The following is a 72,089-nucleotide window of genomic DNA, read 5'->3' as shown; positions in this document are numbered from 1 at the left end:
TATTCTGAAGTAACCTCCTCCAGCTCACTAGGAGCCCTCAGCTACTTCAAGCAAAGACATTCTAATGATTTCGATTAAATCTTGGCCTCTCCCCAGCAGAGCACAAATTAAAAGCATTACTAGGAGGATACAAGCTTCAGCGCTTGGAAGTGTTATATAAAGAATGGGGAAAGCTGCCAAGAGCTTGTTGTCATTTCATATAGAGTGGGGGATGATTAACCCCTTGCTGGAGTTTCATGCCCTGGCAAGATCACAAGTCTCACTCCTGGGGGGTTTGCTCCTCGTGACCGTCCCCCACATCATACTTTACACCCTTTTCAACTTGTTATTTGGATAATATATTCTTCCAATGAAGCACTGTCATATTTAGGCTCTGCAATGAACTGTTATACTGACAGAATTTGGAGAAAAGAACTCTAACTGGGCTCTACAAATCCCTTTCCAGAAGTCTTCTACCCTGTCCAATCCATGGCTGCACTTCTACACAGAATTATCATGGGTAAACCATGATGCATGCCTGAAATAAATGCACAAAAATCTTAAACAATTATCTCAAAGTAACCACAAGAAGTGGGAACTAGGCAAATTTGGTTTAGACCCTGGTGTCATTATAAGCAACAGACTTGTACGTTCAGCCTCTCTCCACTTTCTTTCCCATTTCCTCTCTTGTTAAAATGCAAATAATGAATCTAAATGATTGAAAAGTACTTTCAGGTATTTGGATAAAAAATTTAAAAGGTAGATGCGAGACCAAACTGCTCCTAGAAAGGAATAATTGTCACATAAGTCATCAAAAGCTGCTTTACCCAGGCTCCTATATGCAAAAACAACGTAAGCCTACAAATCCTGAACCTTCTCCTTCACATGGTGACCACCCACACTCAGCAAATGAAAAAAGCTATGAAATAGTAACCAGCCATCCAATAGTAACCATCCATCTCACAATCCATCCACCCCACCCACTTTGCACAGCACTATTTGACTACCTGGATGGCAGACAGCAGCTGTTCTGCCCTCTGAGATGCTAAACCCTCCCCAATATTCAGACATGCCACAGGCTCTCATGTGCAATGTAAATCAGAGGGTCAAAATTCATTTGTTTCCAGTAAAAATGTAAAAATGTAAAATCAGTGCGAGAAAATATTCCCATGTTCAAGCTTTTGGTCCAGTATTAGAAAATCAGAGAACTAAAGCATCCCAGCAAAATCTTGTAGGATCAATCTAGAGAATATATTTTGGAAGGTGAGTGAGATAAGACTCTGCTCTGGGAGGTGACGTGGGGGAGCTGACGCAGCCCTGAGATGTCTCACCCTCCAGATTTATACAAATGAAATCAAGGAAGCACTAAAGCAGCAGGGGATTATTATCTCTAGAGATAACTACAGACAGTTTCATTTTAAAAACAATCAGCATCATCATCACTGTATTTTCCATTTATTGAAACACAGGAATATGATGGAATATCCAGCTCCTTCCAGAAGTCAGAGCAACTTCCTTCCTAAAGAAAAATTTCCATAAAAAGAATCAACTTGCTTCATTTGGTTGGGGTTTTTTTGTTTTGTTTTGTTTTTTAATGCTGTGCTAAGCCTGTGTTTGCCCCCTGCCTGCATCTTGCCAGCCCTAGTGCTCACTGATACTCCTATTTCTACCCAACAGTAGAATACATTGGTTGCACCTTGGTGTGGTCCAGAGGAGCCCACAAAGATGCTCCAAGGGCTGGAATGCCACAGCTATGGAGACAGAGAGTTGGGGATGTTCAGCCTGGGGAACAGAAGGCTTCAGGGAGACCTTAGAGCACTTTCCAGTGCCTAAATAAGCTTAAAGAGAGGTGGAGAGGGACTTGGGACAAGGGGCTGGAGTGACGGGACAAGGGGGAATGGCTTTAAACTGACAATCTCAATTTAGATTAGATATTAGAAAGGAATCCTTCCCTGTGAGGGTGGGCAGGCCCTGGCACAGGGTGCCCAGAGAAGCTGTGGCTGCCCCTGGATCCCTGGAAGTGCCCAAGGCCAGGTTGGATGGGGCTTGGAGCACCCTGGGACAGTGGAAGGTGTCCCTGCCATGGCAGGGGTTTGGAATGAGATAACCCCTACGGTTCCTTCCAAACCAAACCAGTCTATGATTCCATGATCTTAATTTCAAGGATAAGGATGTAATTGCCCAGATTACGGAGAAGAGTTTAAACCTACAGTAATGCCACAAATCCAGATTTCGCTCAGCTGAGCAGTGTGAATTTTTCTTTGCGCAGGATCTTTCCTTCGCTACCAAAGACCTTCTCAGTGTCCTTCCTCTCTCTTCCTTTACCATCCATTTGTTATTTGGCATTGAAAAGAGAGGGGAAAATCCAAAATTCAAATCACAACTTCAGTTTTGCAGTGAGAACATGCAGATTGCCAAGTTTTACATGAACACGCTTCGTATTTTTAAACTGGCACTACTTTAAAATTGTTTGAAAAAGTTCCACTTTCTCTCAATAGAAGCTCTGAAGCCACTTCAGATACAGAAGTACAGGGCTGAAGGTAAGAAGAGGAGAGGGTAGAAAGATTATTAACCATGTGTAATAACCACTGCACAAAAAAAGTGCTTAAATATATCTTTTCCTTTGATCCCTCATTTTTATCCTCCTGTTGCAATGCACCAATGCTGTTCTGCTGAGCGACTCAAGTTGAATATTCCTTAATATAATAAGAAATCCCCAATCAATTATCATGTCAAATCAGGAAATAATTCCCTACACTTCATCAAAAAGACCCACTCCTACCTTTTGTCAGTCACTGGATTGAAATAAAGAGGTAGCTGCACACAAAGCAAGCTGTCATGTCAAACAATACATCCTTCACTCATTTGAGATATAAACACATTAAAATGTGGCAGGAGGAAAAGAGTCAGTCGAACCTGTTTAATGGAATTGGCTAATTGGATAAATTACACTTTGATAATGATGATAATCATTGAGGAGACATCCTGTCCCATAGTTCTGCTGTTCTGTACTTTGCTTGCTACTTCCCCTTCTCACTTGATTCCTTGTGCTAGAAAATGCCGTGTAAAACACCTAAAGGACCCAGCTCTGCTTGACTGAAGGTTTCATCCACAATCCTTTATGTAACCCAGGGTTTTGGAGTTGTAAGAAACTCTGTAAATTGGGATTGTAGTCACAATAAGCAAACACAGTCCTCAGAATCACGTTCCAGAAGATGATGGGAAACTGAAAAATTACTTGCTCTGAATACATATCACTTTTCACGCACACAAAATTCCTTCTATGAATTCATATTGCTGGAAAACATGTAGGCTGGAATAAATAATATTAACCAGCCTGCCATTAGCATATGGCAGGCACACACTTTGAGAAAACTTTGACACTAAGCAAACATTTAATAATTAGTGTTAACTATCCATTAATAGAATTGATATATACATTTAATAATCAGTGTAATTATCCATTTATAGAATTTAAATATTTGGTTCTAAAATAATAATTTTTTTTAAAAAAGCATTTTTACTAAATAATCTGTCTTCCTGATACAAGCCAAGCAGAAATTTAACAAACACATGATTAAAAAATTACATATCTTTCACCATTGTGCTAATTCACTCTCATTAACACTGCACAGAAATCAATGCAGCATGAATGGGGTTGACTTCCAACTCAGACAAGTTTCTTGAGCCCAAAGTATGAAGAGCAAGAACATTTGGAGGCACAAAACCCTCACTTCCATGCTCCATTCCCCAGGGGTGCAGTCAGCATGGGCAACACCCACCTTCCCCTGCCCAGCATCCCCCTCGCCCCAGCAGCAGCAGCCTGCACTGGTGCACTGCCAGGCCAAGTTTAAAATAACAAAATTCCATGTATTTATTTGCTTTTTACAGCAAAAGTCCAAGCAGAACAGCCATCAAGGGAAACTTAAAATCAAACTGCAGCTTAGGGTCTGGATGCAAGGAAAAATGCTGACCTGGTTGGAAATGAAGAGATACCACCGACTTTCTGCTCATATTCTTCATGCCCCAACCATCCTAAATGACTCTTAATCACAGCCCCATTCAGAACCAGGCATGTCCAAATTGTACACAGAGTAAAACATTACAAGGAACAACGTGAATCCTGTTATGGGTCATTGGATTTTTTGTGATTATTAAGATAAACTCCAAGAGACAAAAGCTTAACAAGTCTGAGAAAAGAGAAAAGGCCCTGTGATAATTGATTTAAGATGAAAATTGATCAAGTAGTTTTTATAAGGCATAAAAAGATGGTATTTTCAAAGAGTAATAAAAATTACAAATACTCATTTCTTATATCCCCTTAAGACACATGAGGAGCAGCCAGCCAAGATCTCCTTATCAGATGGTTGGCACCATCCAACAGAAGCAGGCTTCATTTGCAATTTGATTTGTACAGCACAGGGTTGAAATGAAGGCCAGTGAATTTCTGAATTACTACATTATATGCATCCAGCCTGGAACTCCTTTTATCGAAATGTATTTTGTGGTCTAAAGTATCTTTTAGTCACACAATAGTTGACTAAAAAGTGAATGGTTTTAATGATGTTTACTGCTATTACTTGAAGGTATAGGAAAGGGGAAGTTGGTTCACTGGCTAATTCAGCCAATTTTATTTTTCCTGTCATTTTGGAAACGTGTAGAAGTTCATGTTTGGCAAGGTTCATGGTCTGGCAGTTCTGCAAGATGCAATCTTTTAAAATCAGGACTTGGGAGCACAGAGTTTAATGTTTAGAGGGAGCTATGTTGCCTGGCTCCTGAGAATTCCTCAGGATGCAATGAACATCTTGCCTTTCCTCTTGCAGCATCAAAAGCATCTTACACCACTGTGCAATAGCAGATGACCAAGATGAGTAACTTACACATAACACCGTGGTGTGAGGAGACCAGTATCTGTGAAAAAGCAGTTGAATAAACAAAGCCCACATGAAAAATATGATGGTGTTCTAAAGTGATTTGCCTTCCTTTCCTTCTCATGCACAGGTGATTTGCTACTGCAGTGTCCAAGCAACATCACTTAGAATAAATTGTCAGACCAAATCTGCTGTTCCTTCCTTCCTTTGGCCAGAGGAGTCTTCACTCCTATTCCAGCCACACATCAGCTGCAGGCTGAAGTGAAGCCTGTTACTGTTTTCTCAGTTATTCCCCAAACAGCATCTCTCAAAAGACTCTTTCTTTGCTCTTGGGTATTTTTTTTTTCCCCCATCTTCAAACAGGTAAAACAAATTAGTGATCAGGCAAGTCATACTTTGAAATGCCTAGAGGTGGAAGGAGGAAACAGGCAAGGGAGGAGTAGGAAAAGAGAAGGATTCAAGTCCATAAAATAAACCCTTCTAAGTGGTTTGGGATTTCACTTCCATTCAAAGGGTTGTGCACATGCAAGGAATTCCTGGGGCGATTTTCCTTCAGGTTCCCAGTGGACAAGTAATATTTCAAGGAAAGACAGGCTGCCTTGCTGGTATCCTCAGCCTCTCTCCCATCCCCTCCTGACAGGAGGTGTTTGCAGGGTGCTTTAGAGAAACACAAACACTAATCCAAAGAGCAGTTGGGGAGCGGGAGTGGAAAATTCCTAAATTCTTAACCATGCAACATGCAGTGTATCAACAGCTTTTGTGAGAGCTTTTGAAAACATCAACAAGCCATGCAGCTCCCAGCACTTTGCAAAACAAATGTACTCTGATATTAAGGCCGCAGAGGTGACTTTGTCAACCAGCAGAAAACATGACAACAGCAAAGCAGGGAATGTGGGGGAAGTTGTTTGGAATTTTTATTATTGTCAACTATGGAGATGAAAACACAGACAGAATTCGGCATCTACTCCCACAGGAAAATTGCATTCAGCCTGGAAGTCTACTTGAAAAGAAAAACAACAAATAACAGAAAATGAGCAGGAAAAAACAAAGGCTTTCGAGCCAATTTCTCCATTCCCTATTTGGTTGTAAGTCTGTGAGAAGGAAAGAAAAAGTTAAGTTTAAGGCATCTTTTCACCTTCTGTCCTCAGCCCCAGATCAGCTAAGACCAGTTTAGCAGCTTGAGCTAATCCTACCTGTGTGTGGTTTAACCCAGACCCCAAAAAGGGAGGTCCCACTTCCCTGTAACTTGTGAGGTGCCCTGAATGAATTGCAGAACCCCTTCAATCAGCACTTCAGGGAGCAAAACCAGTATGAAAATAAGCTTAATAAAGTATTTTCCTGCCCGAATTACCTCCACTCAGGATTGCAGTGGAGGAAGTGGGAGCTTCCCAAAGGAAGGGCAGGAGAGGGGATGGAGGGGGGCTGTTCCTGGGGCTGCCAACAAGCTGCTGTGTCTCCTGGGCTGCAGTGCCATGGGTACCCTATTCCCTGTGACAGTGGCACTTCCTGGGGATGCCAGAGGTCAGTGTATCCCCAGTGTATGCCCCTCTCACACCCTGTCCCTGGAGATGATCACCATCACACAGGAATACACACACACTGTCAAACACCAGCCTGCTTAACAGCTGATTTATGACTCCAAAAGTGTCACAAAATACTGCAGGTACAATTTGAGGGTTGATTCTGAGCACCACCACTACCCACACTTACCTTCCCTCCCACCTACAGTTGTTAGTGCAAGTATTTTTAAGGAATCACTATGAAATGATGCCATATATAAATAAACTTCATAAAATGAAAAGGAATGGAAAAGTGGAATGCAGATATTAGACAAGATCACCTCAGAGATCTAACTCAAGGATCAGATCTGCAAATAACTGTCAGCCCAACCAGGGTGAGGAAAGAGAATTATCAAGATGTCACTGAGAATGAGGCCCATGGGGGACACAACCTCCTTAAACCATCTTCTCTACAAGCACCAGAACAGCTGCACTGGAGCAACCTTGGAGCAGTCCAAGATGGGCTTTTTACACCTCCCAAAACCCTTCAGTGTCCATGCCATTCAAAGGACTTCTAAGCCAACCTTCTCCTAAGACACATTCTCCTCAGTGCTTCAACTGCAGGTCAGCCCAGGAACAAAACCAAGTGGAAACTCTTCGCACACATATTGTTTTAAAGTGGGTGGGAAGAAACCTAAAAGGAATTTCAGTTCTTTGGGGCTAATAATGTTCAAAGACAAGAGCAGCTTTTTGTATCAGGCTTCCATCTGGGCTGTACCCAGGATTCCCATCTCAAAGTCAATGAACCTTGCAACGTTTTATCTTATAGCCCTCAAAGGCAGTAGCACGTTGAGTATAATCCATTTTTTAAATGCACAAAACAAAGGAATATATTTTCCATATGTTTGTCACATGTTTCATTCAAGCCCCATTGCCAACTCTTAGCACAGCTGATGTGCAGTGGATTTGTAGGGCCTGACCTTGAAAGAGTTTAGTCTTCACTGTGCATTTCTGTTTAATTTGTGCACAACCACTGCAATTGTTTGTATGCACTGAGCAACTGTGCCTGAAAACATCTATTTCTCAAATATGTAACTGCAATCCCATCATATAGGATAAGCTGTACAGCACAGCTATGAAAGTTTGTTAATTCTTTTTTATTCTTTTTAAAGAATATATGTACACAGAGTAAGGACTACAGAAACTACCTACAGGTTAAAGCAATACGTTACAGATTCACCACTTGTGTATAGCAGCAATGTGGGTTTTGTCACTACAGTGTTTGAACTTTCTCCTATTAAACAGTCCCTTCCTTCTCCAAATATAAAAGAAATAAATCTTATTAGTTTACATGGATTTATCTAGTGTGTGGAAACCAATTAATGTTTTCACTTTTAGATTACTGAGTTTTGTTAAACTATGTTCTGACTACAAGTATCTTTTCTAGAACTGAAGCTTGAATTTTTTTACATAAATTATTTAGCTGATAGCATATTCAAACAAAAAGTAGAATGCTGTTCAATACATTTTTTTTTTCATTTTTCTCTAGCACAATTCCACAAAATTATTTCTTTTTCCTTCAGCCTAAGAAGAGAAACTGAAATTCATCTTAGGTACAAGGGAAAGCAGAGACACTTTACACTTGATTTTCATAGTTACCTTCCCAATAAGAAGCAGCCTTGGTGTGAATGCCATTTCTAAGGTGCCTACACTGCACAAACAGAACAGAACAACCCCCCAGCCAACAGGGACCCATGTACAAAATTCTTCATTCTCAATCTGTAAAAAAATAGAGCAGAACCAGTAGAGAAATTCAACTACACTCTTGTGAGTAAGGAATAGTGCAGATTAATCCACTGCAATCTCCTCTGCACCAGGCTCCAGACCTCAGTTCTGGTTCTGCCACCATTGCTGCTGCAAGGTCTCGAGCAAATCACATCAGCTGCCATTTTCCCAAACCTGTTCCAGTTTGGGGTTTGATTTTCTGTTTGGATTGGAGGCTTTCCAAGTCAGGAACTGGATGTCATGACTAAACCAGTTTACCACTACCAAGGGTCAGCTCTCCACTATGGCCCCAGTTCCACTGCAGTCCCACTGCCTTCATATCTGGTTACAGAGAGGCCAGATCCCCTTCTACCTTTTCAAATAATTACCTTTAACATGTGATGAGTGGGCACAGCCCAAATCATTTAATGATCCTGAAGGTGGTTTAATGATCCTAAAAGACCCATGGAGACCTGAGAGTGCAAAATTATCTTGAGCAGCCAAAGAAGCAAGTCCCTGGGCTTTTCTCCCTCTATGAGTGATGGGGAGCAGGGAATAAGTTTCTGACCATACACATTCACATATCTTCAGAACTAGGGAAACTTCAGTTTGGGTTACTTGGGGAAAAAATTACCTCTGTACAGCAAAAAAATTAACCCCAAGTCCCCCATGTTCAGCCAAAGCCTGCTCACTCACACACAACTGAGCTGGTTCCTCAGTCTGCCCAGGGTCAAAGGCAGTCATGCAGCAAACTCCTGCCTGGAGTCAGCGTTTTCAAGCCTGTGTCCCTTCACTACAGCCAAGAAAAACGTCCTTCCACAATTCTCTGAAGAATCCTTCCATTCACATCATCTTTCCTGTTACTTACTCCGTGTTCTTACTTTGGGTATAAATGCCCTACATAGTAGAAGAGTGTACACTTCCTACCCTCCTAAAATTCTCTCACTGATGGAAGTGGATTTGTTCTGCCCAATCAAACCAGAATACTCTGAGAACTAGGGAAGGATGAGTTGTTTCAGGCCCTGCTCCAAAGGGTTAAGAACTTTAAAGGCCCTACAGGCAACTGCTGCTGAAGCACATCCTGCCTCTACTGCTGCACTTCTGGTGAAGTACCTGACTATAAAACAGCTCCCTTGTTAATCAGGTATTTTCTGTTTCATTTGCAAATGCTTCCAGCTGCTGTGGATGCCAGTGGCAGTACTACAGCTGCATACACAATCCTCCACTGCACCTCTGCACACCAATTTTTGCAACAAATCCTCATTACCCAGCACGAAGGTGGACACCCCACCTTGTACTACAAGGTCCCTGTGCAAGTTATTAATGATTAAAAGCAATTTCCTACCTTTATGTTCACATCTCCATTGCCCATGCACTTTGAAAAACAGAATCTAATACAAATGACATGGCTTTCAAAAGTTTCTGCTTTACCCCTGGGCAAAAAACAATAAACACCTTGATGGAGCTTTTATCAATCAATTTTCATTTAGTTTCTTTCTATTAAAAAGTCTTAAGATGCTATACTGAACACAGGGAGCAACAGCAATGTACTTCAAGGTAAAACAACAGTATTACTCAAAACAATGTGAATGGTATGTTCTGCAATTTGTGGAGTTGATCCCATTGATCAACTTTATTGCAAATCACAGCCTATCATGGGATTAATTTGTTTTTTCAAATATAAAGCAGAGGGCATTACTCTAACTTGAAAGGATTTTATTCTGTATTAAATTGGTGAAGTAGCAAATGCTATTTGATATACATTTACCAAATAAGAGCAGCTATACATATCAGGCAGCACACAATGTCACAAAATTATGGCTTAATTTCCTGAGGGACTAGCTATGAAGGTGCAGGCTTCCTATTCCTAATAAAATTCTAATTATTATATAAATAGTCAACGAAAATCAAAATTTGGACCCTGAATTAATTTAAAAGCTTGACCTCGTCTGAGCCAGGGGTGTAAATCCAGAGAAGTTCCTATGAAGTTCCTCTGATTTTACATCAATCTGTTTGAAATCAGAAACTTGGCCCAAAATGCTAAAAAGCACAGAACAGCTGCCTATTGATGTCTGCATAGATTTGAAAGCTTGATGAAACAGCGTTAGCATATTGATTTGTTACCCCCTAGGAATTTGCGAGAAAAGAAATAAAAATTCAGTGTTTGATCCCAAATCTGAACGAACTTCAGGGCTTGCTTACAGTTTGGTACAGGAAAACAAAGCAAGGGAGATAAGAATGTACAGATTTCAGCTCATACCAGGCAGTTACAAATGGGCTGCGCTGACCACAAAGAAGACAAGAGGCTCTTTTTAAGTTAAAAGAAGAAAAGAAACACGGGTTGGAAATTATTTTCTTAGAGTGAAACATCTTGCAATGAAATGATTGAATACTGAGGAATCCAATTACTATTATTGTGGGGAAAGAAGCCTTTACAAATGGGCTGTTTAAACAGAAAAGCAATCTTATTAAAGATTTCTTCATCAAACCTAAGGTCTCATTGGAATGACAGATCACTTAGGCACCAGTGTAACAGGCATCTAACATGGGGCTGGACCCAGCTTCTACTCAAGGAAACTGAAAAAGTCCCACTAATCTCAAAAAGCAGGGCCTGAGACAATGTAATCTGGTAAAAAAAATAAAAAAAGTTTGGATTTACAATTAATCCAGCTGCTGGTGTTGGGAATCCATTGATTGTAACTGAGGATGAACTCGAAACTGGAACAATTCAAGGGAAACCACTTTGCCTATCTCCCTTTATTTGACTAAAAGCAGGTTCTTTTCTATCCAAACTCCAGGGATCTTTCAAAACTGATTAGCGTGTTCTGAATTTCACCTGGTCACTAAAAATCCTGGCCATACTTTGGGCTAATCATCCAGAACTGATGGGGCTGAATTCCCTTGTCCCGGAACTGGCAGTGGGCTAATTATAAGATTCTGCACTGAAAGTTATGCTATGATGCCAGAACAACTTGGAATCTCAATATTTTACCTTCACAGCACTTCAAGGACCAGAATATTAGACTTCACCCTAGGTTTCAAAATTACACAGTCAAAAATTCAGGGGCTGGAAACTGCTCCTGATTTATTTATTTTTTTTTTCATAGAAGATGCAGTGAAAGGATTGTATGACATAAAACTTTGTTTCTGCTTCAATGAGCCCAGATAAGTCCGTTCCACAAATCTGTGAGCCAGTATCACTTGCCAGACACAAATATCAGCCTCCAAGATGGGGAAGTTTCCATCTTGCTTCTCCTCTCTGCCCTGTCCCTGGTCATGGGTCCCTCCCATTCCTTTTCTCTCCATGGGCATTCACCACCCCCAGCCATAACCTGGTGCAACTCTTTTCCATCCCATGGTCATACTTTACCTGTAACACAGTAGCAAGTAGAAGCTTCCTGTGCTGAAGACTGCAAAATGGAGAGAACAAACAGATAATCTGCTTCCCCAACAGATCACACCCTCATAGTCCCCCCTTTTGCATCTCAACATATATTAAACTGTCCATTCAAGATTTCAAATCCCCTTTTTTTCACTTTAGCCATTTACTCCTCCATCCCTACTTTATCACCCCAGTAAGTTGCCGATAATTATTTATTTAAATAGCAATTAAAACACGTGAAAGCACTTAACATCATGTCCTTAAAACCAAACCAGTTTGCCCTGCACCTGAATAAGCATGAAACTGGTGCTATGTAATAACCACAACCATCTAATTTCAAAGCTTTCTCTCACCACATACCCTGATTCTGTGTTGGGAGGAGCACTTAAACTCAATCAATGCCCATGGGAAGCAGACCAGCTGCTCTTTGCTGCTGTGAACAGAGTGATCAAAATATTTTCCTGCTCAGTATTTAAATCTTGGCTACTTAAGTCTACCCAACAGTACATGGAGTGCCAGCTCTGAGCATGACCCACTATTTCCAGGCATGGCTCTGCAGTATTCCCTGAGGTTTGCAACTCAAACAGCTCATTCTGGGAGCCCTTTACGTGCAGATAGAGGCTGTGGTGAGCAATTCTGTGAGGTTCAAGAGCAGGTTAAGCTGTGTATATAGACAGAGTGAAATCCTCATCTTCAGTTGGGAAGTTAAGCATTTCCTCCAAAAATGTCATAAATAACAGTGACAGAAATTGTGTGCCAGCTCCTCATTTTGGTACTGACACAGGTGTGGAACTGTGCTTGCACCTGAGTTTTCTGTGAACTAGTTAACATTTCCATTGGACTTTTCATAAAAATAAAATGAAATCAAATCATCAGACAACTCTTCTAGCATAACTGCACTTTCCAGCACAGCTTCCAAAGCTGGAAACATGGGTCAACACTGGAAATATTTCACATGGCACCTAACCAGTGTGGAAACAAATGCCAAGCATGATCTAGTGTCATCCAGATTAGCTCCTGCTGGTGCTTGGATTCAAATTAATGGGTTACCCTCCCAGCAAATGTCACATGAAAACCTTGCCAGGAAACAGCTTACCAAAAAAAAAAAAAAAAAATCCTACTTCATCTTGAATGAGGGATTCCATTTCACTGAAGGTTCCTTCCCATAGCCTCCGTCTGAGCACAGCTTGGGAAATACTTTTGGGAAATGAGATCAAACAGCATAAACACCAACTTACACAAGGAACCAACAAGGCAACTGAGAACCCAAAAGTATCAAGAAAACTCCTGCCCCCTGAGCTTATTCCTGCTCTTTAATATTTCTGATTACTTTCAAAATATTAAAAGCTATTACCTTTCAGAAAGGACAAATTTACCACCAAGCACCTTTAATTGCCTTTGCCTTTGTTCCTGTTCTACAGGAGGTTTAAACTCTGACAAACATCTAGGATGGGAGGATACTTCCCACAGTGTCTAAAAATTGAGACAACTTCCTGAAAATCTTACTGACCAGAAGGAAAGGACTGTCAGTTTTTCTCAGTGTACCTTACCTACAAAGTTTCCACCTTCAAACAGACAAAATTTCCATTTTAATTAGCTTTGATTACCTTAAGGTAGGTAAGTTTCCTCTTTTGGATCCAAAAGGTAAACAGGTAGGGAATTGATCTTTTCCCTGTGATATTCCTCCCCCAGTTTAACTCCTTGGCCTGGCATCTTTCTCTCACAGATGCCAAAGTACACCAAAAATGGGGCAAGGATGTGCAGGTGGGGATAAGGATGGAAGGACTGACTCCTTTGATGGGAGCTGGGGATTAGAACATCATGAATGGCACCCTGAGCTAACCCACCTTGTTCTCCTACAGCCCAAACTCACCAGCTGGATTTGAAGTAATTCTGAAGAAGTGATAACCTCAGCACAGCCATTTGTAGAGTAGAGCTTTCCAAAGGTGCCACAGCAAGAAGTAATACTTGTCTAGTATAATTTCATGCAAATGATGGAGCTCCTTTCCCCACCACAAAATAGAGGAACTTAAATTTATTGAGTTAATTTCTTTTATTGGGAAGCCTATCTGATGACATGTTCTGGGTTTCCTCTATCGACAGGAAAACTAGAAACTCCTGTTCTCTTTTTGAGTAAGATTTCCTGCAAAATGAGATTACAGCAAAAAGAAAGTTATTAAATAATGCAGTACTCAATTAAATGCTATGAGCTGTAACAGTGGACCTTGACTAAACACATTTGGATTACTTTAATAGAGCTCGGATTCTATGAAATCAAATGTACTGTAATCAACCATAATAGAAAATTTTCAAAGACTTTTTGATGAAATGCAGAACCCTTCTAGCTCCTCTGAGATACTGTTTCTCTGAACCAGCACTGGGAATTCAAGCAGGTGGGTGCTGTAACCCTTCTGCCACATTCTTCTCAGCGAAACCAGGAAAGAAGTAAGTTTGGGTCAATGTGATTTGCCTCCCTGTGGTGAAATTCTGTGCTCAGTGTTATGAAACAACACCTGTGAAATGCTGCAGAGACCAGTGAGGCAGTGGTGACCAATGGACATTCTCCAGATAAATTATTATAACTTCTCCAGGTGACACCAGAAGTTGTACTCAGAGCTGCCTGCACTAGTGCTGGGCATTCAAGGCTACCCAGCTGCATCAGCATCAATTCAGAGACCTGACAGTAACCTTGGGAAGGGCTGAGCTCACCCCTTTTCTCACTAAGCTGGAGCTGGGAGAAAACCTGTGCACAGCTTTCTGAACAAAAGAAATAGGAGACTCCTTCCTGCAAGGTGGAAACGTTACGTTTACTTAATATTAAATATCAAATATTACTTACATTCACTTAATATTAAATGTAATCTAAATCTGTTTCAGGAATCAAAATTCCTTGGCTCTTAATGTATTTAGACTGGGGAGAAAATAGTTAAAGAACAGTTTACTTATTATCTTTTCTGCTGTTTGTTTACTCCTGTATGCCAGATGGCTTGGACCGTGAAAACAGATCCACGAGATGACACATAATCCTGCAAATATTCAGTGCCAGGACCTCCAATGGAGCTTGCTAGAAGTCCCATGCACATGGTGCCTGAATGACTATTTCATTTCTGTTTATAATCAGCTTCACTTTCTCATTCTCACAAATTAACAAAGTATTGCCACATTCAGGCTGCAGATAAAGAATCTACATCCTGCACGTAGCTGTTCTATAAATTGTCTTAAATAGGATTAGAAAATACTGTTTGTGTTATGGCTCTCCACAGCCCACTTTGCCTACCAAGTCTCTGGATTTTTTTCCTTTTTAATACTCTTCAAGTTGTTTCTAGAGGTGACTTCCCCTTCCTGGTTCATCTGATCTTCTGCTGTGAATTAACAACGATGTTGAACCTTTGGCATCGCACTGATTTCCATTGCATAGAATCATTTAGGGTGGAAAAGACCTGCTGTCAGTTTACACAGGAAAGATGGGAGCAGCACATCGCCCAGGATTGCCAGACAAACACTTAGCACCAGCGAGAAATGAATGTCCTTCTCTCCCTGACCATGGGGCCCTTTCCACCTTCAGGGATCACCTCACCAGGGCTTTCCTGCAGCTCTCAGGAGAGCCACACACAGCCTCTGCCTCAGTCTGAGTTACTGCTCTGCTCCTGCCTTCCCTGTTTCACCCCACCCTTCCCAGAGCGGCACCTGGGCAGGTACCTCCTGCATGTCCTCGTTAGGGTCTGAGGACCCCACCTGCAGTGAAAGACCCACCTGCAGCAGAAGCAGCTGAGCTGGAACAGCATCTCTAACCAAGCACAAGTGTGTGAGGTGCTGAGAAACTCAAAGGTTACCACATCCTCATGCACAGGTTCACCAGCTTCCCCTCCAGATGGGGTGAGGCCTCCCAGACAAACACCTGCAGCATTTCTCCATGCCCCTGCTCTCCTGGATCTGCCTCAGTAAAGCTTTGAGAGTTTAAGCAACTTCACAAACAACCTAAACAATTTGTAAACAAATTCATGCTCCCTCAAAACGCTAAAGGAAAGGGGGTTCTCAAAGGGATAAGGTACAATTAAACACCCACAGCTCAGTGGTCTTTAAAGCCACAGTGTTATTAAATCAATCCTGTCTGTGGCAAATTAAAAAATACAGAAGTCTTCCTCAAAGCTGCCTTCCAGGATTTCTCTGTGGGGGAATCCCTCTCCTTGTCTGCCCACCCATCGTTGATACTAAGCTGATTCCAAAAGTGCCAAACAGTGTGAGGACTAGGTGCATGTTCAGTGTTGTATAGGCAGAGGCAGGCATCACCTCTCTGCCCACGGGAATATTGCCTTCTTTATTTCCTGAAAAGCATTGAATTATCAGCTGAGGATGTTTGGTAACACCAAAAAAAGAGTGCATATGTATTATCATGGTGCAAGGCTACACTTGGATTTCCTTGCCACTACTGTGAAGATCTACAACAATGAAAAGCAGAAGAAAATAACAGGACAGGGAAAAAAAACACCAAAAAACCAACTAGAAGGCAAGAAGAAGATGCTGAGAGTAATCCTATGGTATTTTGTAGGTGTAAATCTGTAAATCACACCTAATAATATATTAAGTTTTAAAATTATATGCCAGCTGCATCTGTCCAAATGTATCAACACCTAATGAAGTCAAGACAACTAGAGTAAAACAACACCATTTTGTAAGGTAAAACTTTTCCTTTCCATTACTTTATCTGCATTTAACCTCCTAGAGGCTTCAGCCCAGCACAAGCCCACAGAATTAAATTCATTATTATTCATTATTCAAACACCATCCCTTTGTTTCCTGGAACAGCTTTGTAGCCTGGAGTCAAATGAGCTAAAGTAAAATTATGTGACTTGGCATTGAAAATATATTACCTCAGCTGCCAGAACGGATTTAGCAGAATATGTGCGCAGTTCGTCACTTCTTCCACAACTGCCTTCGTGCACACAAAGGGGTATGACAGCCCCTGAGTTATGAGAGGCCATTCTAGGGGCTGTGATGGATTAGATTGTTTCATGCACTGACTTAAGATCTCATTTCCTGCAACATTCACAAGTGCTTTCTCCACGGCTGAATAGAAACCTGTTCTGTCCTATGTATATTGCCTTCCCTTGTTAGCCAGGGGAAGCTATAGATGTGGGGAATTCACACTAGAAGAGCTCCCACTTGCTCAGGGATTCAGGCAAAGTCTCCAAGCAGGCTGAGACATTTAAGAAGTGACAAGCGGGTTCTGCCCGTGCTTTTTATTGAGTCCTAATCGATTTACTCTAGAATAAGGGGAACAGTGAGTTGCTTGCAGTGAGAACAGAGTGGGAAGAAAATTCTAATCACAGCTCTGACAGGTCTCACTTTGCAAATCTTAAACTACAGAACCCCAGCTATTAACAGGGGGACGACAGGATGAACTCTTCATCTGGGGCTTTCTGCACATTGCTAAATCCACTCTTACCAGATGCTACAGTCTGACAAGGTGTAAGTGTAATTTTAGGCACAGTACTACTCAATCAAAAGTGCCCAGACACAATACTAACTCAGCTGGGCATCTGTATGGCATAGAATCATAGAGTCATGGAATGGTTTGGATTGGAAAGGACCTTAAAGATAATCTAATTCCAGACCAAACTGTGGGCAGAGACACCAAGGCCAGGTTGCCCAGTGTGCTGTGGTCTCACTGTGCAGGTCCAAAATCATACACTCCCTCCTGGAGCCTGCAAGCTGGGAAGAAAACAGCCCCAGGGTGGCTTCCACCCTGCAGCCTGATGAACTTGTCAGAGACACCAGCACTCCCACTGCAGATCCCACTGCACCCTGGGTGATGGGACAGTGCATGACTCTGTTACCAGCCAGAGCTGAGCCACACTCCAGAGAGCCACGTGCGAAACACAGCTAACAGCTGCCCTCAGCCCACCACTGAGATTAATTTCACCCATTAAAGCATTAACAATTGAAACTGTACTAACCTGATAAATACCGCCACTAATATTTTTTTAAGTCCTAGAAACTCACCAACTACATCAAAATAAATACAGATGGGAAAGTGTAACCACTGAGAAGTTCTTGCATCACGCAGTGACAACCAACCAAAGACCACAAGCACAGGCTAACGCATAATCACAGGCTAATCAGCTGGATTTTTCCCCTGTTCCCTTTGCTTGAGCTATATCATAATAGAATCTATGAACTGCAAGGTACATGGTAATTAATCTTTGAACTACTTGTTAACTTAAAGCATGAGTGGAATATTAAGTCAAATGTGTTTGCAATCACTGTCTTTAATAAAGGTGTGTGGAAAAATTACCAACAGAATGGAGAAAGAAAAAAAAAAAAAGACCCAAAACAAAACACAGAGCATCCTCCTTGCCCAGCCTAAACAGGGGGTAAAGGGGGCTAAATAAAGTCAGTAGTAAAAACAGTCTCTTGAGAAGTTCTAGGCTTAATTTAACCCAGTGCATTGTTCGCTGGAGGTGCCCTCGGGTAATACAATTACAAGAAGGCCACCAAAATAGGCTTTCCCTCTGGAGAATTCACTGCCTGTTCACTGCAAACCGGGCACGTGAAGGAAGGAATTTTTTAAAAGTGTCTTCTTCCCCCAGCCTCTGAGTTAGATGAGGAAAGGAGGAAGGGAGAACACAAACACACACACACACTTCTCTCTCCTTCATGCATATTTTAGTGCAAAGATGGCAACAACAATATTAACAAAAATTAACGTAGGCAGGCGTGGGGAAAATATAATACACTGGGAAAGAGATGCTCAGGGAAGCCAGGCTAGCTTTTAAAGAGGAATCTGGAAGGCTGAGCAAAAAGAGACCTTGATAACTATTTTTATGGAACATTAAAAGTTTGAGGACTTTTTTTCCCCCCAGTTCCGAGCAATGCTGGAGACCAGAATGCCAAGCTAATGTTTACTATCATCAATATGTCTTTCATATGTTGCTAGTCCATCACTGCACTGTACATGTGCCACAAAACAGATTCTGAAACATGTTTGTAATTTGCATTAACAAGAGCTCCATTCTATACATATTCAATAGCCCAAAAGATACCACATAATCCAGGCTAGTTTTAACCCACCTGTTTCCCACCCTCTCTCTCTGCCTTTCCACCACATTTTAAAACTGTTTAGCTCAGGGCTAATTGGATTCAATGGAAAGTTTTCTATGCAGTTCAATGAAGAGTAGGTTCAACCATAAGACAAAAGTTAATCAGCTTAGTTCTAGTTAGCATGCACTTAATACTGAACACATGTGCAACAGATTTGCTGAAAAGATAGATTTAAGCATGGGCTTTCAGGCCTCTTCAAACTACAGCCTAAAAAAAATAAAATCCTAAAATACTGTACAACTACCAAAATATTCAACTGTTTCAACAGGCTATTTGACACATTCTTGCTAATTCTGAACAGAACATTATGAAGCTATTTGGTTTTACACTTAAATGTCCATCAGTATACAGTTATGGTACAGAAGCATGACAAAGGGAGATTATCCAAATCATTTTTGCACATCTTGGTAGCAGAATATAAAGTTTTGGAGTTGGGACTATCAGATCAAATTTGTGGAACAACCAGATATTCTGTAGGATCTGTTACTGAAATGGCTCATTTATTGGTCACAACCAAAAATCAGAGACTTGGGTGCACAAATGCAGAAATACTGCATTTACACACAAGTAGAAGCACAGTACCAATAAGGATTGACAGGGTTGGCTGGCTCTTTTTCCAGCAAGTGTTTCCACATCCCTGTTCTAATCGTTCCCCTAATTTTTCTTAGTCCTCTTTCTTTCTATTGAGTCTGACAAAAGTATCCCACCAGTCACCAAATATATGAACATAAGGTGGAGCTTTGCTCTGTGACACCACTGCTTTGGACTTTACTTGAGGTGAAGAGACTACTCGGGGTGATGACCTGGGGACGCAGGGCTATTACAGGACACACAGTGCAAAGTGCCAATACAAATTGTTTCCGCTGTAAGAGGATAACATTTGGGGGGTTGAGAGGCTTTTTGTTCTCTTCTTTCAGGGAAATGATGAGCTGAGGTAAAACCTCCTAATTTTTCAGACAATTTTATATATATATATATAGTATGTATTATAAAAACATTGGTATATTGCCATGAATATGTTATTTATAATATCCTATATTACTATAATTATATTACTATAGTATCTTATTAAATGCAAAGAGATATGCCTAGTTGCAATGTAGTTATTAGATGTTCAATTTCAATTGATTGTCAAGAACACAGTCATTAAGATTAAACATCTGTTTAATAGGTATATCTTATTACATAGTTGTACTTAAGTCCACAGGCAAAATCTGATTTAACATGAGACATAGTTTAAATAAACTAATTATGCAAGCATGATCTAAAACCAAGCTAAACATGGACCTTTGAAAATGACACATGAATTTAATCAAAGCCAGGGCCTCAAAGTGAGCAGAACTTAACCACTGGCCTGACTCATGCATGTGTTTTGATTTCACAGCTGAAACCAGTAAAGCCAGCACCCTCTGGGGGCTTCCTGACTCAACAATGCCTCCCCCACCCACAGATTACAAAGCAGCAAGTTGTCTCTTTGGTTCGAATTACAGGAAACATCGCTGTGCTCTGTTTGGGAAAGTGCAAGCCATCACCTCTCCAACAGTAGTGGAGTCCCTGGAGGTTTGGTCTGAAGGCTCAAGGTTGGCTCAGTCAAGGGGCTTGCCCAAACACAGACAGGTGCTCCCATAAAGCACTCTCACTCCATCAGCCCCCCACCCCAAGATCCCACCCAACAGGAGACACCAGACCCATCACAGACCCCCGTCCCATGCAGGTTTATCATTTGTCCAAACTACCAACTTAATGCTCCCAACTGCATGAAAAAATGTGGGTGTAAGAGGGTGGGCAAACCTGGCTTTCTGCAAAGGCATGTCAAGGAAGATGCAGTCTGGCTGATCAACAAACTAAATCCTGTCCCTGCAGCCCAAAACCAAGGTCCAGCAACATAACATACAGAAATTCCTTACCCAAGTGAGGAAAGCCCGGTCTGGTTTATTTTCTGCTAAATTTAGGACTTAAGGGGAATAAATCACATATTTGGATCCAAGAAGACTAAAAAGTGTTTCCACAAACTCAAAGCAGGTCTCAGACAAACCTCACTAATATTTTTTCCTGTTTTATTAACGGCCACACCATCAGAAGGCTCGGCTCTGAGTCTCCAGGGAAATAATCCGACGTGCCTTATTGACAGTGGGAGACTGGCTGAGCCTTTTGATACACCCATACCTCAGTTCTTTCAATCCTTGATGATTTTCTCAAGAACTCTAGCTTATTGCCACAGGAGAAATAGAGCTAGTCAGGAAACCAGATATCAATTATTTAAGTTTCGGAATTTTTTCCATCTGGATTCAGAAATCAGCTTCATGTCATGGAAGTGAAATTCAACTTTAATATTGAAATATGTCATTTCCAGAATGAATTATGATCTCTCAGATGTCCAAATACCTTCCTAGAGGACTACAGCAAGTCAAACAGCCTTGGTTGCTACAGCCCAAGCCTGACAAAATTTTTGTTGGCTTCAGCATCACCCATCCCTGCCAAGCAAGGGTGAAATAGCATCTCAGTAATTTTGCCATTACCACTCCATGTTGAAAAGTGTCACATTCATTTTCAAATCTGTCGCAGCCATTTGGCAATTAAAGACCTCCGAGATCCAAAGGCCTGTGAAAACCGCAGGTCGCTGGCAATAGGTTAAAACACGGATATCGTGGAATGCTTTGGGTTGGAAAAGACCTCAAAGATCAACTAATTCCAACCCCCTGCCATGGGCAGGGATACCTTCCACTAGACCAGGTTGCTCTGAACCCCATCCAACCTGGCCTTGAACACTTCCAGGGATGGAGAATACACAACCTGTGCCAGTTCCTTTCTGCCATTATAGTAAAGAATTTCTTCCTAATATCTAATCGAAACCTGCCCTCCCTTCTCCTTCAGGCCTTCTCCCCTTTTCCTATCACTCCATGCCCTTGTGAAAATTCCCTCTCCCAAGAGGAAGACAGGTGAGGATCTGGGAGCCCAGAAACACCATTCCTCCAGCCCCAGTTCCCTACACCAGGGTGATATTCCCAAATTCACCTGTTCCTCTTCAGCCCACCAGAACTGGCCAGGCTCAGGGCTGAAGTGACTATGGACAACTCTGACTATTGGATTGGCAACTCTTTGCTTCAGCTTCACAAACAACTGAAACAAAATCTGATGGGACCTCAGAAAAACAAACTTTCTACCAAAACTTGTGTGTTTCCCATGGGAAGTCCTCCAAATGTAATAGTTTCTATAAAATCTTAATGTGTATCAAGTCAGTGAGTTCTAATGGATGAAACGAAGAGTTTCCATGAATTTTTTTTAAGTTTGACTTCAATTTTTTCCCAAAACAGCTTCATCTTTTTCAAGAATGTACGTCTAGTGCTATAGCAATGCCGAAAACCTCAAAAACAAATGCGGGTGCACCCCCTTGATACGTAGGCCAGAAAAATGTCAGATTTTTGTTCTCATGGTTTTTAATTGCTTAGAGATGGCAGTGCTGGCAATTGATGCTATGGAATGCTACTTCTTTTCCCACATCTCAGTAATTGTTCTAATGACCTCCTTGCAACATATTGGTGGAAATGTCAGATTTCATGACAGATATAAAATTAGTGTGATTGCCAGTAAAGCAGTATAAAGACTCCAAAAAATATCCCACAAATATTTCCCCACATTTTTTCATACAGCCATGTCAGGACTACCCACAAGCTTTTGTATTCGTTGCATGAATTGAGTGCCCACATCCCATCAGAAGACAGAGATTTTCAAGGGCTTCCAAAAGTCAATGGATACTTTTGTATAGCTTTATGAAACAAATATTTAGCTTCCATTTGCCAAACCTGTGACTTTTAGAGTGTAACATATATTAAACACTGAAAGAAAACGTATTATCTGAACTAATAATATAAATAATACCTGTGTCTCCAAAAATGTTTCCAGTGTTATCTACCCAAACCATTAAACTCATTAAAGATACCTTCTTACTGCATTCTGAGCTGCTACACCAACAGGCTGAGTAGAAATAGCATAATAAAATATCCAAACTCCACCTCGTGATGTTCCCTCAGCTGTGCAGGAAGGATATCTATGTATTTCTTAGCTGCGAGTGACATAAGCTATTCCTAACAGGTACATTGCAGAGATCAATTCCTAAATTAAAACTACCTCAGGCTCAAGCTTGACATTGTGGATGAAATCACATTTTCTAGCTGGTTTAGGGTTTTGTTCTATTTTGATTCTCCTCATTAGATACAATGTCCTGAAATAAAGAGCCAATAATTCTCCTCAAACTGGTTCAGAAGTCTTTTTATCCAAGACTCCATCTCTTCTTTAAAATAAATTTTTAAAAATACAAATTAAATTACCCTCCACATCACAAATTCGCTGTTTCCTGCAGTAGAAAAGCCTGTGTTCCCAGTGTCATTCCACTTCAGTGCCATGGGTGTCATGAAGTACCTGTTGCACTTCTCTGTAGCAGCTCCAGCTCCAAGGAGCTTTAGGCACAGCTGTACAAAACACCCCAACTCAGTGCATCTTTTGGCTACTTCCAGGAGCAAGCAGTGAGTTTTGGCAACACCTTGGATAAATAAAGCTGTTCTATCCAAGGGCTGAATCATTAATTTAATCTAATCATTAATTCAAATTGGTGCTTCATTCATCACTCTCTTTGGAAGCTTTCAGAGATGGTAGAACCATGCAAGCTCTCCCCAGGAGTAACCGAAAACTACACTGAAAATAAGTGCAATGTCCAGGCAGACATTCAAGAACAGGTTTAACCCAAGGTGCTGCACTGGTTCCACTCAGACAGCCCCTGCCCTGCCCTGCCCCTGGAAAGCACTGCCAAAGCCAATTGAATTTATAGAAATCTCTGAGAATTCTAATCTAATATCAGGAAAAATCCAAACCAAACAAACCCCAAAACTCCCACACCAGTATAGTTTTTCCAACATTTTGAAAACATTATTTTACCTCTTTCCAGTATAAATGGAATTAGCAGCAAAGTCCAAATCTGAAAGTGTTTGAAAGCTTGTCCCAGTCCTGGGCCATTTCTTATCTGCTTCTTTCATGCTCTGGGCCAATGGCTATAATATGCCAGCATTATTTTCCCAAATTTGAAGAGCCTCTAACCTTCAGGAGAGCTTTCCATACCTGCATCTGGATCTGATTGCTGAGAACCTGGCTCACCTCTGTTAAAGATGTACTAAGGTCTTGGATTCACATCCTGCATTCCTCTGCAACCCAGAGAGTCTGCCATGATTAATGTGCTCAAATGAAAACCATAAGAACCAAAAATGATTTGCAACTGATTCATTAAAATAGCATTCATCATGATAATTGATTGGTTAATTAATTATGGCCGTAATGCAGATGTCATCTGTATTTCCATCGGAATTCTTTGGTAGTTTCCGAATTCATTCATTATAGCCTGGCGAGTTCACAGTTCTACAGCTTCTCATGGGGGAGACTTGCAGAGAGAGTGAATCCAAAGAACTCTGCTCTCTAAGACAGTATCTTCTAGTGTTGTGAGAGAATGGCTTCAGCAACACCACCTCAACCTCCTCTCATGGCTAATACTGGATCAGGGCGATCCAGCCCTGTCCAGTTGGGCAGCTCAGGAGCCACAGACTCCTCTTACCCTACACCTACCCTGTCCACACAAACAACACTTGCAGAGATACAGCTATTTTAAGATACAGCTATTAAGCAGGGTGACAGCAACCACACCACTGCAACACACAGGAAGGATTAGAACAGAACAGGAAATGTAAAGAAATATTCTTATGAAAAATGCTAAGTACATCTGTCAATGTACATCGAACATGAGCAGGTTTTGGGGCTCTCATTTGAAAGAGGTGTGCACAGGCAAAATGCACAGCCAATTTACACAGACTTTTCAAGTTTCAAAGCGCTTGTTGTCTAGATGTCCACTAGCCTGGTAGACAGAGATGTTTGTCAGCTACTTGGAATCTCTAGCATGGTTATTCTCTAGCATAAATTTAGAAAGCTGGACTCAGCACAGCGCAGATTTGATGTCTGAACTCACCTGAAAGTGTTACAGTTCAGACAGGCCAAAGGCAAGGATTTTCTTCCAGCTATGATCTGATATAGCAGATTTTGAGTTATGGGGATTCATTTCTTGACTCTGCCATAGGCTTTTCTGCATGGCCATGAGCAAAACCTTCTTTCCTCTGGTGCTCCAGTTTTCATCTCTCAGACAGAAATGATGGCAACTCTCTCTCCAATGCTATGGAGAAGATGCACTCACCATATTAATAACTAGGAAGTGCTTAGATATTACAGCTTCAGGGGACACAGACATACCCCGAGAAGTAATCCACAAAGAGCAGCACAGAATGAAGAACTTGCTGAGGCTGTGTTCTTCCTATTTCTTCCTGCTAACCTCTTTTTTAATTTTTTTCCAATCTCCTGGTGCCATAAGCTCTACTGGAGTACTTGCACCCTGGTGCTAGACAGGTGATCCCTTAGGCTGAGTCTTTAGCTATGGAAAAGCAATGTCAGCCCATTGACTTCAAATACACCCAAATACCCCAGGCTATTTTCACCCCTGAAGATCCAGCTCACCACATTCTCCTCCTGATCAGGACCGATAGACATCTCCTCCAGCTCTGAAAAGAGATGTTCCTGCAGAGGAGAACCATGCAAGTGCAGGGTGGAGAGGGGACCATTGTATGGACCCTCACTGGGGACGCTCCTGGCACAGCATCACCTGCTCTCAGCCAAGCAAAGCACTGGCAGGTATTTGAGGAGCACCATGGCCATAAACTCAAAGGTCTATGTATGACCTGCTGCAATTTGATGGAGCTGCTGTTGTTTGACTTCAGTTTTAAAAGGGAAGAGATCAGTAGAAATACATGTGTGCTTTCCCCTTTCTTTTTCCTCCCCCTGAATCTCTGATCTTGGTGGGATAAAAACCAAGTCAGGAGCAAGAAAAGCTCTTTCTGTACCGGTAGCCTAAAAGCACAGGAGGCCTGTTAGAGCTTTCCAGTGCCAGATGAGAGATGGGGGGGTCTCTGTGATTTACCATTCCCCATCTCTTCCTTTGTTCTATCTCCACCTCAACTGTCAGCTGTTTTGCAAAGGGGCTGGCAGTCAGGGGGAGAGGAGAGAGGCTGGTGTGTGTGTGTATGCGTATCCAGTTCAGGCTGGTTCCTGGCTCAGGGAAGCATTTTATTGGATTTGTTACTCTTTGATGCTGATTAAGCCCATGGGGTAGAAAAAAGCAAAAGAGCAGGGGAGTTTGGGGGGAGGGGAGAGATGCAGTTTCCCTGTGGCTGCGATGTTTTTAATTTATTATTAACCATCTCTCATGTGCTATCTGACAGCTCTGTTGAATTCTGGATGCAAAGGAAAGCAGTGCCTGCATTTACAGTTTTCTGGGGTGTACATCTCCAGTCTCCCCAAATCAAAGTCCAGGCTGCTCACAGAGTTGTCTTTGTAGATGCTAATTTTAAACAAATAGATTAGTAGGAAATTAGTTTCCTAGGAGTTTGAAGGCTGAGCCATTTCAAGGCCAGGATTGCACAATGGAGAGCTCAGAGACAGCCCAGGAGTGCAGGGTGAGATGCAGAGGAGTGGAGCATGCATAAGGAATTCTGCAAGGCGACCCCAGAACAGCCCAGACTGTGCTTCCAACTTCTTCTTCAGGTTTTTTGAACATGCCCCACAGAAATGGCTGGATATCCCCAGTTTCTGGACTCTCCTCTCACAGGCATTTCAGTCTCTGGACACAACACAACTAATGGCACCGTTCTGATTAAGTTTTTAGTTAAGCAGTGATAGGTTTACCCTTTCAGATGGCCTTCCAAGAGGATATTAGCTCCAGGCAGACAAATGCTGGTGCCCTGACCCTACACCTGGAAACCCACAAAAGCTGCACATTTCCCCAGCTCTGACACATAAATGCCAGAAGTCAGAGCCAGCTAGATTTTTTACACAAAAAGCAGAGACTGGAGAGTGGAAGTCTTGTTCTCTGTTGTCTTACACAGTCATGTACAGAGCACAGTTGCAAAGCTCTAAACACACCATCAGAGCACCAGCGTGCTCATTAGGTGCATGTTGCATCGTCACAAATGGCTGTGCCAGCTGTGATGCTGGAGAACCCAACCTATAGCTTCAATTTTCAAAGCCACCAGTTGGTGACCACAGCAGGTAGGGATCACTCCTGACTGGGGCTTCTACACAGCCAGTGAGAACTGGCAAATTTTTCCTGAATCTCTTTGAAGAGGCTTGGAAAGAGAAGGCCAGAACCTCATTCACTGGTTACAGGATAAGCACATGTTGTCCTTGATGCTGATTATATTTTATGCTGTGCGGGTCACCAGCATTCCAAGGCAGGGTCCTTGTAGAAATGGACTTTTTAGGTTTGTGAAAAATCATGGCTGATATAAAATAATATTCAGTATGAGAGAAAGCCAGGGAGATGGGTTTTCCTACTGCAATACACAGAGCTGCAGGCTGGGATGTGAGCAAACTACAAGGTCAACATCTTTGAACATCTTGCCATACACAAGCCCAAAACAATAATTCAAACCAAAGACCACCACAAGTGGCATAAAGAGGTTCTGCTACAACACAACCCTCTCTCTATCCTTGGGCTAACCCATGTTTCTTCTCCCATTAGACTACCACCAGCATATTTGTGAATTCCTGGTTGACGAGGACCAGGGTTGGTGCAAGGACAGGAGGTTCCTGACAGACAGGATGCTCTGCTCCTGCTCTTAAACACTGCCATCTCCTGGGGCAGGGGAGGCAGCACAGCCCCTCCTCTTCATCAGTGCGTTGTTAATGATAAACTGGAGTTTGCATCACCTCTATGGGCATCAGCAGCTCCAGCACTCAGGAGGGCCTCAAGTCAGACAGAGCCAGTCGCTAAACCAGACAGCATCTGGAAAGGACACTCCCACTGTGTCTATCAAAAAGATCTATCTTCCACTATGTTTGCTGAAAGGATGTTTTTCAAGGCCATCTGAAACGTGCTGCCATACAATTTCATGCAGTTTTAGGGAAGTGTGAGTATTTAGTGCACGGTGCAAATGGGTGCAAGAGGAAGCTCCTTAAAGTTCACACGTCAGGGAAAAACAGAAAAATAATTTTCACTTGACCCCAGGCTCCTCCATGAGTATTACTCCCAAACCATCTACATCTGTGTTGGTAAAACCCTTCACACCATGTTTTATCTTATTGCTAAAAATAAATCGCTTGTAAATTGTTTTATAAATTATGTATAAGAAGAGGACTCAGTCTAAGATGTGCTACCAGTGTATTCTACATGATAAAAAAAAAAAATCTAAAAGGATCTCCAAGGGAGGGAGGGGGAAGGGAAGGGAGCACTTTTATAAATAATATATTCAGTGGTCAAAGAAAGTTATCACCTTTTATGAAGTGTTTGGGATTCATTATGCATAAAAAGTGCAGCTCTGCTTCTACTGTGCATGATATCAGGATGTGATTATTAAGCATTACAGCCACCAACTAAGTGATTATTGGTGTCATCATTTGTTTATCTAACCAAAACCTAGACTGCCACCTCTCATCAGTGGAAACAAACAGCTGATGTTTTTGACTAGTGCCAAAGGAACGCTGTCGATTATTCCCAGAGAGATGATGTCCCCATCATTGTGGGTTTCATTTGGTATTCATTGTAATAGCGCTGATCCTAATGAATTCATTTGGTATTCATGTGGATGTCACATGTATTTCCAGAGATGTTCTGCTGTAATTTAGCATGGGTTAATGGACACCTCTGTTAAAGTGTTATTGAAAGTTTGACATTCAAATAACCCAGTTTAAAAATCAGACAAACCTAGATATTAAAACTGAAGGGAGGATGGGGGGAGGGGAGTGGAGTAAGAGGCAAGACTGAAATGCCACGCTGAGATAGTAACCCTTATCTGCCTGCTGGCAAGGGAACACGGTCCTATCCCTTCCTCTTTCCTTCCTCTCCTCGCTAACCAAAAACAGAGCTTTAGCCATTTTCACAGACTTTGTGACTGGGCCTCTTTTCATGCCTGACCCAGATCTCCTGTCAGGGTTAACCTGGCTGGTTCCTTGCCTGCCAAACATGGCACCAGGGGAGGGAAGAGCCTTTGGGCTGGGTTTGACAACACTTCTGCTTTCCTTGAGAGACTAGGCACAGAGGCTTGGACCCTGCAGCTCCAAATGCATCACTAGGATCCAGGGGTGAGGTTGAAATGAGTAGAAGCCACATTTTGAAATACTGAAACTGATTTTTCTGCTTTGCAAATTCAGAGAACAGATGATAAGGACAGCTGGATTAGCCCAGAAACTGGTAGCAAGTACAGTGTCTTGTGAACTAAACGTGCTAAGGAACAGTGCAATTCCCTGGGCATTTTCAAGGAGCTCAAACCACTTATCCCTACATTGCCAAAAATCTTGAGATGCCACAGAGAATCACATTACAAAGAAATAATATCTGGAGAGTCTTAAAAAAATGATAATTTTCTTTTCTTCTAACACTTTATTCCATGGGATTTTGACAATGAAGAAGCCAACCCTTCCAGGTAGAGTCCCTCTAGTGCTTTTAAGGACTCGTCAAACACTGAGTTTATAATATTCCTATTCAGGATATGCCAACAATGGAATGTATGATGAGAGACTGGTGATGTAAAAGTTTTCTCACACTCATTTGGGATGACCTGAACAGATACTAAGAATTTGACCAAAGGGAAAGTTTGAATTGGTGAGTAATGTGACAAGCCCAGAGCTGATAAAATCTCAGTACCACACCACACCACCACATTATAACCACACATGCAACCCATATACAGTAATTGTTTATATTAGACACAGAGCCAGTATACTGCATGCTTGGGGAACATAATCATCACTTACACTGATATTTCCCCAGCCATGAAATAAATTGTAATCCACTGAATAAATTGATTTTTTTTCCTGCATTGTAGTAACACCAACTTGGCTCCACCCCTGCTAACACAGCCCCTTGTTTTCATGACAAGTCGTGCATTTGGAATACTAGAAACCAAAGTACAATATCCATCCTGCAAAATAACGTGAGCCTGTGGTGAACCCAGAGGTTTGAAATGCCACTTGTTGCTCAGCCTTCTGGCTTTTGTTGAGTACTTCCATTATACAACATTCACAGCAATGCAAACTTCACCCTGTCGTGGATTTTATATGTTCCTGCCTGCAGATTAAATTGCCAGCTATAACACAGCATGTGCTGTTTGTGGCCATTTTCCTAAATGATACTTTGGGAACAAAATACACAGATGCCTGATGTAAACTAACCTACTCCCATTTTCCTTGCAAAGTCTGAAATTCAACCCTGTGCAGAGGTTCTCCACAAGCCTATTTATTAAATCCCACTGAAATGCCCCAAACTGGACTTAATTAGGATTTAAGTGGTACATAACTTTATGAAGGTCCATTAAACAGCTTTGACCTTTATCATCTCTGTGGTTTTATTTGCACATTTGTGCTTGTTTTTGTCATAAAATACCTTGTTGTGTTTTCCACCACGTGCAATCAATATCTCTTTGAGAACAACAGGGCTGAAATCCTGACTCTAACAAGAATTCCCATGACCACAGGAAGGGGAAGGGTTTTGCCTGGTCAGGTCAGGTACCTGCCACTACCTACTGAAGCTCTCAGACATCGAGGGGACGAGGTCTGATTGGTTGAGATTTGCACAGCCAATAAACTCCCTCTGCAAAAAAGAACTTCTGTCTCAAAAAGAAAAGGAAAGCAAGGTTAATAGGTATGTTCTGAGAAAAGAATGAAGCTTTTCTTAGCAAAGCTGAGGTTTGCATGAATTGCAGATAACTTGCTTTGTGGCCAGCCCCAGACTGCCAAAGTTTCCCCAGGAAAAAATAAGGACTGTCAGAAACTTCATTAACTTCTACTCTTAATTGCAAAGGATACATTGCACATTAGGTAAGACCTTAGTATTTGGGAACTCAATGCTAAATGCTTGGCCTTTACCCCATTTCTGCTATATCTTGCTTTGTAAGAAGGAACTGTACAGCTTGATGTAGCAATAAATAATTTTCATAAGTTTTATTGCAATGCTATGTGCCACTAATGGACAATTTGGTACTACTCTCAAGCAAGGGCAGCAGGCTGAATCACAAAGCAGCTGTTAGTGTTTCATTAGAAGCAAAAGTCCCTTCCCTACTCCCTTTCAAACACCAGTCAGTTTTCTTTGATCATTTCTCATCTGCCACCAAACGATGGGGAGACCCAGCTCTTCCTATCCAATAGTAATGGTCTTGCAATCTCCAGCCTTACAAGAGGCTGTGTAATTGGGCATTGCTCTGCTGAGGTGTTTTAATGCAGCCATGGCTCCTGACCTCCAGCCAGCAGGAGGAAAGAAAAGTCCTTGCCCAGATTCATCTGGAGTGGCTGCACACCGGCTGAACCTCTCTCATCTGCATTTTTCCTTGAGATTAATGAGCAACAGGGAAGGTCCCTAAACTTAAATGAGCTGGAATAAAATGCTGAAATAAGCCTTGCCTATTAGAGATGGTGTTGGAAAGAGGTTTTCAGGGAAAGTCTTTCTCTGGGAGCAATCATCACAAGGGAGGCAGATGTTCAGCTCTGTGGTTCAGGAGCACAGTTGAGATCTCGTGGATGCAGGTTCCACATCCATCCTTGCTTCCTGCTTGGCACATGCCCTCTTTATCCCTGTACCTCTGTGCTGTGGACTCTCATGGATATTGACTGTACTGTAATACTTCAAAATGCCAAAATTGGGCATCCCAACTTTTTGCAGAGCCTGAGGTAGCTGCAAAGACCTCAGGATGATGAAAACAAACCCAACAAAAACATACACCCTATTTTCTATTGCCTTCGGATAATGAAGGCTTGAGGGTACAATCAAATCAACTTTTTCAGTGTAAATCTGAAGTGAAAAATTTTTCTGTAGTTACAGATTTCAGTTAGTAAAATCTAATTTCTGATTCCAAAAAGAGAGGGTGGGGAAAACCCACAAACAAATAATTTAAAAATTCTGCATAAAAGATTTCCAATTTCCCCCATGAAATCAGAAGCATCGAATGAATGAAAAGATGACTGTGGGTAAAAGGAGTGAAGAGGCTTATTAGGAATATATTTGGTTTAGATACAGCTCATGAGAATATTGCTATTAGAACTAAACATATCCAGTTCCAAAGTAAAGAAGTTCAGCCCCACTGTTGTTTTGGAAGACACTGCATGTTGTGGGTCTCTGTTGAACTCTAGGTTGTAAGTTTGCAGGAAAACTACAATTCATGCTCAAAATGCAATTGCAGAAACACAGAACAACAGAAAGTGCACAACCAGTGTTCTCTAAAATGATTTATCACTCATGCAAGCACCTAAACTGTGTTTTAGAGCTAAATCTACACTCCCGTTACAGGATTTACTTTTTAAAATGCAAATAGCCAAAATCAATCGAAGGAATACCGGCAGATTTTCTAAATTAACCGGTTGTAAGGCACCATGTCATCATTCCACATCACACTGCACCAAGTTCCCTTGTGCAAGGCATCCCGAGGGTGTTCAGAGAGAGGGAGAGATTTATTGATACAAACACAGCCCTAATCAGTGCCCCCTGTCTGTGCTATATTTAGCACAAATGCAAAACCAGCAGAGATGGAGAGCAGATGCAAACTGAGATCAATGGAAACACAGTGACCTAGGACATGACAAGCTGCTCTGAAATGCAGTGAGCCACACTGAGCACCTGCATGTGCCACCTTCCTGGGGGATTTAACGTGCTTCCAGACATACTGAGGATATTGGGTTGAAGGGCCACTTTTAAGGGATGGCTCAAAAGCATACAAATCAGCTCATCTGCGCAGCCCCTCATCACACCATCACCAGACAGCAAAGTATTTTTTGTAGCAAGAAGAGAGATCTGACATTGTCAAAATTTGTTCTCTCACAGGCGCTACAGGGGAAGAGCAGCCCCTCCTTCCCCCCCTCATCTGAAGAGAAGAGCCTCAGCACCACCCTCAGTTTTTCCTCCTTTTTCTTATCAGGGGTTTCACATCAGCCAAAGGCTTTTCTTACTGGGCAAAGTTTAAAACACAGCAATAAACTACACTGACCAACAACACTCCCCCAACACCCTGTTCCAAGTCAAGTACATATTTCAAGCTCTTAAAAATCCATACACCCAGCTTTATTATGAGATAACGCAGTGACAGTACTGGGAACATGATATGGTAACTGAAAAAGGCATTTGTTTTGCAGAAATTAGATTTACAAGATGCACTGTCAGATGGGCTACCTGCACTTTCTGCTCTGGGGGCCTGCAGGGCTGTGTCCCACCCAGAGCATCTCACCTGAGCTGCTCCTGCAGGAGGGCAGGGCTGCAGAGGATGTGGTACAGCTGATTTAGGGAAGCACCTGCAGGTCTGTAAACTGAAGGGAGCTGATCTGTGCCTACTTAAAAACAGATTATTGAGCTATAGTCCACAAACCATAATGAGAATTGGAACAAGTCAACTGCCACACTTCTCTCAGTGTAGCTTATTTAGCCATGAAATACAAGAACTAGGCCATCTGAATTCACGTTCATGTATCTAAAAAGTTTGGAGCAGTTTGGCCCCCAGCTTGTTTGATGCATGTTTTTGGCAGCAGACCTCTTCCATCCCATTCATTTTAAATTTAGACCATGCATGTTGACCTTGTTTGATACCTTTGAAATAATTATATAAATAAGTAAGCCTGTCTTTCTATGTCTCACATGCAAGAACATTCATTATTTTTGGTTCCCTTTGGGCCAGATCCAAAGGTCTTCAAATCAACAGGAGCTTTTCATTTATGTCCATGGGCTTTGGATCAAGCCTTTAATTATAATTGCATTGCCCCTTTAAGATGCAGGACCCTCTCATTTCCCCTGCAGGTTTCTGCTAGCAACTCTAGGATCCAACACAAGGCTCTCGTAACACCTGATTAAATATTAATCCAGAGGTGGGGGCCTCACTCTTTTATGATCCTTTCCCTAGAAGCTCCTATTAGTAAATCACAGTCCAGCACAAGAGGAAATGTGGCCATTCCATTATCCTCTGCTCACGAAGGGGCATTAATTCTTAATAAACTGACCTGATTATAATAATACTCGAAGGATGCAAAATAAGGAATAGACAGGTTTACATCCATGTCTAAGATTAAACACATGTATGGTGCCGGGAGAAGAGGTGGGGAGGGAAGGGCAGAGAAAGAGGGAGGGAGAGATGGAAACTGTAGCTTGAATTCTCAACACAAGAGACTGCAGTGGCAGTAGGCTGGTAAGTTTTTCTGTGCCTCATTCACAATATTTGCTTCTAAAAGAAAAGAAAGATAAAATTAAGCTTTTGCCTTTTGAATTTGGAGCAGGGCAGCCCTCCTCCCAAGAAGTGGATACTATCAGATACAGCATTTCAGACTTCAAGGGAAGCAGTTTTCAAAGATTTGAGATAAAGCCCTGTATTATCCTCTCAAATGCTGGGTAACATGCACAACTCTGTTAAAATATAAGGATCAAGTTCAAAAAGAGAGATGAGACTACTTCAGTATTCTTACACCAGCCTTCCAACACTTTTGCTGGTTTGCAGGCAGTGATCCTGAGCAAGGAACCCGCTGCAGGCCACACGCTGGTTTGTTCTTGCTGTCAGCCTGGGCTGCTGCGATAGCAGCCTCTTCTAAGTGCAATTTCCCATGGCTGCCAGCAATGCTGGAAGGTCTCTGGGGCAAGCCACTGCAACAAGTTATGACATAGGAATCACTGCATCCTCTCCTGAGGTCTTGCAAAAGCCTATCTAAATACTACTAAGCAACCCGGGTTTGCATGAACAGTGCCACATCCCACAAGTCCCTTCACATCCCTGCCAAACTCAATGAAAACTTGTAAGACTCCACAAACACCTTTGTAAGATGCTGCTGAAATACAGGAGTCACATCAGCGCTTGTCAGCTGGTCCACATGGACTATGAGAGCTTAAAGCACTCCTGGAAGAGCAGCCCAGAGCACACTGGGGGCTGCCACTGCCAGTCAGAGTGTTAATGGAGTTCACCTGCCTCCAGCATCCCTGCTGCCTTCCTTCCCTTACACTTAAGGAAAGGAGCTGGCTAAGCAGTCTGCTCTGGCATTGTGGCACTATTCATGGCATTCTGTAGCTGGTAAAAGAGGTGGCTGGGTAAAGAAAATGGCTTTATAACCATGCCTGTAATACAGACATGCTTGAAGGCATAAAAGGAGGAAATGTGAATCCAAGCTCTCCCCATCCAGTGCCAGATCCCAGCCAGTCCTCCTCTCGTGGTGGCCTTCTCTCCAAATTATTTCAATATGCAACAAGTTTGGGCTTGAACATGGTCTCATGCTTGGAAAGTGATACATAGGCAGGGCCATCAATGAGAACAGCCCTCAGATGTTATCATAGAAGAGAGCCATTCCTCTGACATGAGGGGTAGTGATGGTCCTGGCTGATTAGAGCAGTTAAAACTTTATAGCACACCGTAGAGAGAGGCTGTTACAGCCTCCAAGGATGGACACGCAGCTTCTCACATGCAATTTCCACATTCAGCTGCTCCCAAGAGCATTATTATCTTTTTACTGTAGTGACCAAACCATGCAATTCCTCAAATCCTTTCCAAATGTTAATGAAATCAAATAAACCATCATACACTTCAGGGAATTGTACAGAAATAGCAAGCATTTAAGAGGAACCAAACACTGGCAAACCTCTCCGGAATCAACTCTTTAAATATGGGAAAGGCAGGATCCACTTTTTATATGGGGAAAGCCTGAGGCTGTTTTAAATTTTGAAAGAAATTTTGATAGGTATGTAAGAGAGATCAATTATAATGCAAAGGTATTTGAAGCCTTTGATGCCTAGTCATTATCTAGTTGTACCAGACCTAAATTCAGAGTTTAAGCCAGAGGTTTTCAATGTTTCCACTGAAGCTTAAGCAATGGCTGTGGTTTAACTGGGCAGGCAGTGGAACACCCCACAGCTGCTCACTCCCAGTGGGAGGGAGGAGAAAATCAAAAAAAATAAGGTGGGGTGAGATAAAGACAGTTTAATAGGACAAGAAAGGAAGGAAAAATAATAATAATGATAAAAGAATATACAAAAGAAGTGCTGCACTGTGCAATTGCTCGCCACTCCCCGACCAATGCCCGGCCAGTCCCTGAGCAGTGGCCACTGCCCCCTGGCCACCTCCCCCTGTTTGTAGATTGAACATGAAGTCCTATAGCCTGGGACAGCCCTTTGGCCAGCTGGGGTCAGTTGTCCCAACAGTGTCCCCTCCCAGCTTGTGTCCCCATCCTCTTGTTGGCAGGGCAGCACAAGAAGCTGGAAAGTTCTTGACATTGTACAAGCACAACTCAGCAACAGATAAACATCAACCCCTTTCTCATCCCCAATCTAAACTCCGGCACTGCACCAGCTGCTAGGAAGAAAATGAACTACCCCAGCCAAAGCCAGGACAGCAACATCACTGGCACACAAATGAAAATATAAATAGAGTCTCCTGGTCACCAAAGGCACTAAAGTGAGAAACCTAAAAAGCCCTAGAATAAAATTGAGTATATTACTTAATTTCAAGGAATCTGGAATGCCGAAAAATTCCTAACATTTAAATAATACCATTATCAAACGATGGCTTTAAAACCTGTGATTTTATTTTTTTCTACTATTTGCATTTGCAGCTGGAATAACTAACGTGCAGGATCCTTTCCTATTCTTGTTGCGTATCTCTAGAAAATATACTCCCATTTAAGTCAAAGCACAAGTGAAGGAACAAAGAAAGTAGCTGGAACAAGATTGTAGTTGATATATAAATTCAGAACCTCATTTAACAGCTACCTGAGCAGTGGTACCACCCATAAATCCACTTCTTGTTTCTCAGGATGCTCAGTTGACACCAGAGTTGAGCCATTTCAGAGCTTCAGCTGCTCTGTGGAGCAGTGGCAGCAGTGTGACCGTAACAGATCTGTTTGAGCCCTCTGGAGATTGGTGCCAAAGGCTTTGGCTCCCTGCATTTTAGCTGAACGGGGTTTAAACTACCACACTGCAGTCCTTTTCCAGTGCTGCACAGACTTATCCATCTGCTTTCCCGAGGGAAGATACACATCCAACACACACAAAACACAAAGACCAGAATAACCATAGGCCTTGAACAATCACCAAGAAAAAAAGGCTGACTTTTTTCTATTTTTTTATTCCTTCCACCAACTCACCATCTGTAACTCTTGCTGACCAAAACAATGCAATTTTGAGGTACTAAGGGACCCACTGCTCAGCAGCACAGAAAATGATGCTATGAGCTACCTGAGCAAGGCCCAAAACCCAGTAAAGTCACCACAATTTGGCTCTGGGGGCATCTTCTCATTCATTTCAGTGGACTCTGTGACAGAGCCCATGGAAGCACCATGGAGGTCTCTGCAACCCACCCTACTCTTGGTGTACAAAAAGTTTGATTGTGTCTGCTGCCCTATTCTGGGTAGTTTTGCATACCTTAAGTCATCCCTTTAAAAGATCACATCTATTAACACCACCAGCACCAAGACTATTGCTAAATTCCACACCTGTGGTCTGACGGATTAAAATAGAGGCTACTGCTGTTCTGCAGTGAGCTTCCCTGTTCCTTATCTCACAGTCTATTCAAGGTCTCATAAATAGCATTGGAAGGATGCCACTGAAATTACAAATATGAATAAACACAGATTTTGCTCCACTCCAGAAAGATAATTGTTCTATCACCAGCACTCCACACTTACAGAGAGGGAAACCTGGGAACACACCACACCTGGGTTCAGTGGAGGACTAGTGCCCTCTTTTGATGTCAGTTTTACCCAAAGACTAATTAGGATTTTGTTTTATTGCTGTACCCACCAGACATTTTTCATTTCCCCATATGCTGCACTTGGAATAACAATAATTAACACCTGAGTTTGTTTTACCTGACAGGACCAGGAAAATTGTTAAACATTTGAGATAAAACAACACTAAAGTATTTGTAAATCAGCTTCAAAGCCATTAAGGTATGGCAGCTCTGACAGGTGCAGAGCCTCCACTGCTGCTAATGGCTTTGTCTGAAACACTACAGAATCCATGGGGAGCTTTGCCTTCACTTCCAAGGGGCTGAGTCAGGCCACCAGGGATGAATGGCAATTGCTTGGTATCATGTATGGACAACACCTGACCTCTGGAAGGAAGTAAAAGAGCAAATGGAGCCAAGATACTCATGTTCTGCACGTGCCTGAGAAGTCACACAAGCTCTCAAGCTAAGCCTTGAACAACTTCCAATGCATTTCACATAAACCCCAAGCACCTGAATTATTTCCTACTGTTTAGATGTACTGGGAACCCAATTCAACTTCCAGTTGAAGAATCTTTCTATAACCAGCATTAATGTGGTTGCCTGTTACGCCCTTAGTGAGGGCTCAGATGTTCACTCTGCCTTGTCATGCAAATTATGCAAAAGGCAGAATCTCCTTGATTAACTTTAAACCGTACCTTCTGCTATGCTTTGGTGGCTGTGAAATATTTAGACACACAGATGGATGAACTAAAAAGATTACGATGTACTACAAATTTATATTTTCCTGTAGTCTGAAGGATATTCTCAGCAGACTTTTCAATTAGTGACTTCAGAAAAAAACAATAATTTTGTAAGAAAAGCTATTGAAAAAAAAAACCCAACTAAACAAACAAAAAGCCCTTAAAAAGGAAGCCATTCTTAAACCACAACAACCCCGCATCTCTGTTCTCTGGCAGTGAACAGAGCTGGACAGGTTCTACTGAGATTTCTTCTGCTAACACAGTTTCATACCAATTTTACTGGTCTCAAAATCTTATGGATAATGCATTGGTAGAGCTGAAGGTATCAGGACCTGCCATATTATTCTGGTTACTTGTGCTAAAACTAACCACTAACTCAGCACCATCCTGAAAACATTAAAAGGCAATGTCAAGTGACATGACAGAAGTCAAAATGAAATTAAAATCAGAGATTTTAATTCAAGCTTTAGCTATAAAAATATTAATTATGTAAATATATGGGCCTTTTCTTGGCCTTCTGTATGGCAGGATGCAGTGTATCCCACTCAGTAGCCTGCTGACTGTTTAGTAAATATATTAAATAAATTGCCTATGATCATATATTTGCTTGAGTCCAGCCATATTCATACATCACGGACTTGCTTTGTTCACCAACCTTTTACTGTGGAACACAAGCAGAAATGCTTTTAAAAGGGAATGAGAAGAGTTAATCAAAGCCATAGCATTCTCTGTTTCTTTCCTGATCACGTAGACAGTGACCAAAAATAGAGCGAGAGCGTTAGCATCTCTCATGTCTTCTTGCTAATTGGCGTGTTTTAGATGCAGATGTTCTTCACTTCCAGAAGCTGATTTTTTTTTTTTTTTTTTTTTTTGAGGAGTACAAAATATGCTGGTTTGGCACTTCTGAACCCAGTGAAACTTTGAGTTGCTATACTGAAATAAGTATCAAACACCAGTAAGGAGCAGCGGGTTTGTTTTCCATCATCCCTTGTTGTGAGGATCTCAACTCTCCCAAATTCTAAACACTGGTGTGTGAGATACCAGACACTGAGACAAGCACTTTAGAAACCTGTCTGCTGATAACACAAATAAGCAAACCAAGATTCCTCTTCCACTCTGTGAAAACTGGTGCTTTAAAACTGATAATCAGAAGTGCATTGGATCCAACAGCCACAACATGCTCACACCATATGACATGGGACAGCTGTGGCAGATTTTGAAAGACCAGGTTTGTTTTCACGAGGCACCCCCATGATCAGACACTTATCTCACCTCTCTGAAACTTTAATCTGTGGAGTTGCAATGCTTCCAGTATTTCCAGCCAGAGCTGGCAGAGTTTAAGTCAGGTGTTTTAGCATACTATATACAAACACCAATGAATCCAATGGAAACCTGTGAACATTTTGTTCTAGCAAGAGATGAACTGAGAGCCAAACATGCCACACTTTCATCCAATTCAGTTTTCACATCAGCCTGAAGTTTACAGACATTGCTGCAATATAATAATATTGTAATAGAGAATAAACCCCTTTCTTTTCTGCTAGACATTTTATGAACTAACACTTAGGCTCACACTTCTGCCTGTCAGTAGCATGCTCAAAGTGACTTAAAACAGACCTCTGAAGTGTGGACACAGCTACTTGAATATGTAAATGAATTGGCTTTCCACATCTAGACAGAATTTGTGCTTGTAGGTCAGTTATTCAGTGCAAGTAGGTACAAGGCAGACAAATGCCCATTTGCAGGTGAAAGTGATCACTGATCATTTCTGAAGTCTGGCTCAGTTAAAAGACTGAGAAGCCGCTGCTTCCTGCTTCAGCTGCACCCTGTAAAGCTAAACCACTGTTACACAATGTAAAGGGTAATGTTATGTACAAGTGTAGACAGTTACTGAGGTAAAAATAGGAGAGGGCTTTTAAAATTGAAGAACATCAGAAGTCTTTCAGATTTGTTCTAAGATGAAAGAAAAAGAGTTGAGCAATAAGCAAGTTAATATTTCATTAAAAAGCTAATACCAAGATGTATGCATTCTGAAGTTCATAAGAAACATTAGTTACAATTGCTACTGGCAATGGATCATTCAGAAAAACATACATATGGTTCATATGGAATACAAATACAGCTTCTAGTCTTCAGATTGACATAGAGAGAAGACTTTAATCATATGACTTGAAAGTACAATCAGAACCTCTTGATTTCAATACTTTTAAACCGAAAGGGAGAGCTGGATGCTTAGGTAACCAACTGCCTGCAGAAAACACTCAATACATTTATGCACCCACCAAATTAGACATGGAAATTATATCCAAATTGCACAAAAAGCTGTAATCCAGATTCAGATCTCCTCTTTGAAAATGCCAGCGAGGATTTCACTTTCCAAAGCATCTCACAGCTCCCATTCAGTTCAATTGTAATCAGTTATGCTCAGGACTTTGCAAAACAACGTGATCACCACTGAAAATGCTTTCAAAACTCTGTCCTTTGTACTACATTTATTCTATATGTTGAATTATATGCCATAATGTGGCTCTGTCAGGCATTCAGAGCACAGCTGTGATGAGCAAGAGCCCATGATTAATTCTGTCCTTGCTCTTCATAAACTATTTGCCTTGTCTAATTAGAAAAAAACACAATAGAAGTTACAAACATTTTCACCATTTCCAATTGGCCGTCAAAAACACAAGAGAAGCCAAGTCGCCTTTCACGAGCCGTGATGAATAATGTATAGAAAGACAAAGTCTCAAAGTTTACCCCATTTTGTGTTACATTGTTCCTATTGCCTTCCTCCACACCATTTCTGTTTTTCAAAAACTGTTCTGAAAGCCACTGCAGCACCGCTACATGGACCTACAGAAACCACTTTTTAGCTTTTTTCCTAATTTTTCGAGCTATTTTTTTCCCTGTCACAAGCATCAGCTCAGCCCCCAAACTCCAGTTTTGCATAATTCATGGAAAAAAACAACATAAGCAAATTGTCTCAAAACCTGTACTCCCTTAAATGCAAAACAAACACAACATGCAAATGTAGCAATGCCTTTAGAAGTGCAAGCAATCACCAGAATTCATGCAGGGGTAACTTTGCCACTTTTGGAATAACCAGGAACACCTGGATACAGCAAGCCTTGGCTGGGAACAAACCTGGCCACTTCATATTCCTGAGGTGCATTCGACCACCCTTAGCATGCCCAGGCTCTCTGAGAAATCCCAGAAACTTCCTCCAGTATCTGATGCCAGAGATAATGTGCATATCTTTCACTGTCCACACCTTTATCACCAGCCATAGTGACAAAACTGGAAGAAAACAAACATGTTTTCAATTATATGCAGTTTGCCAGATACTACCTAAAGAAACCAGAGGGAAAAGCATTAAACCTGTAAGCCCTGAGACATACTTAGCTTTCTATAAGTATTTTGTAATGTATATAGAAACTGGAGACATGATTCTTTGTCATTAGGCTGCCTGAACATGGAAATCTTTGTCTGCTGTAGAGAGGAGCCCAAAATGTTCCCAGAATTTAAGCTGGTTGGACCTGGGGCACTTGTTCAGCTCCTGAAGGAAGTCAGGACAAGCTGCCACGTCTGGATCCTGACCCGCACTTTCAAAACAAACAAACAAAAACGTTCAGGATGTTTCAAATAATGTGTATCCTTTGTTAAGGGAGGGGGAAAAGGACATTTGAAGAAGTCTGATTTCACTTTCACAGCTCTGGCAGCATCTGGGACCGCGAAGGCTCAGCTGATGTACCACTCACAGCAGCAGCAGCACAGGTTTCTACCTCTGAGCCTTGCGGAGCTCTTCCGAGTGGATGGTGCCAGTCATTCGGGCTTGCAGGCTGGCGGAGCGCACGTTTGGAGGCAGAGCTGTCACGGATTAGACAAGCAGAGAGCTTTGCAGTGACTTTCTGCGGAGCACGAGGTAAAACGTGCGGTGGAGCCGCTCACTTCCATCAGAGAGCGGCAGCCATCTGCTGGCAGGCAGCCGGCAGGAGGGCAGGCACCAGGGCTTTCCCAAACCCGAGCATTCCCAAGCACATGAAAGAGCCACCTCAGTGCTCCCAGGAGCAGCCCACTCCGCTTTATTTAGATGAAATCCTTGAAACAGACACCAGAGATAAACGTAACTAGGAAAACGCAGACTTAAAAAGTAGAAAAATATCGTAAACCTCATCAAACGGCCCTGGAGAAGGGGATCTGAAGTCACAAGTCATTTTTTGGAATTCTCAGTCTTATCTAAAGAAAGCAAGATTGCCGTGCCTTTAATCTACAGACGAAAAGGAGCCAGCTGTACATCTGAAAATCAGCTGCGTATTGATCCCGCTGCTGTTAATATTCATGAAGGTGTATCGTAAGACTGGAGATTTTAACACAGTGCCCCCGGACTCTAAATCAATTCCCATTGATTTCAATTGGCTTCTCCCATCCATGCATCGACCTTACCCCTCCCTTGGAAACATGCTCTCAAGGTCCTTTGAAACACGCTTGCTGTATAATGAACTCTGAAGGATTGCGTGTGCTTATTGGTATGTTCTTCCCTTCTCCACCCGTGGAGCTTTTGAGGGGGCGGATACCACTATCTGATTTTATGTGAACATTTAAAAGTTTGAACCTACGCCCCACAGGGCTCCCATCAGTTCCTAGAAGCCAGAATAAACTCCTCCTCTTCATTTAGATTTGCCTGAAAAGTTCAAGGCTAATGCGGTCATCTAACAGAACTGCATTTCTTGACACTGCCTGCTTCCAGGAGAAATATACACTGAGGTGTTTCTGGTTTGTTTGTCAGGCTTTTGGGTACTACAGCTAAAATGGGTTTACAGGAGTGGCAGATCTCAGAGGAGAGGGTTGAAGGGAGAATTTAATCTGCTCCTCTCTCTGAAAATGCTGGGCCCTTGAGCCTGACCTTGCTCCCTGCTGAACTTTCTAGCACCTGACATTTGAGTCTGTTCAGGGTGAGTTATGAGGAGTTAAGGAGCCTCAGCAAATAAGCAGATACACACCAAAACTGCTGCCTGCATTAGGAGTTTATCTCTAATGTGATCATTATTTCACTTCAACACACAAAGCAGGGGTTGGCTATCCCTGCTTCCAGTTGTATCTCAGGGGAAAAATGAAAGAAAACATATTTAAAAATCAGACATTTTTCTATCAAAACAGTTTTCTGAGCTTTTACTTCCTCAACTGATAGAAAGAAAAGTACAAATAGTAATGTATTTAACCATATCGGAAGGTTTCGGTGATATTTCAACAACAGTCCCTGTGTGAGCACAGGGCTGTCCCTCAGCTTCATTTACCAGACTGATTTTGTATTACCACTCTGGGCAACATCACAGCAAAGAGGACAGCCCTGTATATCCAACTGGTTAAAAATTCAATTGGAAATATGCAAGATTTTCTTCCTGCATACAACCATCCTCCCTTCCCTGATAAAAATTAGCTGTGTCCTCATCTTATGTGCTGCACATACAGAATTTGAGAATGATGCATTTAGCAGGTATTCAAAAGAAAGATTTTTGGTTGAGAATACTGTGATGACCAAACAGCTTTTAAGAATTTGAATATATGGCTTTTGCCATATATGTTGAAGTCTAAATATCTGAACTTAATGTAATATTGGTTTCTAACCACCCTCAAAAGTCTTTCATATGTAACTGATTGAGTTACACTTTGTCAGTTCCAATCAAACAGCAGGATTTTACTTCCATCTTTGAAACAAAATGAATCAATAACATGGAGGTTTGCAGTGGAAGAGTGACATCTGAGACTCTCCAAATTTTACAGCTCCAGGCAGGGCTGCCATCCAACCCAAACCAGCAAAACACGTCACCATCATTCCAACATCATATCTACAATGAGGCTGAATAGCGTGGAAATTTAGAATAGCCAACACTAATCAGGGTTGTAAAAATAAACACACAAAGGAAAAACTTGTTTTTCTTGTACAATTAATTTTCCTTCCCAGTCTTGGCACTCTACACCAAGGCAATGCAGATGCTGACCCTTTCACGAAGGTTTGCTGTCAACCTCACTTGCTTTCTGCAGTGATATTCCACTTATCATTTTGCAAAAACCCCATGTCCCTTGAGAAAAGGGAGCTCAGCCTGAGGCCTGCTCTCTCTGCCTGAGAGCACAAAGTCCCACTAATGCTGTGCCAGGGTAAGGGAAAGGCAGGTTCCAAATCATCGAGAGCCGTGACTGAAGAGGACAAGCTACAAACTCAGTGACAGCTGTGTGGGGAAAAGCAGCAACACGAGGGGGTTGGCTTGATTTTTTAACTCCACTAAGCTTCAGGGAGTGGCTGTAAGTTTGGAGAAAATATTTGGATCAGCCCTTAGCACATCAGTCAGATCTCTCCGCAGCACGGACTGGGGAATATGACACACATCCCAACATCAATGCTTGGTGAGAACTTCTCACCTGGGCCAAAGGTGTTGGTGCTACAACCCTGGTAACCCCAGCACAGAGAGAGAATTCATCTCTGTAACCCCAGATCTCCCTCCACAGCTTCTCAAGACCACCGTGCAAGATGCTGCCCTTGCCCCTGCTCCATTTCACTTTTCCTCAGTGCAGGACATACTCCCACTGCCTTCCTCCCTCCCTCCTTCCCCCCCCCCCCCCCCCCCCCCCCGCAGGCTCCTTCCTGTCTCCCAGTGGATTCTCCTATCGCCTTTACCATCAGAGGAGGCCGGACATCGCTCTGCTGAATGGGAGGAAGGCTCTGTAATTAACGGGGCCCTTTGCTGTTTACACAAACACTCAGAATATACAGACAGCTGAAAGGTCAGCTCCAGCCACGGAGGGCAAATTAAACAGAATACAAAGTGATTATTGCAGAGAACCTTTTAACTAATGAGGTGCTGCTCCTTTGGAAAAATAGTCCAGTTTTTCCTAGGATACTATTGATATTCTGAATTTTAAAAAAAAGCTTTAAATGTATTTAAGAAACCAACCTACAAGCAACACACGAACCAACAGAGCCCAGCTGGCTTCTGAGCAGGACTCATCTTGGATAGAAGAGGACAAGTTAGAGGATTATTTGCACACTTCGAGTGAATTTCCATCAGTTATGGATTGTTTTGTTATCTCCAAACTCTTACTGAATTTCTTTTTATTAGCAGGTTCATTTTCTGAAAAATGTTATGCTTAAGGCTATTGTGAAAATAAACTTGCAATCTTTATTTACAGGTAGGTGAAATAAAAAAATTTGGAAAATTATACCTAGACAACCAAGAATCAGGAGAAGTGCACCTGGTATGTTTTGTTGTCAAATTACCATAAGGCTTATCTCAAAATAGCCCAAACATTCATCACAGGGTCTCAAAAAGCATTGTTTCAGAATATTTACAAAACCAGAAATTTAACAGAGATTTGTTCTGTATAAAATAACAAATCAGAGTTTAATTGCCATTAACTAGAATCTGGAAAAACCATCTGCTCTTACTTATACATCAACCGCAGCAAGCCACATTCGTGTCATCCATCTTCAGAACACTGAAGCATATACTCCAGCTTTAAGGAGTTATTTAAGCACCCTTCAAGACTACAGGGTATAAGCACATACAAAAACTTGCTTCAAGTCAGGCCCTCACCAAATGATTGCTGACATTTATGACTCAAAGAGCTGCAACAACATTAACAGCTCACAGCCTGCACTTGTGTCTACAGCAGAGTCCAGACATGATCAACCTGAAGCTCAGAGTGTTACTGAAATTCACTGAGTGAGAGTCTCAACAGAAGAGGGGGATTGAAAACCAATTAAAAAACAATAAAAGGAATTAATTGGAATATAGTTCAAAATTAATAAAACACCTTGAGGCATTTAAACCCCTTGAGGCTCTTGTTCTGTGTTTCTGTGAAACAGCCAAACTCACTGGTGGAAAAGCTCATAGAAAAGAAATTATTAAGCTTATTCAGCTGAATGTTATGTAATGGTTTAAAAGTTGTTTTGAAAATACTTCTTTTAAAAGGAAAGGCATCAGAAAACCTATGTTTCATATGGATACACAAAGTAGAACAGAATCTTGCCTACCTACCCACTTAATATGTTATAATTAGAGATGAGGAGGCAGTGTGAACATCTAAGCTAGGTTTGATGGAGGATATTAGACCTCATGATAGAGCTCTGTGTAGACAGACAAGTGGAATTTAGAAGCTTGAAAATGCCAAAGGAAAAATATTTACTTGCCAATTTCCCTCAGATCAGGTGTTCCAATGTCCCTTTGCAGGTGGCATTTTAAAGAAAACTCTTTGCAAAGTCAGGCTATACCCAAGCATTGCAAACCTTTATAGTTTTTATTCTTCTCTTCAATCTGCAGGTATAAGGACACAGGTGGCAATGCCACCCCTCCCACCTCATTTTCTGCTGACACGAAACAGAAAACAACCTTCCTGTTGGAGAGCCCTCCCTGTTGCTTTGTCTGATCCAGGTGGGACATGCAGAAGGAAGATTCCTGCCTTTGACAGATGCTCCTGGGCTTTGCAGCCCTGCCACTGTGCCATGACGGATTTTAAATTTTGATAATCCCTTTTTAGCCCTTTCAGACTAAGGCCATAACATGCCCCAGCTCAAACAAAACCGGGCCCTGTCGGCCCATGTTCATACAAATAGCCCAAACCAAGATGATTTATTTACAACAGTTAATACAATTGGTAGTAACGACTTTATAGGCAACCTCTAAGTGCAGGCAAGATGAAAAATTTACTAAATTGGAGTATAAAAATTCATAAGAAAATGTACAGAATCAATATTTCATGGGACTTGCTTTACCTTGCCTTACACAAATCTACTCCAGAGCTCACATTAAAATTTAAACCAGCTTCGTGCGACAAGTTCAAATGCTGGGGCTGTTTCATATTAGTTTAACTTCGGAGGGAATTTTTTTTTGTTTTGTTTGTTTCATAAATTGGAAAAAAGCACTTAGGGAGCTGCACAGTTTGAGTGCTTGTGTGCTGCTTTTTCTATTTTCCTCCTTTTAAGAATAAACTAATTGCTGACATAAATAGGGAGGACAATGCTCAAAGAGACGAGACTCTGAAAATACCTTTGTATTCTCTTTAATACAGCATAGGAGATTAAATCCCTTTGCATTCTCTTTAATACAATGTACAGAGACACTGCTTAGAAACAATACCTGCAGAGTACTCCTAAGAGCCCCTGATCTGGGAAGAAAGCACAAAAAACCACAAGCCAGCTCTGCTGTAGGAACAGAAAGCTGTGGGCATGGCCAGCTCCACACAGCCCAGGAGACTCAGCCACTCTTCAAAAACCCAGTGCCAGCCATGACACTTCATCCTGCTGGAAACTGAGGCTGCTCTGGGGTGCTAAATTATTGTAGGAGGAGTGTCCCTTCTGGCTTTACAAAGTTAATTTTTTCACATTCACTTCATCAGAAGGAGCAAGGCCTCAGAAAGGTCTTTCACTGCCATAGGCCCAGAACCCAACAGCATCATTACTGTGGAATCTGTGCAGCCCAGGTTTCATTCCAGGGGTTACTCACAGGCTTGGGGAAGTCCTGTCCTTTGCCTCACCCCACCTGAGCCTGTTTGCACGGTTTTGCAGCTTTATGCACCTCTTACCTCGACATAACCCAGCTTGTCCCAAAGAATAAGATTTCTTTCTCTTCGAGCTTGACAGAAAGGATTGATTAAAAATCACCTCCTTGATGTTTGCATACGGTTCTCAAATAGGGGAAAGAAAGGATAGAGCCCAAATATAAATGGGGGAGAAATCACCTCCAAGTATTTTGTTTGCACCTGCGTACTCATATGTATTCTGTTGTGGTTCACGCAAATAATAATAATAATAAAAAAAAAAATTAAAAAGTCACATATGTTTTTGGAGGACACCAATTACGCTTGGAAAAATATACCTGTGCTACTGTACTCTGAAATTCCACAATAAGGTTTTCATCAGTTTGAAAATGTGGAGCCAGATTTTCAATTTAGCTGTGCAATCGCATGTGAAAATGGGGTTAATTACATCAGCAACTAATTGGAAGAAATAGAAGTATTTGCAAAATTTAGGAGGAAAAGAAAAGTTAAAAACTTATTCATATATCTGACCTTTAAAGGGCAATCTCAACTTTTTCTTGTTGACATTATCCTACCGGACCAAAAAATAAAAAGAAAAAAAAAGATTGTATTCTACCAGATATGTTACTTAAAAATTACAGTGTTATTAAAAATAATTCTTTCACTGGCACAAACAACTGTCCTAAGAAAATTTAATGTTCACTTTCTCAAGTTAACAGCAGACTTCAGCATGTTAGTGCATAGTAGTCATCATTTATTACTTATTATATTGTAATTCATTAAGGTTGTAAGAAATATTTAGATACTTAATTGGCATTTAACAAGATAACTGTAGAGAGTAAATGAGACATTAAATCCTTTTCTAAAATGCCCATTAGGTTTGGGTTGGAAATTAATTGATCTAATTCACTTGCTGTAAACCACTGTGGTCTGTGCCAGTTTAGAACTTTGAGATATTAACGACCCACAAAGCCAGAGCTGGTGGATGTCCTCACACAGAGGATAATACTCTGGTCACCTGTATTTATGATCCCAGTGAACAGACTGATAGGAAGCATTTATCTCAAATGGCTGCTCTTCATCCTCTGGCTCTCCATCACAGCCAGGATTCTCCTGGGCACCATCCACGCTGTCAGAAGGGCTCTCTGAAGGCTGCAGAGCTGCATTTGCCAGCCCAATTTACAGCTTCCAGTTCTGTTTACACCTGATCTCATCCCACAGCCCCAAAAGAAACTTGTAAACTTTGGGAATTTCTACTCTGAGAAGCCCCCACTTGACCTTCATACATTCTCAAATTTCTCCAAATGCATTTTTTTCATAAAACTTCACATTTTCAGAGTCCATTTCCTCTTCAACAACAATTTGTTGTCCCTTAAAGGAGTATATACAGCAGGTAAGAAAACCTACAACAGCATTGTTATAACTCGCTGTTAACTTCTGCTTCTCCCCACTCTGAAGCAATGTGATAAATCCCCAGGAGAGCCCTAACTCTTCTCCTGAAGTCTCCATTAGTATTTCACATCTGTACATGGAGACACTCACATCAATCACAACACTACGTGGGAGCCGTGTTCCTTGTTAATAAAGTGCCTTGAGGTCCATCAGCTTCTGCCTAATAGGTATTAAATAATTTTTACATTCTCAGCAACTGTTTCTAGGCAATTTATTGCTCATTTTTAGGAATAAAACAATCTCAGTATTTATCCACTATTAAATATCTATTTTGATCCTCAGAAAATGTCGAGCATGCTTTGATTAATTCCCAAGAAGCGGGGAAAGCACAGGGGGCTCTAATGCTGTCATAACACCACAAGCAACATAAGACTTGCACACAACTTACATTTGGTTTCCAAAGACTATTTCCAGACTGAGGCCAGTGACTATCATAAGAGAAAACCCCAAATCTTTGCCTTAGTCTACATTTTTATAAGACCTAAAAATAGTGTTTAAAAGACCTATGATTATCTCCTTATGACCAGATCGTAAGGTTTTTTTCACAGCTCTAGAAACACTGGCAAGCCTTGGGAATACAGCTAAATTCACCGAGACAGTCAATTACTTCCAGTGGTGGAGTTATTACTGACATCAAGTCATACCTACAATGCACAATTTTGCTAAGAATCCAGACACTGGGAAATACAGGGACGCAAAATTTCCAACCAACACCACTGTGCCATGGACACAATCACAACAGCAGAACTCACTTTGGGTCAGATGTGGCTCTTTAGGTTTCTTACTGCAACAGAAGATGTTGGAATACGAGGTCAGGAAGGACAAGATTTTGCTCGCTCTGCTAGAGGAAGTTTGCCAGTACATCTACCAGTAGACCCAACACTGACAAAACCTTTGAGAGCTGACAAGGCCACGGGTACGTACTTCTGTCAAGGACTATTTACAATTTATGAAGGTCAGCTCTTCCTCTGGTGTAAATAACTCTGCTCCAATGACAGCAGCAGAGACCCACCGGCACACACCAGGGGAGGAACTGGCTCCTTCCATTCCAGGAGTCACACTGCTGACTCTACACAAGCACAGAAACTCAAAACACAAGGAAATTCAAGCACAGGCAACTGCTCTCCCTTTACTAGCAGGGCAATTGTCTGTCTTTCACGTTCCTTATTTTATTCCGGGGAAACATTAAAGAGCTACTGCTGAATTTTTAAGGTGGCTCATTATTATCTGGTGGCACCAGTGCAGCACCAAGGGCCAGCTGTGATGGATTTCTCCAGTTTGGTGAAAAGCAGGAGGATGTGCTGCTGCTGCCTCACCTCAAGTCCTGGGTGCAGTTTTGGGCACCACAGTATAAGACATAAATTTATTAAAGAGTGCCCAAAGGAGGAACACTAAGATGTGAAGAGTCTAGAGAAGAAGCCATACAAGGAATAGCTGAGGCCAGAGCAGGCTGAGGTCAGGGTCTGCAGCTCCTCCCAAGGGGCAGCTTTGATCTCTGCCCTCTGTGACAGGGACAGGACCCAAGGGAATGACACGATGCTGTACCAGGGGAGGGTTTGGTTGGATGCTAAAAAAACATTCCGCGCCCCAGAGGGTGTTGGGGCACTGAACAGGGCCCCAGGGCAGTGGGCACAGCTCCAAGGCTGCCAGAGCTCCAGCAACATTGGGCAACACCCTCAGAGACAGGGTGAGGTTTTTGCTGTTGTCCTGTGGAGAGCCAGGACCTGGACTCGGTGGTCCTTGTGGGTCCCTTCCAGCTCAGCATATTTTAAGGTTCTGTGCTTGGGACCTTCCAGCATATTTCCTGAAAAACATTACACAGCCTGGAACTTCCATGAAGCTATAGTGGCTGTTCACATGGAATATCCACAATGGCTATATCCATAGAAAATACATCCTAAAAACCCATACCACCCCAGGGAAAACTGGGGAGAGCCAACAGCATTACCTGCATCCCCTCCCCCAGTTCCAAAGTTATCATTTCTGAAGTAGACTTGCGTTTAGCTGAGTCTTGCAGGTTTTTCCACCTGCCAAGTCCTGTGTGTGCCCCTCTTTTCAAATGCCATGCCCTTTGCCTCCCAGGCCATTTGAGGGTTAATTTTGCCATCTCAAGATCTTTCCAAGTTGCCAGTCAAGCTCATCATCAATTTGACAGAGATGTCTTTTGGGGAATCTGGGTTGTTTTTTTCTGGGAGCACTGTCCATTTGACAGACAGGAGGCTGTGCTGCAGCAGCCCCATCAGAACCCTTAGCTATGTCTGCTGCTGAAATCTCTGAATTAAACATTTAAACATTTAGAGCTGCAATTAAATCTAAAAAAAAAAAAAAAAAAAAAGCAGCAAACATGTTTACAGAACTTCATAGCTAATTTATAAACTTTTCTATTCAAGCTCCCATTTTGCTTAACTACTTTAATTTGTAGAAGAAACACATCTCTGATTGTGCAGGGTGGTGGATCAGAATTTGCCCAGGGACAGGTAGTGAAAAATGCAAAAGGCTGAGCTGACATCACTAAGGTAATTTTTGACATGTATCTCGTTTTAAACAGCTGCTCAGAAAATTAGGGACATGTATTTTTTAAAAGTTTGTCACTGTGTGTGTCTGTCACGAGTGTGCTCTTTCACAAGTGTTTATCCTTTCTTGCAACCAGAAAGTCAGACTGAAACGTTCAGAGGAGAGTTTTTAATGTATTTCCTACTTCACACAGACACGATGATAAAACCATATCCCTCTCCACACTCATGTTTTAATTTCTTTCTCATGCTGTATGCACAGAACATACTTTACAGCTCAAGTGGCAAATAAATCCTCACTACACACCTATGCACATGTGCATAGGATTTTCAGAGATGCCAAAAATAAACACCCACGATTGTTTTACAGCAAGTGCTCGCTCTCTGCTGGAGTCCATGCAGTTCAGGGCTGAACACCACTCAGTGTGAGTTTTGCTGAGAATAATGGCTTCAGTTCACTGTGGTTCATGGAAAGTCTGTTTACTTTTATCTGAGCTTGCAACCCTCGACTTTCAGAGTCTGAAAGAACTTCAGACAAAAACCGGCCATCAAGTCCTGTCGAGCCCATGCACAGGCTGTGAGTTGAAACATAGGTTGACATAAATTTTTAGTTCAGGTTTTCCACCAAAAACTAGACCAATGTTTAACTTCACGCACACATAAAGAGCTCAAGAATTATCCAAGCTTTGGGTTTTCAGAACAGCAGCCTCTGTGTTTGCTGGCACACACTCACACTTTCAAAACAACGTTCTGCAATGCAGACTGAGATTCCAAGAAGCATCAATGAGATTATCAGAGATCTTGGGATGCATGGGAACACCAACTATAACTTAAGGAATAGATTTGCAGCAGGACTAAGCTACAACAAACACAAACCCCTTCAGCCCCCCCACCAAAAACAAAAAGTAAAGCATATTCCTGTACCGGTTTTGCCCTTTTTCTTACTGCCTTTATACTACACAGCATCATTTGAGTCACCTTGGCTCTCCAAAGTTTCTCCAGGTGAGCAAGTCCCTTGTCTGCAGTTTTTGGCTACTGGAAATTTCAGTCAGGATTGAACAGCTCAGCCCCACCTGGAGCCACAACTGGGGAATCAGCAACAGCAACCAGGAATCACAGAGAAAATTAAAAGCTTCACCTTTCTTTGTCAGGCAGAGACAAAGAGATATTTCCACATACTTTTACATTTGTCTGTACTTCAGAAAGTTGCCCCTGGTGTTCAGGCATTTCACACATCACTGTTCCCCCCCTCCACAGCCTGGCTGTTCGAATTTCTTTTTCAGGACCTTGTGGATTCAGAGTCTCTCCTGGCAACTCAGCGAGCACAGTCTGACAAGAAAACTGAAGTACTTTCCCAGCAGCTCTTATCAGGAAACAATGTGTCAAACAAGATGAAACTAGCTCTCCATTCTTGGAAGATTTACTGCAATTCCCCCAATGCTCAGAGAGGCAATGTTAACACTAACCAGCTCCGAGGCCCCGCGGTGTAAATACGGGCTGCTCTCCCAAGGAACAGCTCCTAGAAAAGCCTGGGCGGGCTTCTCCACCCTGCACGCTGATAAACATCCCCACACGGGTCTGTGCACTCTGTTCCTCCAAATGTGCCTGGGGAAAAGGGACTCAAATGAAGCTTTCCCTGGGGCATCCCTGTCTTGCCTCTCCCTTGCCCTGCTCCAAGCCGGCAGCACTGCGCGTGGCTTGGATTCTCCTACATGATGGAGCAGAGGCCAACAGGAGAGCTTGGGATATTCACACAGGGAGCTGCCAAGGTGGCCTGGATAAAGGGGTGGCCACTAAATAAGTGACCACAGAAGTAGAGGGGAGGATGGGGACAGAGTTCGTTTTCTGGGATCCTGGAGCATCACCAGCACAAAGGGAGGTAAATGGAAAAAATATGTAGATGCTCACCTGGCACCAAGTCTATTACACTATTTATGACTGGTGTTCTTCCTGCTTGGAAGCAGGGATGTGAGTGATTATTGACTCCTTTAAAAATAGATGTCTGTTGCTAAATAAATAAAATAAATGCAAGTGTGTTCTGTTCTATGAGATGTCCTCAGATTTGGGTTTGCTTTTTTAATCCCATTTTCAACAGTAAAGCACAGGAGAAAACAAAATTTAGGGGTTAAATGAAGGCTGGTAAACAAAACAGAAACACCTAATCTTGCATGCATCTTGCTTCTGAACCTTTCTTCTGAGATTTATTTTTTTGTTTGAACACTAGGGTCTTTCCAAATCCAAGATCCCTTGTTTACACCAGCCAGAAGAATGCTAAATCATGACCACCCTCATTATGCCATTTGATAGGACCCAAAACACAGAACTGGGATAGTTTAGGATCCCGAGTCTCCAGGGAAAATTAACTAATGCTATAAATTAAGAACTCTGTTCATGCCAGTAACTTCAACTTCCAAAGCAAGCAGCAAAACACAGCCCCAAAATATTTTTGCTAAGTGCTTGTCTGTACTAGACTGTGGGGCTGCAGGAATTATGGGTTGATAACACTGGAATTTATGAGGGACTGGATGGTTTCTGGATTTGTTAGGAAGCCAGGAAACATGGACGCATAACACGTATCTGACTGAGGCTGTTGGCCAGAACACACGAGCCAGCAACATGGAACCCACCAAGAAAATACTCACAATTCCCAAGGTAAAAATGATCTGTTGCCACATTTGCACGTGCTGCCAGGCTCCTTGTGGCACCCAGGCATGGTGAAAGATCAAATCTTTGAGAATATGGCCCAAATTGTTGAGCCTAAGAAAGTGAGGTCAGAACTGGGCCCATGATGCTGCTTGCAGAATTCTTGTGCCATTCCCACTAAAACTGTCACCTTCCCTCATACTGTCAGCCTTCTTCCAAACACATCTGACAGCTTCTTCCACTGTTTGTAAAATGACACCTGCTGAAACTTAAGCTATTTGTGCAGATAAGAGAGTGTTCGTGTTTTCCATGTTGACAGAGTAATTTGTTTTGCTGTTTCGGATAAGTTCTACTAAACATAAATATTTATGTCTGTGTGGATGTCAAATACTTTAATTAGGAAGTACACCTAGAACTGGGCTGGATTTAATTGAATCTTTGAGCCACCTAGACATTTTCAAGGCTTCAACCGTTCGTCATATAAATATATTGGATTAGACCTCTACTGGGATAAGTTTTCTTTAGGAAAAAGATCTCTTGTCATTATCTGGGGTATTCTACAAAATGCAATAGCTGTGAACACTGCAGGGAGAGCTACCTTCAGCTAAAAGAAGCCATAAGATGTATGGAAGAGAAGTAAAAAATCAGAAATATGGATAGTGAGCTTCTCCAAGTCTCCCTTCTTCCATGCCTCACTTCTGAGCCAAGCTGTGCTGCCCAAGCTCAATGGCAGGACCCAGCCAGGTCAAGAAGCCACTTCAGTTACTGGAAACATCACAAGAACTCATTTTATTGACAAAGAGCTAAATTAGTGCAGAGGTGCTGCACTGCAGAGCCTTCCAGTACTATATTAAAGCTAATCTGGATATTACTGCCAGTGGCTCCCAATTTAGTTTGCTTGGGCACTGCTGGAAGCAAGCGTGAAGAGCAAACTAAACACCAGCAGTACCCAGCTTCTGCAGTTCCATGCTTTTTGCTAAATTCCCAGCAAAGAACTTAACACTCCGCTCCTCATTACTTCCTCTCTGTTTCTATTTTATCCACCTCCCTAAATCAGCCTTTCATCCCAAGTCCTCCCTTACAACACTTTTTAAAATTTAAGCCACACATGTATTACCTACATACCTCACAAACCCTGGGCCCCACCTCTTCCTGCTCCACACAAACCAGACATGGCAAGCTGGGGTTTCTTTAGGCACCCACACAGAGTTCCAAAAGAGAAACTGGAGGCAGGAGATGCTCCTTCACCCAGGAACAACCTGCAGCCCCATAACTGCCCACAGAGAAGCCCTCACCTTGGAGCAGTTGTAAAAGCAGAGTTTCCACGTGCCAAGAGATGCTGCTGTATCACTGCCAGAGCATGGAAGGGAAAGGCACCCAAGCATCACAGCTTTTTGGAAATGTTTTTAAATCCAGAAGACACCTAAGAGGCAAGGAGGTAGCACCCTCACTTCAGCTGTGGAGGAGTCAGCCCCAAGCTTCTCCTCTGAAGGAGTTCAGGAGGGGATGTGAGCCCCAGTGCCCATCAGCAGGTGAGGGCACTAATCCAGGCTGCACTTGGCCCAGCTGTGTTACACAGGTGCAGATACCACAGACCAGGACCTAGCAATGAGCAATTCCAGAGAAACAGGCTGTGGTATCATTCCTCAATGATAGTGGGATTTTTATATGCATAAAATTCATTATGACCCTCTAGTCAGGTTCCCTGGTGGGAGCACTGGGTGCTGCTCAGCTGTGGTTTCAAAACACAAAAAGCTGTCACAGGAGGAGCTTCAGAGGAGCTTAATTCAATTTCCACCTTAGCCACAGATTTTTATGTGTTTGTGGGCAATTCTGTTCCACCCCCTTGCCTCAACTTCTCATTCTTCCCTCAGGAGATACTGGGTAAATTCACCACTGCCAGCAAAGCGTGGATGAGATGTTATTCAGGTACTTGAGCCTGAATAACACCCACTCAAATCATGGTACCGAGTTGACAGACTTGTTTATTGTTAAGGTCTTTTCCAGCCTTAACAATTCTATGATCTTACTCCATTAAAAAAAAAAGACAAAAATAAAAGTCTCTGCAAAGCACTACATTGTGAACCCTGTATACAATTAAAGAACAGTAACTCTCAAAATGGCTGCCCATCTCTGCAGATGACAAATTTTAGGATTTAAAAGTGTCATATATCAAAAATAAGACTCCTCTTCTGAAGTCCAGCCCTGGAAGGCTGTGAGCGCACAGCTCTGCTGGGGATTTCGCAAGGGCCAAGAAGTTAGACAATTACTTCATTTTGAGATGGCTTTGTGTTTGGGACACATAATCTCTGAAAATTACATAAAACTGTATTAAACACGCTTCACACGCTGTACTGAATATCCATCAAATGATAACATCTGTCATCATGCTGCCCTGGTCTGAATTTGAACCTCAAAGCTCTCAGTGAAATAGTGTTTATCAAAGCTGTATCTACAGAATACTCCAGACACAGAAAGCTATCACTGTGTAATCATGGTCTGTAAAACAGTTGATGACTTCAGTATGCTTTTGCTACTCCTTAAATAATCCGCAATCCCTCTCAGGAGCATTCAAATCCATCCTTTGGAAAATAAAGTAAGATACAGTATTAATAAAAAGTTTGAGCACTGTGCTCAGCTCAGCTGTGCTTCTATTGACCGTCACACATTCAAAAAACATTAGAGAAGGTTGGTCCTCCAGAGACGCCACCACGACGGCAAGAGAAAGCCTTGGCAATTATGTAAAGGCACCATGCTCCTGTTTTATTTAGCAGAGAGAGGGGTTTTTTTTATTCTTACAGCCCTTTTGTGCTCCCAGATGTTTTAATTACTGAGGAAAGGGAGCGGATGATTCTGGCCATATGTCTCCATTCCGCATAAATAAATATTGTCGCCAGCCCAGCGAAGTTTCGCGGGGCTGCCGATGATCCCGCTGACACTAAAGCTGTCGGGCCCGATAAGCATCTTCAATCCTTCAGTGAGCACGCTAATTCCAGGAACGCTGAGACTGATATCCCATGAAAATATTCAATCTAGGAACAATTAGGCTCATATTGCTGCAAAATGGTACCTCTAGGAATTTGGGTGCTCGCTTGGTTGGAGCCTGGAGCAGAAGCTCTAAGCGGAGACGCTGGTGGGAACAAGCAAGGAGGAGAGAACAGGTGAAATGGGCTCTTCAGAGCAACAATTGCTCTGTGAAGTCTCTGTGGGCCATGTTTGCCTCTCTGGCCCATTCACAGAGTCTTGGGGTGCAACAATAAATAAAGGGATTTAGTTACAACTGCTTTATGACTTTTGTTGATGAATGCATGCAACATCAATTGTTTTTATTGCAGCGTGTTTTGAAACAAACAATGGTCAGGCTCTGGTGGTGTTAGACAGCATGAAAACACAGTTGCAAACCTTCCCTTCGTAGCTTTCAGCCTAAATAAACAGTCTAATATATTCCCCAGAAAACAATACACAACCACAGTGACTGAGGGTGGTGGCAAACAAGTTGTGAAAGTTGTTAAGCAGAAGGGAGTAATTTCAGAGGAAAGAAATTAGCTACATGAACTGACAAGGAAGAGGGAGGCAGGACAGGGCAACCAGAGACAATGCCAGGCTGTGAATATCCCTCCTTTTTGCTACCTGAACACAGCACCAAACCCTCTCAACAGTGCTCGAACCTCCCTGCTCAGCCAGGGCTGGATGGGCCTTGTGGAAGGCACTGGAGGACAGCAAGCGAGGGTGCTTTTTGGTCAAATGAGAATTTTTTTCAAAAGCTGAAATTCCAAGATAACACATTAAGGTATTAGCAATGACCTATTGATTGATTCCACAATCAAGCTAATAGGTCATCATCAAGACCTTCTTTTGAAGTAAAAATGCTTTTTTTGAAAGTAAAAATACTTTTTTAAAAAATTATTATTTTCCAAAGAACCTCAACTCATATCCTTCAAGCTTGTGAGCCACAGCAATCATTGCCATGAACCAAAAATCACTGTTTGTTGAGCTCTGTTGACACCACTTTTATTAGGAAACTTGCAAAGCCAAAGAAAGGTGCAGGAGGACTCATCATCCCACCAAAATGAGATCCAGTGCTGAGGACTCCCAGGAACAGCAGAATAAGAGCACATATGCTGCCACACCTGCCCTTTGTGGGCAGACAGGACAACCACCCTCTCCAAAGTTGGTCAGGGCTGGATGAAAGGGTCCTAATAAGCCTCCAGCCCCTCTTACAGCTGCATATTTGACAAAGAGCCCAGCTGTAGGTAATGGGTGTTTATTGTTGCCTCCTGGCTTAACTCTGCACCCATGGATTCACAGGTGAATCCTGATTTTCATTGGCAGTACAGAATCAAAAATTCTGTTTGATGTCACATGCAAAAAACTCCCCCAGGACTGAGACCTGAATAGAGAAATTAAGAAATACTGGGCAAAGAAGAAGGGAAAAACCTGCAGCTCATCCACTCAACAATTCTGTATTTGTTCTCTAGGTCATGACACCAGAGAGTAACCAGCTTTAAAGAGTACTTACATATGGTACACACCTCAGCAGAAGCTCTGTCCAAAAAAGTCTGTGTGGACAGAAGACAGGAAACATTAATTTGTTCTTTTCAGTGAAACTTTTTCCACCTACTCTCATTTTCAGAGCCAGCTCCCTCCAAGATATCACTCCAAGTAAATCAAGCAGGGATAGGAGCAGCAGCCAGGCTGTACACAGAGTTTTGAGGAGCAGTGCTGTCTCCCATTAGCAGAACACAGGCAGTTGTTCTCAGAGCCAGTTATATGTCAGTGGAAACACCTGGGGATAAACCAAGATTCAGGAGGTCCTTGTTGAAAATGAAAAGACATTGAAAGAGCCTAAAACATTGGGCTCACTTAAATCACCTTTGAAGTAGTACATTCTCTCACCTCCCTTGGACTGAACCAAAGCTATGAGACAGAAAAAATCGGAGTGCTCCTCTTACACAAGAAAAGGAGGCATTCTTGAGAGATTAAAGGATATTTTGAATCATGATTAAGACCATAATAAAGGAGAAACTCATGGCTAGGCAAGCAGTGTGTCCAATATTTGAAAAAGGGATGGTTTTATCAACAAGGCAAAACCTGAAATGCATCTACAGCTGAGCTTTACCATCTTGCACCATCACTACCTGTGTGTGCACACAGAAATATGGAATCAGAAGGACAAAACAGTTTTATGCATAACACCCTAAATGTCAAATGGCTGAGTGTGAACTCAGGAGCTGTATTAGATATTACTGACTTAAATTCTACCCTTGGTATTCTGTCTGAGGTAAACAGAGAGAAAACAAAAATCATTTGTGAGCTTGTCTCCAGCTACACAGCTCTATTTTAAAAACATAAATGTTTTCAGCCACCTCTCAACCAGTCAAGGAGATTTTCCTTAGTCTAAAACACCAGAATGTAAATTTTGTTTTGTACTTCCCGATATTGTGAATGGGAGCAGAATGAGCAGCACTGAAACACTGCAAAGAAAGCTGCTCCCAAGACATTTCTGACACAGCCAGAATAGAAATCTCCAGCTGGGATTTCCAGTTCACTTTTTGCCAAAAGAAGAGACTGAGATAAGCATCTGATTTTAAAGCTCATCCAAAAAATAGCATATGGAAAAAGAATTATTTTCTGCTGTGCTAAAGCACAGGATAAAAAGTCTGGAAATCTGAATTTTAATCTTCCTGACAGTAATTTTGTATCAAAAGTAAAACTACTGACATTAATAGCTATAGAAGATTTAAGATTAGCTTAAGCAAGGTCAGAATCAGCATGTAGGTTCTGGGCCCAGCAGCATTACAGACTCCCACCGTGATCTTGGGCAAAATCCACGTAGCAATGGAGTGATTCCATGGAGTGATTTTAGGAGCCTTGCATTTTAGATGACTACATTAAGCAACTCAAAGCAAGCAACCACAAAAATGATGTACTTAAAGTGCTCTGAAAATCCTGAGCTTAGCTTTTCTATGATTTAGATGTCTCGCCTTTTAAAAAATTATCATTGTTACAATGATGGCCAGTTTAATAACAGTGACATCCTTCTTGAATTCTTTACTAAAAGCAAATCACTTTAAGATTCTCAGAAGGCAATGAAGAAGCTTAAAATTATATAACCAGTATTTCTTCAGATGTATCAATTATCAGTAATGTAAATGAGAAAGAGAGACAGAGAATGTATCATTTCTCTCAAAGAAAAAGAAAGCACACCATAAGGAAAAAAAGTCATTTTCCTTTCCTATTCATGTCCCTAGTCATGACAAATGTCTCTCAGTTCAGCTCTGACTGCTCAGAGTGCATTTTTACACACTTATAGAGGTTATATATTAATATACATATTTATGCATACAATACCCATCTTGCTACAAATTGCTGGTACTTGCAGATTTGTCACAGTTGGAGATTGGTTGCATCTGCACTAAACTTAAAAATTTACATTTTAGAGTGACCAGTTCATTCCTATGACTTATTTCCAGTATGTTTTCACTTGTTTTTTTTTTGTTTTGTTAGGGGTTTTTTTTTGTCAAGTTATAAATGGGGAAAAACAAAGTCTAAACCTCTGTTCACCACTAAAGACTTGCTATGAGCTTGATAAAAATACATTTCAAACACCTTCAGCCATTAGTACTTGTGCATGTATGATAAAACATGTGAGGATGGATGATGCCTTCTCTAGGAGCAGAACTTATTCCCATCCTGTCACGTTATGCCTCTTGCAGCTTGTGTTTCACCCAGCTCAGAATTTGTACATGAGGAAATTTTCAAATCTGAAAACTGCCATGAAAGGTACCTCAGTAACATCCACTCCATGGGATGCAGAGAACAAAGGAGCAGATGACTGTTGGCACGGGGGGATTTTTACTCCTACAGCAATGGCAGACAGAGATCATCAAACCACAACCACCACATTAGTAATACAATAAAATCCTGGCCAAGCTTAAAAATCTCAAGGGAATTCACATGTAACTTACCCCAAAAGACTTTTAAACATATTGGAGGCACGAGGAAGATTTTTCACATAGACTACAGAAAAGTAAAATTAAAATCTGTTAAATGCTATGAGGAGAAACATCTGATGGACTCCGAGGACAATATTCCCACCTTCCCAGCAGCATAAAGGGGGTTTTGTTTGGTTTGGGGGGGATTTTTCTTTCTAAACAGCCTCCTCTTGCCAAGATTTTGTTCCATAAATTGAACTACATCTCACGGGAGTATCAAGCATAATACAAACAAAGTAACTGTGCTTTTGATGAGCAAACAACTTCAAAGAGCACTCTCATGTTTATCTTGAACACAGGGCTCCCACCAGGGCCCAGATGAACGAGGTTCAGTTTCCAACAGGACATCTCCCTGCCAGAGCTCAGCCACAAGCATTTATGAGGGGTGGGGGGAAACTTTATCATCAAATCAATTTTAGAGTCATCATTTTTTTCTGTGTTGCAAGTGTGTTCCAGGATGCCACTGGGAGCAGAGTGGGTATGGCTCTCTCTTAACCAAACAATAGCTGCCTTTGGGAGGAAGTCCCTCAGGAAACTGCCCTTAAGACTTGCAGTGTGCTGTGCCTTAACACCTGCCAGGCTTCACAGACCCCCGCCTTGCCCAGAGCTACATGAGGTGATTCAAACATAGGTCTGCACTCACAACATGAGGGGTGAGATTTGAAACCAAAGCTCATTAATACAGAATAAAATGAACGATATTTTGTATTTCCATCAGCCTGAAATTACTTGTCACACCACCAGTAAATGAAATCTCAGCAAAGCACAGAAAGATAGCATTTATATGTGTCCAGAAGAAGGAAATGTGGATTGTGAAATAAGAAAACACCAGGTTTGGGGCAACCTGGTCTAGTGGAAAGTGTCCCTGCCCCTGCCAGGGGATTGGGATGAGGTGATTTTTAAGGTCCCTTCCTACCCAAAGTATTCCATGATTCTATGAAGAAAATGCTGTCTATCTAAGCAAACTACTCTCTTAGCTTTGTAGTATGACCCATCCTTTCTGGGACTAACAACAGGTTTCAGAAAGTTAATACAAAAGAAGCCATTCATGGAATTTCTCATACTGTAAACTCACAGGCTTGGACTGCCCTGCTCATATTATTAACTATTTCATTGCCTAAAGGAGGGGCAGAAGAAAGAGTGGGAAGTTCTCATCCTGTTATTCTAGAGCAAAGACTGCAGATGTGCAAAGTTATTCCATCAGTGCCATGCTGGGAAAGGTAGTGGTGTCAGTCTGTGGCACCAAGGACAGGCAAACCATGTTCAAATGGATCTTCTCACAGTGTTTGCTGTGCTTCAGTCTCAAAGCAACTCTCTCTCTCTGAAGAGGCAGATGCAATCATCTTATGAGTTCATGAGGAAGCTGAAATGTTGTGAGAAGCTGATGGCAAAGAGCTGTTTTAATTATTCTCCAACTCGCTGACTCCACCTTAATCAGAATATATTAAATAAAATGTATGGATGCTGGAGACTGGAATGCTGCAGTTCATAACTACAATTAACCACTATTAATTAATATCTGAAAGATAAATGAGCCATGGGATCCATTTATTCTTGGGTTGGGAGTATTTAAATTCACAGTAGGATGCCAGCCCATTTTTTACAGCAGTGAATTAAGGGAAGTGTGAATCAAAGCTCACTGCTGTAAGATGCAGGAGACATTTTCAGATCTGTTTGGTTCTTATCCTTTAAACGGGGAAAGAGGAGACAGACGCAGATGCACTGAAATTTCACCAGGAGAACAAAGAGGAAATGACAGTGATCCCATGCAGAGAGACAGAGCCTGGGTCTCAGAACTTCCCATCCTCTTACCCAGTTCCAGCTGTGCAGGGTGGACAAGAAAGATCAAGCACAGGCATTGGTTTGCTCTGCCCTTACCCCAGCCCAGGTGCCAAAACAGTCCTGGGCAATACCAGTTTGCTGGAGTGAGAGCAACACATCCAAGCAAACATTCATGATGTTCTTTCTCCTTCACATCGAGGACATACCCTCCCTCCCATGGATCCTTAAAATTCAGTCAAGACTTGTTTTACCCTCTATTGTCTACTTATGCTTGGAAAATCCCATCCAAGGCTTGCCATAAAACACACAGGTACTTTCCGTGTCTTCTCCAGGAGAGCCAAAATGTGAAGTTTCTCAGAATATGTTGCAAGATAACGATGTCCTTTCCAGAACTGTAAGGAAAGTTGGCACTCAAGCCTCAGTAGAGCTATGGTTGCCATCATTATCAGCAATTGATTTGACAGCAGCCTGAGGCTTGCACAAGTTAGGAAGGCAGAGCCCAACTCCCCATGTTGGAAATGCCAAGTGAGGTTGTCACATTCCCCAGCTGCTCATGACAGAAAGGGAAGGCTGCCCAGAGAATTATCCTGTGATGATCTAAAGGTTTGGTTCCTATCCTATGACTCAAGAAGTAAGTCAGACCCTATATTTATGTGATAATCCAAGTGTTAAAGTAGAGGAATGACTGAACCTTAGAAGGACTGAAATTCAGGTTCTTTCCTATATATCCCATCTTTCCTAACTAGAGTTCTACTGGAATTCATGTGCTCTGGAAACTCCATCTTTTTTTCATTTGATTTCTCTTCCCAAATGAGATGAAAATAAAAATATTTGTCAAGGGGAATGGGTAGAGCAGAAAGCTTCAATATAAATTTTACTAAAGACAGTAGAAATACTTTTTGCTGCTGTAAACACAAAGCATTTTAATATCCCCAATTAGATCCAGCTTAGAGTCCATTCAACGCTGACATGCATCTTCTTCAAACTTTGTGGTGTCTCAAGGGACAGTAGGGGAAGTTCAACCCTGCAGGGCCCCCAGTCTCCTGGAAGTACCATGTTATACCTCCTTAGCAAAAGATCTTTGAATTTTAAATACATGATTTTCTACCAAAAGGCCTTCCACCAAAATCTCCTGAAGAGTTTTCTCCCTAAAGCTCCATTTTGAAAAAGGTTTTCCACATTCTCACAAAAGGAGGCTCTTCTCCAAGGTTTATAATATCCCCTGCTTCCTTTTGAAAGCAGAAGCAATGGACTTTCTAGCAGTATTTTGACACTTCCAGTTCTCCAGTACCAACAAATATGAAATCCAAAAGTATTTATAAATACTTTTCAGCACAAGACTTTAATGAAAATTTGACATGGTTCTTCTTGCAAAAAACCCCCTTGTTTTGTCCTGAGTCCTTGATACCAGAGGATCTTCTCAGCGTCTAAAAATTTTGCGGTGGAAAAACACATCAATGATAAAACCTCCCAGAATCCAGGACACTGTTTTTGCTCACACAAAACTGTCATTAATTGCAAATAATTTTAACATGAGTTACTACACAGTGATAAAGGACTTAAGTATTCCCCAATAATACACAGATGCTTCACACAGGAAATACTCAATCTCCTTATTTGTTCTTTGTATGCAAGAAAAAGTGAGGAATATTCATTCAATTACTGGTAAGGATCCTCAAAAGACTCTGGTTACGTTAGCGCCAGACCCAGAGTACGGCACATTCCTTCCCACAGAAAGAAAAAGTACCAAAATCAGTGCCCCCTGCCCCAATATCAAAGAGGAATTATTTTTTCAGGAGCTTTCTTTCGATGAAAATGTGGAAATAAAAAATAAACCAGATCCCACTGCTAATTCTTTAGCAGGTTCACAGGAAAACAAAAGGCACATGGTTAAAATGATGGGGTGATTAAGCCCTTTGTCTGTGAGAAATGACTCTGTTTCAGCAGCAGTGTGAAAACAGGACTTCTTGCAGGCTGAAGAAATAAACACATGAAAATGTAGCTCCTCTTTCCAGAGCACTTTCATTTTGTTCTGGATACCCATTGTTCCTACAAATACTTTGTTTTAGCTCATGGTGGATTTTCTGCAGATGGGACCAGGCTGGACATGCCAGGCAGGGGTTTTGGTACTCCAGTTCCTGCTCTGCTGTTGGGCTGCTTGGGGAATGCCAGGGGCATCCCTGCTGGAGTGTGGAAGGAGGACCAGGCACTAAGGGTGGGGCTGGACCCTGCACACACCCCCAGGAGGCCAGGACAGCCTCGCTGCTGTGCTCAGGAGCTGCCGCTCCTCTCGGTTTGGGGCAGGCCAGGGTCACCCTACCAGCAGGGACCCTCCGTGCTCAGGTGGGCAGGGCAGAGGTGGGATCTCACCAGCACCATTCTTGCTTGGTTTGGGACCTAAGGAGCCGTGTCTGTCACCACCACATAGCCTTTGTGACAGGAAGGGCTCAGCTAAAGAGACCAGGAAATGCTGCCCTGTTGGAGCCAAAATATCCCTGTATGAGTGAGGAAGACAAAGAGAGTGGCTGACAGTGCTTCCTTGTGCCTATAAACCTTAACTCTCTTGGGTCAGATTCTGCCACACTGGTTGGAGGCAGAGTCCAGAGCTGCTTTCTCAATTCTGCTGCTTTTCCCAGTGAAATAGGAATACACTGATTTATAGCCTCTAACCCCATAAGATACAGTGAATATCAGTTAATGTTTGCACAGCTCTGTTGGTGGAGCTTGTCTCTTCTCTGACCCCTAGTCAATGAAACTCCACTTCCAAGCTGCAACAAGAAGGACAATTGTAAACTAACAGCATTACAGATCATTAACCCAGAATACAACTCTCGACACAAAATGCACAGGACAAGATGATGTTAAAAGGACAAAGCTCAACTCACTGGTTCTCATTTTTAACCTCTCTGCCTTACCTCCAGTAGCACAACCAAATGTAATTACAGCCAGCAGCAAAAGGAAAATCAAGATCACAGACTCAATCCCGATTAAAATAAATAAATATGAAAAATATAGAAAGCATATGGGCACTGAAGAGCAGCATATGGATCACGTCCTGAAGTACAAGGCCTGCCATATGCTTCCAGAGCCTGGTTCAAAGGAAAACCTCGCTCCCTCCTCCCGATGTCTTTGGCTAGGTCACGAATCAGCTGCCTCCCAACATCTTGTGCCATTGGGCAAGTTTGCTTTTGAATAATGAAGCAAGTTTCAGCTCAGCATGGGGAGAATCCCAGGTAGAAAATGGACAGATGGCTGCTCCTAGTTAAGCAGGCAGACTGAGATGAAGCTTTCCCCTTTGCCTTCTTTCAGACCAATCTTTACATTGTGTCCTACACCAGCTGTATGTGTCTAAACCTCTTTACCTGCTGTTTCCTTAAGAAAATAGTCCTTAAATTTTTTGACCTCTCGTGCTGACCCACCAGCCCTGTAGGGAATGTTAATGAGCTGTTAACATGGCTTGGGATGTGGCACTCAACCAGCTTGTGGAGTTCTTCAGCCTCTTCCTACCCAGGCCCCTGTTTCTTCATGCTTCACTGGCCCCAACCAGCCCCATCTGCCTGTGGATGTCTAGCATATGCTCTGTGCCTGGCACTGCCCGGCAGGAAATGATGCCTTGCAGCCCTCCCGGTGTCTGGCATGAGATAAGGACAATTTAGATCGCAATCAAGGAACAGCACTGCTCAAGCGTGGGGCTAGGAGAGGAGGAAGGAGACAGCAGTGACTGGTCCCCAAAGAGAGGATTTCCTGCCCTGCTGCAACTGCAGTGATGAACAGCAGAGATAGACTCTCCTAGATGGATGCAAAGCCAATGCTGAGAACTTAAAAGCACCAGGAAGCACTGAGGTCTGGGCTGCTGTTTGAATTCCATGGATGTCATACAAGAAATGTATTTGCAATTATCGACAGTGTCACTGTGATCAAGGGGAGCAGAGACAAAAGCTCCTGCTCAGGGGTACTCACTGTCTTCAACAGACTGGGCCAGGGAACCCCACTGGGAGCTGGCTGCTGGAGAGCACAGGAGCAGAGTGTGCTGCGGGCTGGGGGTGCTGCTGACAGCAGCACTGATGTGAGCCAGCCGCTGCTCGCCCCCAGCAGCAGCCCAGGGCATGGGGCAGGGCTCACATAAGCTGAACATATGTCCAGGGAGGGCAGGGAAGGAGGAAGGGCTCCTGTCCCGTGGCTGCACTGCTGGCCCAGTCTGTCCAGGGAATTGCTTTCTTCCTCTGGATTTTGGCAATGTTAGGTTATTTTTAATATTATTTTTACACTGGGCCCAATTAGAGCTTCCCACCAGGGCAGAACTGGGGTGTGTGGGTCAGCCTTCCCCACCAGGAATGGCTTTCCGATATTAACCCAGTCATATCTGGGCATTCAAAAATCAGGGCTCAGGGCTTAAGACCACAAAACAATTAAAAAAAAAAATTAAAAAAAAATTAAAAAAAAAAAATTAAAAAAAAAAAAAGGAAAAAAACACCACCCACATCCACCACCCTCCTTTTTAACCAACAGCCATATCTTCTTTTCAAGTTTTAAATTGCTATTTTTGCATAAGATTCTAAATTTTTCTCTTCCATCTGGGAGGACCAGATATTCACCTGGTTCTGGGATACCAAGAACTGTGGCTTTGGGAAAAATACTGATAAAATCCAGGTAGGACTCTCATTTAGCCACACCACAGTCTGGTTTTTATGACAATATTAATGTCAAGGTGAGAAAACTTGTGATTCCTGCCTTATGCTGTGTATTCAAATGGTTTGAAGCTTGCACTTATGTGAGCAAGGGGTATTTTATTTTATTGTTTTGATCATTTAAAATTGTTGTTCTAAAAAGACAAATGGAGGGACAAATAAATACAGAAAAGCTGGAAGCCTAGAAAAGAACATCCTTGTGTTACAAAAAAAAACACACAAAAACCCAGCAACAAAAAAATCCCCAAAACTGCTCAAAGCTTGAAGTATCCATAGCTAAAACCAGGAAGAAATTTCATATTGTAGACTTTTGAATCTTGATGGTGTATTCAAGACATAATAATACAACAAGGAGGAATGATTTTAAACTAAAAGAGAGAAGGTTTAGATTAGGTGTTAGGGGAAAATTCTTTACTTGGCAGGTGTTGACACCCTGGCACAGGTTGGCCCAGAGAAGCTCAGGCTGCCCCATCCCTGGAAATGTCCAAGGCCAGGTTGGATGGGGCTTGGAGCAACCTGGGATAGTGGAAAGTGTCCCTGAACGTGACGGGGTTGGAACAGGATTATCTACAAGGTATCTTCCTCCCAAACATCTCATGATGCCAGCACCCAGAGAGGACTAGACTTAAAAATACAGCTCTACATTCCCAACTAGCTCTGTGCTTCAGCTCCTTTCTGGTTCTGTGCTCAGCACTTAATTCTGGCAGGAGCAGAACCAGTTTCCTTCCTCATGACAAACTGTGCAGTGCAGGGTGCTACTGAAGTCTGCAGAACAACACCCCCTGCTCTGTACAGGCAGAATCACCTCCCTCACGTTCTCATGCACAGCAAACCAGATTGTCTTCACACACTCACCAAAGCTTTGCAAAGGAAAAAAGGAAAACCTCCAAGAGCGCCAACAAAAACAAAGCCTGGCAACGGAAGGTGACTTACAGCTTCAGTGCCATGGAAATTAATCCCCTAGGAAAGAGAATGCTAGAGCAGAGTTTAAAATTTTGACATGAAAAGTTCACTGCATTATCACATTTCCCTTCGGGATCAGATTTTCCACACTCTTTGGACTCTTTCACAAAATAAATTGTTCTCCTATTTATGAAACAGGTACAAAACTGACCAATTTCTATTTAACAGAAATAGCTGCTAGGAGAATATGTTTTAATGTCTTGGTATATGAAATAAAACAACCTGATCTCCATTTCTTCCACAGATCAAGACTCTAAACAAATCCTGGTTTCCAATAACACACCATAAATTGAAAAAAAAAGAGCCTATCCTAATTCTATCCTTAACACCTAATTAAAATACACTGAAAGCATAGGAAATGTTGCTATTTCAAATGACTGCTAGCTGTACAAAATATATACAGACTTTCAAAACATTTCAGATTGATTTTCCATCAGAATTTAAGATTTATATTGAAAAACAAAAGCATTATTTTAAACAATTAGGTTAAATGCATATAATCTTAACTGTGTCAGACAAGCTCACATTTTCCTTTTGCTTCATATTTTTTTAATTTTTAAGAGAGAGTATCAAATAAATTGTGACACATTAGCTTGCCTAAATTTAGACAAGGAAAAACAAAATGTGTCATTTACTTAAAGTTACTTAGTTTGAACCGCATATACATGATTGGATAAAGTTTGCTACTTTTTCCCAATGAAGACATTGTGGCATTTAAAGGGAGGGTGGCTGAAGGAAAAGTGACAGCACTGAACTTTGGATTTGGAGTTCTCGTTATTGTTTTCAGTTCTCTTGTGGACTTGTCATATAACCTTGTAGGAAAAAAAAAAACCAAAACAACACATTAATCCTGTCTTAAAATCCAAATCCCAACCAATCTACCAAATAGAACACTTCAATAGCTAATTGAATGGGCTTTCAGCCCCTCAGAAAGAAGAGGGTGCACAAGTGCACTAATATTTGCAAATTCTAGATTATGTTCTCATAGCCTGACTCCCTGTGTTCAGCTCCCCTGACACTCTGGAAGTGTGAACACCTGCACACATCTAAAGCTGCAAAGAAGAGAGGTTCCTGTTTCAGCTGGAATGCAAAAATGTAAAAATCTGTGCCTGTCAAATAGAGGATTAGGAAAATAAGCATGTAATTGAGTGGAAGGCAGCAGAAGTTGGAAGGATAACTTAGTTCAATTGGAGGATCAGTTCACGACTGTACCTTCCTAAAAAATAGAGTGGATTTGTCAGTGAAACTTCATTTTCTGGTTGTGTAGGGGAGTGGATCAAACAACAGCAGTCCTAGAGATCATGTTCTGATGTGAACATCAAGATTTAGAAGTTTGCATCAAAAAAACCATTAAGTAACAGGAAAAGAAATGTAAGAGGAAAATTCTTTGTTTTAGTCTCCCCAAACAAAGAAAAGAAATGAGGATGAAAGACAAAACTATCCATTGTTAGTAATGTTCTCTTGGAAGATGGAAGATTTGTGGAAGATGATAACTAATTCTCACTCAAGGCAATTAGTGGCCCAAGAGGGAGTGGAGTGTGTGCAGGGAGCTCAGCATGTCTCACGTAATTCTGGTTAGGAGGAGTGACTGGGCAGGAGCCAGACCTGGATTATCTCAAACTGATAGAGGGAGCACACGTGTTTAGAAAGAAGAGTGAGTGCCAAATATGCAGCTCCTCGCTCCCATAAAACATAAGGTGTTTTATTTCTGCATCAGATGTTTCAAACACAATTGACTTCTATTAAGTTTCAATGTAAACCACTTTGCTTTCCTAATGTAGCATGAACTTTAACTGTGGCCGTTTCAGAGACATTACATGGATACCATATTACCAAACAAAAGATACACATTTGCTGTCTCTGAGAATATTTTTTTTTCCCTTTCTCTCTCACCCTGTCTGGAACCTGGACTTTCTTCATCTTTTTAGCTCTTTCTCATTTATATCCATACATATGTTATAGGAATTTTCCAAAACATGTGTCATAAATATTATGTCCTTGTTAGGAGATAGCAAAAAAAAAGAGAAAAAAAAATAGAAATAGTGTTGATGTTGTTTTATAGGATGCAGATACACAGGAACTGAAATAATGTTCTAACTAGAAGGTATTTACTGGTCAATGGTAAGTATTTTGTGGACACCAAGAAAGGCAATTACCCTTCCATCCTAAAGGTTGGGCTAGTCAAGTGCTATTTGCAGGGGACAGTGCAGTTGTGCTGAAATACTTCTGGCAGAAAACTCATTGTTCTGCATTCACCATTACTGGGATATGCACCATATTGCATTACTGATCAAAAGGCAGGACAGTATGAAGGATTTCATTTAATCAGGTGATGAGAAAGGCTGCTGATTAGTTGGCTAATTCTGGCTCACAGGCTAAAACTTGATCACAGGTTTTCTAACAGCAAATTAAAGGTAAAGCCAAGGAAAAGTCAGAAGTTTCAGCTGGCAAGAGTTCACGGGACTCCTTTCTCCAGTTTTGATTCATAAGCAACTTTGTGCAGCCCAAGTTCCAGGTTTGCAACTGAAACCTTACAAGAGAAAACTGAATGCCTTGTTTTATGTCTAGAAAAAAGCACTGCACACTCCTTATGAGAGGTGCAGAGACAGGAGCTTCAGGTCCAGATCTGCAATTCTTGCTGAACTCTTTGCCCCACATTTTGCAGGTTGCATTTTACCTACATTAGGTAATTAATCCCATTCCTTTATCAAGCAACCAGAGATAAGCAGATCTATAGTAAACTTCTAAAGAGGCACCCTCTTAAGAAAAGTGAAGGGGAGGAGCCAAAAAGGCAGAAATCTCATCCTGAAAACTGTTATTCCATCTTTCAGGAACTTCCCATCCATTTCTTCACAACAAAGCTCTTGGGATGTGCCACCATCCAGCTGGAAAGGGATGGTCACTTGGGCTGGCTTTTCCAAGCTGTGCCTCTGTGTCCTGCCTGCTTCCAAACTTGTTCTCCCAGAGGACATAAGCACATCTAGCCACACTTCATGACAACAATACTACAATTCAATTATTTCTCAGCCTGAGTTGCCAGCGTCTTTTCAAGGATCTCCAAAGTAATTGGCCAAATAATCTGGAACCAACCAAAAAGAGAAGCTGTGGCTGCTCCACCCCTGGCAGTATTCAAGGCCAGGTTAGATGGGGCTTGGAGCAACCTGGCCTAGTGGAAGGTGTCCCTGCCTATGACAGGGGGTTGGAACAAGATTATCTTTAAGGTTCCTTCCAAGCCAAACCGTTCAATGATTCTATGAAAAAGCAGCCTGAAGCTATTCAGGAACAAACAAAACTTCTGGAATAGTATTTACAGCCTCTTAAGAGAAAGCAAGAGCTGCCAATGGGATATACATAACATGCTCTTGCCCTCTGAACCAGGCTCTTACCATGTAGCCCATATCAAATCAGGAGAGGATAACGATGTCCTGTCTCAGGAG

The sequence above is a fragment of the Aphelocoma coerulescens genome, chromosome 20, assembly GCF_041296385.1.
Source record: "Aphelocoma coerulescens isolate FSJ_1873_10779 chromosome 20, UR_Acoe_1.0, whole genome shotgun sequence".
NCBI classification, from domain to species: Eukaryota; Metazoa; Chordata; class Aves; order Passeriformes; family Corvidae; genus Aphelocoma; species Aphelocoma coerulescens.
This window is presented reverse-complemented; position numbering follows the sequence as displayed.